Source organism: Lissotriton vulgaris, chromosome 7, assembly GCF_964263255.1.
Source record: "Lissotriton vulgaris chromosome 7, aLisVul1.2, whole genome shotgun sequence".
Taxonomy (NCBI): domain Eukaryota; kingdom Metazoa; phylum Chordata; class Amphibia; order Caudata; family Salamandridae; genus Lissotriton; species Lissotriton vulgaris.
Window position 1 is genome coordinate 1076980197 of NC_141695.1, and position 72089 is coordinate 1077052285.

Sequence of the window (72089 nt, forward strand, 5' to 3'; positions counted from 1 at the left end):
TTCGAATGGATCTGTTAGAGCCTCTGGATAGAGACCTAACTCATCCATTCACAATGTTAAGCTGGCCTTAGAGGGGCCCCAGGGGTCTCCTAGTACCATTCTCATGCCTGCTTAAGTTGTCCCTAGTTAGCTGGCTAACTACTTCTGGACCTTTGTCTGCCTCATCCTCAGATGGCTCTAGATCCTCATCCTCCTCTTCACCTTCTGCAGAGAGATGGATAAGGTCAGGGTCACCTGTGGTTCCCTCTAGGGGAGGCATGTTCCCCTCTGGATGAGAAGGTTCTGTGTTACCAGCCCTCATAGCATCATAAGTCTCTAAGAGACCAATCAGAAAAGGAATGCTAGGGTTTGCACCCTGTTTTAGCTTCTGGGATGTACAGATTTGTCTCATCTCTTGGAAGCTAAGTGCAGCATATCTCGACATGACCTGTGGAGGGTCAACTGACACAAGGGGAGACTCAGAGTTTCCTCCTTTGTCTGACATGCTGCTTCTAGTGTGGTGTAAGTGATGCACCTACCTACCCTATATGTTTGCCTACTGATCCCTTGCTAAGAGTTGTAGCCAAGGTGTGCTAAGCCTTGAGGAGCTACAACAGCTGGTTCAGTAGAACTCAGAGTATTCTAAGCTAAGTTACATGTACCTGGAGTGCTTATGTGATCTTTCACAAGATTTTCTTAGGATACGTGTGGTAAAACAACAGCAAGCTCAAATCCCAACCGCTGCCACCAATGTGAGATGTTGGCCTGATATGCAGTGCTCACTATTCTAGTGATCACTATGCATCAGTCCAAACGACCCTTATGGTGATTGGTTGTAAGTCAACCTTAGACCAGCTATCCTAGTAGCGTGGATACGAGCAGTCTTCGGGCTAAACTCTAGAGGGCGTGTTAAGCCAGCTGTTATACCATCACATATACCCCTTGAACACCAAGTGAAAGGACACCACACAAGTGTTATGAAAATAAACAGTGTATTTATTTAAGTCACAACAGCCCTGTACTCTTTATGAGGACAGGGTACTAAGCACACAACAAAACCCTTAGGAAAATACTTCAAGTGCACAATCTACAAAAATGCCAGAGGGCACGGAAAGTTAGTGTTCTCGGGCGGACCCGATAAGGTAAGTCGAAAATGACAGTGACTCTGGACCCTTAGATAATGAGGCTATGCTGGGGCACCGAAATGCAGAAGTTACCTAGCCCAGGGGTTGCGGCTGCATAGGTCTTTACAGATGTCGGGAATCCTCGCTGACGAACCAGGAGCCTGAAGAAAGGAGTTGCTGGCAGGCGACCAGTGAAGAGAGTTCGAAGAGATCCAAGCCTGGATCGAAGATGGATGACACCTGAAAGCAGAGGGGACCAAGTTCGTAACTACTAGCCAGTAGTCAGAGGGCACCAGGAGGGCACCGGATGGTAGTCACCTCGACTAGGTGAGTGGGCGACGCTCGGCTCTGCAGTCTCACGGACCAGGAGGCGTTGTCAGCGACCAGGATGGAGGTGCGAGCTGTCCCACGATGGTTGATGCTGTCGGCGTTGCTGGGCCCAGGATTGGGGCAACAAGCCATGGCAAATTCAGGCCCACGTGGTGGACCTAAAATGGCGTCTTGAGTGGACCAGGAGGGTCCGGGGTGCTCCTCTTTTAGGAGGGAGCAAGGGCCAGTCTGGAGCAACCAGACCAGCAGCGTTGTTGTCGTACGTCGTCGAGAAGGCCACAAGCCAGCGGGCTAGTAACCAGACAACATGATGAGCAGCAAAGAGCAGAAGGGCCCCACGCAGATCGTGGAGATGCTGGGAGGCTGGACTTCGGTGCTGGAGCTGCTCAGGGTCGGGGCTTCTCGGACCCCAAAGCACTCACCAGAGGATCCCTCGGCGGTCGTGCTGGATAGAAGTCGTGCAGTTCTGATGATGGCCGGTCCCTCGAGGTCTCGTCGCACCCACGGATCTCAGCTGAGCTGACGATGTGGGTAGAGGTCAGAGGTGCCAGGGAAGCCGGGTCTCGTCGAGCTGGGCAGTCGGATTCCGGAGGAATGACGTGCAGCAAACCGCAGAGTTCTTAGATGGTGCCTGCGGATGCAGGGTGACTACTCCTTAGTCACAAGGGAGAAATCTTGAGAAGAGTCAAGAGTTCCTTTCGTAGAAAGTAGTTTCTTGATTCAAAGATGATCTAATTTGGAAGAGTCCCCGCTCCTGCCTTTATCCTAAAGAAAGGGGTGGGTACGCGACTAGGTCCTGCCCTAAGGGTGGGACCAGGAAGGGGGGTGGTTACACCCCTCTCCCATGCCGGACTTTCCCCAGGCCAGGGGCTGGTGTGCCCCTGGAACTGGTTCTAGCCGGCAGATGCGTAGTGAGCACCGGGGTGCCACTCAGCTGTCACCTTCCTGTAAAGCCCTACCTACCCAGGATACACAAAACCCTGTCTGGGATGGTGCTAGCACCGCCCCTGAAAGGAAACCCTTTGTCCAAGCTCTCCTCGCTGGAAGGACTCCCAGCAGCAGGAGGTCAGACTCGTGTCTGTGGTGGCAGCATCCATTTTGTGGAGCTGAGGCTTCAGTTAACTTTAACCGCGGTTCACAGTTACATACATGTCGTGTCCCTCTAGAAGGGTGGAATGCTAACCCCGTCGCCAGAATTGGCGAGGGGTTAGTATTCCAATTCGTATGACACCTTACTCGACATGTTTTGATAAAGCAATACCAGAGATAGCATTTAACCGCGAGGATTATAATGCACTTAAGAGTATATGGTATGCGTTATCATGGAACAGCTATTAGGACTTGGTTCCGCAAGCTGCAAACGGGCTCAGCTCATGCCAGAGCACCATTTCACACGATTCCAAGCACTCTGCCTTCAGGATTGTCAAGGCCTGCCATAGGAGTGACTGGTAGGAATCCGTGTGTCCATTTTTAGGGTTAGATATAGGTATACTATATCTAAAGCAAAGGGTGAGTACACCACCTTGCCCCAGCTGTCGTGCAGCCAGTTGTGTCAGATTTAGATGGCCATCCAGGGGTGGCATAATACATGCTTCAGCCCCTGGTAGGCCCTGGGTACACCTATGCCCTGAGTGACAGGGTCTGATAAGGTGGCCCAGTACCAATTGGAAATGTACCTAAGGTACATGGAATCCATTTTAGAGGGAGAGCAGTAGGCCTGGGGTCCTGATTGGCAGGGCCCCAGGTCAACTAAGTCGGAAAACCAGCAAAAACACCAGGAAAAAAGTTGGGGGTAACCATAGTCCGGTATCTACCTTCCTACAGTTGTAAATCCACAAATTGCAGGTTTACCCTTTTTACTGAGGCCACAGGACACAATAAATTGGTCCCTTCATCTTTATTGGTAGCATGCAAGCACGAGAAGTCACAGCAACTCGCTTCCAACAATATAAAGCCAGATGCATTTTGGGAAGCTCACTGTTTCTTCTTCCATGGTATGTAGTACAGACAGAAATGAAAGCACCTTGCTTCGCGCACGTTTAAATTAAGACACCTGCCCGATGGGCATGGCCAAAAGCATGGCCTTCTGGATATCGTAGTGCACTGTGTCTTCCGCTGTGGGAGTGCTCATCATTTCTTAAATAGAACAAAGTTTTTCCCAAGTGGGTAGATGCGAATGAACTGTACTTACCATGCCCCGCTTTATTGCTGTCAATTTCGGGAAAGCGGGCACTCTCCTGCAAAAGCGCCAGCCTTGCTTCCTTCCTTAGTCCAAACACCAGGCGGCACTTGGTAGGACCCGCACTTCAGCAGTGGGTCTCTTGTCACAACCGAAGTACAGCCGTTATAAATCCACAAATTGCAGGTTTACCCTTTTGACTGAGGCCACAGGAAACAATGAATTGGTCTCTTCATCTTTATTGGCAGCATGCAAGCACGAGACTTCGCAGCAACTCGCTTCCAACAATATAAAGCCAGACGCGTTTCGGGAAACTCACTGTCCCTTCTTCCGTGGTATGTAGTACAGACAGAAATAAAAGCATCTTGCTTCACGCACATTTAAATTGAGACACCTGCCCGATGGGCGTGGACAAAAGCATGGCCTTCTGGATATCGTAGTGCGCTGCGTCTTCGGCTGTGGGTGTGCTCATCATTTCTTAAATAGAACAAAGTTTTTCCCAAGTGGGTAGATGCGAATGAACTTTAGTCACCATGCCCCGCTTTATTGCTGTCAATTTCGGGAAAGCGGGCACTCTCCTGCAAAAGCGCCAGCCTTGCTTCCTTCCTTAGTCCAAACACCAGGCGGCACTTGGTATGACCCGCACTTCAGCGGTGGGTCTCTTGTCACGACCGAAGAACAGCCGTTATAAATCCACAAATTGCAGGTTTACCCTTTTGACTGAGACCACAGGAAAAAATAAATTGGTCCCTTCATCTTTATTGGCAGCATGCAAGCATGAGACTTAGCAGCAACTCGCTTCCAACAATATAAAGCCAGACGCGTTTCGGGAAACTCACTGTCCCTTCTTCCGTGGTATGTAGTACAGACAGAAATGAAAGCATCTTGCTTCACGCACATTTAAATTGAGACACCTGCCCGATGGGCGTGGACAAAAACATGGCCTTCTGGATATCGTAGTGCGCTGTGTCTTCCGCTGTGGGTGTGCTCATCATTTCTTAAATAGAACAAAGTTTTTCCCAAGTGGGTAGATGCGAATGAACTTTAGTCACCATGCCCCGCTTTATTGCTGTCAATTTCAGGAAAGCGGGCACTCTCTTGCAAAAGCACAAGCCTTGCTTCCTTCCTTAGTCCAAACACCAGGCGCACTTCAGCGGTGGGTCTCTTGTCACGACCGAAGAACAGTCGTTATAAATCCACAAATTGCAGGTTTACCCTTTTTACTGAGGCCACAGGACACAATAAATTGGTCCCTTCATCTTTATTGGTAGCATGCAAGCACGAGACTTCGCAGCAACTCGCTTCCAACAATATAAAGCCAGACGCGTTTCGGGAAACTCACTGTCCCTTCTTCCGTGGCAAAGTTATAAGCAAAACAAAAAATGGTCTTCCCATGGAAACTTGGTCCTAACTATAACTAGCTACTGGCGACCACCAGTAGGTAATATATATATATATATATATATATTTTTATATATATTACCTACTGGCGGTCACCAGTTGGTAGTTATAGTGAGGACAAAGTTTCCATAGGAAGACCATTGATATATATATATATATATATATATATATATATATATATATATATATATATATATATATATGTGTATCTCTTTTGACCTTTTGACTACCTGGATTGTGGTTTTCTGCCTCTTGATACGGAAACTGCGTGATATATATATATATATATATATATATATATATATATATATACCTGACCACATGCTCGATCCCGGAAGGAACTTTTCTCTCGTTTTGGATATATATATATATATATATCTCCAAAACTAGAGAAAAGTTCCTTCCGGGATCGAGCACGTGGTCAGGAGGTGTGCAAGCCAGCGGAACTACAACCGGACATCCAATTCCAATTAAAGTCCAATAAAGTGAACACTAAGGCCCCCATTAGGATGGCAGGCGGACTTTGCCCTCCCGCCATTTTCATGGCACAAGGGACCGCCCGCCATAAGGGCGGGGGTTCCTTAGGGGCAATTAGGATGCGCCCGCCACAGTGGCGGGCGCATCCCGTAATTTTTAACATTGCAGCACCGCCCGCCACAATGCTAAAGATACATCTTGTGCATTTTACAGCACAACGTGACAGGCACCGCGCGGTGCCAGCCACGTTGTTCTGTGAAAGTGTTAGGGGGCACTGAGCGTACGAGGGCACAGCCGTCTCAGACTACATTGCCCAGCAGCGGTAGCGCCATGCGCGACGTGATCGGAATACTTCCGGGTCACGTGATGACAGCGCATATCTGCACGGAGAACGGGCAGGACGCTGCCGATTATTGTGTGCACCGGAGGCTGGAGTTTGGAGATCCAGAGTTGTTGGCGGCTGGTAAGGGTGCCTGTGGCACCACCATTGAAGTACTTTGCCTGAGCTTCGTTTAAGCGCGTTTGTGGTGGAAACAAACGGCGCTTTTCTTTTGTTTGCACGGGATCGTGCTTTGAAGAACTTGGAAACCCTGGTACTGTTTGAGGTTGTTGTGAGCATTGAAGACGAGGGGGGATCTCTCCCTTGGTTATGGTACTCTATGACCGTATTTACAAGTCTGTAGCAAGGGGCAAGGAGTGATTTGTATTGTCCCGGATTGTACAGCATTTCCTGACTTCCTTGGTGATTTTCTACGCGAGGAGTCTTGGGTGATTTATTCTGTCTATGTTCCTGTGGTGGAGAGTGACGTAACTCTCAGATTAACATTAAGCTATTACCTGGAGTAATCGTGTTAAATACTGTGGAACATGGAAAATGCCTTGCTCAAAATATGATGTTCATGAACTACATGCTTCTCTCTTTTCTTTACAGGAGTTGTGTATGAATTAAGAGATGCGTCTATGTTAGACAGGTAGTGTGCTTTCTCTATGTTTCAAGGTGGACATTGTAGAATACGTAGAGCACAGTCTGATACCCCTCATTGTTGTTTCAGCCTCCCGAAGTATGAAGACTTCTGATACACAACTCCTATGTGAATTCCAATGTATTTTTCTTTACAGGTTAGTGGTAGCTCCAATTGATATACATTGTCAATAAGAAAGAACACGCTTATAGTGGTTAGTAATTGTTTGTTCTTCTCTCTCCTTGTGTCTTCGAAGGTCTCCCTCCCCGCTGTTCCCATCCTTTCCTTCCTGGCTATATCCATCTTTCCCTCGCTTAACCATCCTTTAGTCTGCGTATTATACATAGCAGATTTGGGGCGGTTTAGAGATGGATACTATTTGAGCATCGAACCAACCCTGAGGATTCGACTGGTCGCAGAACAGAATAATCGGCCCACGAATACCTTATCCTCCTGGTTGGGTCGATCTTGAATACAATGGCCACTATGGATGATGTACTGGCTGCTCTAGCTTTAGTACAGGTAGAATTAACAGCATCTCGCAATGAAACGGCTGCACTACAAGCCAAAGTAGATAGGATGCAACGCAATCCTTTTGATATAGGAAGCTCGTCTCAAACAGCCTCTAATGCCATGGTAGTGGAAATCCCCACCCCAATACCTTTAGCGCCCCCTGAGAAATTTACGGGCGACACACATAAGGTACAAGTATTTTTGTCACAAGTGCTATTACATTTCAATTGTAAACCTAAGGTATTTGCCACCAACCAAGCCAGGGTGTCTTTTCTCATATCGTATTTGGCAGGCGACGCCGCACAATGGGCCTTTCCCTTAGTGAGAAATGAGGATAATCTGCTACATGATTGGAATGCTTTCAAAACCGAATTCGAAAAGACTTTTGATCGGCGTGCAGACACTTATGCTGCGGATAGGGAGCTGATAGTCATTAAACAAGGAACTAAAGATTTATTGACATATGTGAACACATTTAGAAGGTTGGTCACAGAAACCCGATGGCCTGAAGATAAACAATCGGCAGTCTTTTATCAAGGACTCAGAGAGGAATTGAAAGACTTAATAGCGCAAGTAGATCCTCAACCTCAAACATGTACCGCGTTAATTGAACTTGCTATGAGATTGGATCATAGAATGAGAGAACGCAAAGGTGAACATGTTAGAAAGGATAGATACCCAATATGTTATGATAAGCCGAAGACGTCGGAAACAGGAACAGCGTCTTCAGAACCTATGGAAATCGGAACAGTGAGAGCTGCATTAACTGGAGAAGAAAGGGAACATAGAAGACGGAATGGATTATGCCTTTATTGTGGGAAAAAGGGACATTACCTTCGTGAATGCCCTGTGAAACCCAAATTTGGACGTTCCAAATATAATACTACAGCCGCTTCTGTACAAAACCCGAAGGCAGAGTCGGGAAACTAAAGAGCTGGCGGCGTAAGGAAGGGGAGTCGTCAAGCAAGTTGGGAATCCCTTCATTACAGAAGAATAACTGTGGGTCCAAAGAACACTTTTTTATTGAGCTTCTCCTGTATGTGGATAAAAGATCTAATAACATTCGAGCCATGGTAGATTCCGGAGCAACCGGGTGTTTCATGGACATCAGGGAGGCAGCACGATTGAACATACCATTGGAGGAGAAGATGGAGCCCGAAGTAGTACTTGCGGTAGATGGCAAACAATTGGAAGCAGGACCCATTCGGCAGATCACTAAATCATGTGTAGTCGAGTGTCTACCAGGCCATCAGGAGCGTTTATCGTTTAACATCATTTCTGCTCCTTCGTATGGTGTAATCTTGGGTTTACCATGGTTGTCCTTACACAACCCAGACATCGATTGGGAAAAGAAGACATTGGTTCTGTCTTCGGTGTATTGTGCTACCCATTGTTGGACATCATCAGAATCATGCATCAGGAAGACGCTTCACATTGCCACTGCTGCAGAGAAAGATACCGAACTGCCTTCATGTTATGACCAATATCAGGATGTATTTTGTGATCAGAAAGCAGAAACGCTTCCACCACACAGACCCTACGATTGTAGAATAGATCTTCAACCTGGATCAGTCGTGCCGTGTGGTCGGATATACGCGCTCACTGAACCGGAAAACATCCACTTACGGGAATATTTGGATAAGTACTTAGAGTTGGGGTTCATTCGTCCTTCAGCATCTCCAGCGGCCTCGCCTCTATTTTTTATTCCTAAGGCAAATGGGGAGTTAAGAACTTGTATAGACTTTAGAGCTCTGAACTCTATTACTATCCGGAATCAATATCCCTTACCATTGATAACCGTTTTGCTTGAACAAGTCAAAGGAGCAGTGATCTACACGAAACTGGATCTGCGGGGAGCATACCATTTAGTTCGTATGCGTCATGGCGACGAATGGAAAACAGCTTTTAAGACAAGGTATGGCTTATTCGAATACCTTGTAATGCCCTTCGGGCTGTGCAATGCGCCAGCCGCATTTCAGTTTTTTTTAAACGATGTTTTGAGAGAATTTTTGGACAAATTTGTGATCGTCTACATTGACGATATCCTGGTTTATTCCACACATGAAGAACAACATGTACAACACGTGAGTCTCATTCTTCAAGCTTTAAGGAAACACCAATTGTTTTGCAAACTTAGCAAATGCGAATTTCATGTGTCTACAGTGGAATTTCTGGGTGTAATACTCACACCCAATGGTCAAGAGATGGCAGAAAGAAAGGTCAAAGCAATAGCAGAGTGGCCCAGTCCCAAGAACGTCAAAGATATCCAACGGTTTATGGGATTCGCAAACTTCTACAGACGTTTCATCTCTAACTTTTCAGATAAAGCTGCTCCACTCACTCATCTGACAAAGAAAAGTATCCCGTTCGTATGGACTCCAAAGACACAAAATGCATTCGAAGAATTAAAGAAGGCATTCACCTCTGCTCCTGTATTAGTCCATGCAAATCCGAGTCTTCCATTTATTGTGGAAGCAGATGCCTCAGATGTGGCAATGGGTGCAGTCCTTTCACAAAGACACCCAGAAACAGGGCAACTACATCCAGTAACATTCATGTCAAAGAAGTTCAATGCAGCAGAACAAAATTACACCATCACAGAAAAGGAACTTCTTGCCATCAAAGAAGCCTTTGGAGAGTGGAGACACTGGTTGATGGGAGCGAAACATGCCATCACTGTGTACAAGGACCATCGCAATTTACAGTATTTGAGAACGGTTCGTCTCTTAACACCTCGTCTGTTAAGGTAGATGACCTTCTTTGAAGAATACCATTTCATCGTTACCTTTCGACCAGGGAGCCAGAACAAGAAAGCAGACGCCCTATCCCGACAAGATTCTACTGTCAGTTCTGTGGTGCCCGCAGAAAGAGCTATCTTTGAGGAGCATAAGGTGATAGGAGTGATTCACACAGATCAGTTCCTAAAGGACACACGTAAGGGTCTTAATACTTTTCAGTGGAAAGACTGGCTGAAACATCATCCTGAATGGATTCAGAAACAAGGGGTGTACATGAAAGGGAAACAATTGCTCATACCCACGTTGCAGTTACGTCGCATGGTGTTTCAGTGGTGTCATGAAGACCCTAGTGCTGGCCATCAAGGTGGGGAGAAGACCTGCGAAAAGGTTTTGAGGCAATTCTGGTGGCCATCGGTGAGAAGGGATGTTCCTGAATGGATCAAAGACTGCACAATATGCGCTCAAAACAAACCTTTGACAGGGAAACCACAAGGGTTGCTTCAACCATTACCCACACCAGAGGTGCCTTGGGAAAGCATCTCAATGGATTTCATAGTGGGACTCCCCGCTGACAAAGGTCATACAGTCATTCTTGTAATCATAGATTACCTCACCAAAATGGGACACTTCGTGGCGTGCAAAGCCCTTCCCACTGCTGGTCAATTGGCAAAGATACTCATGGAGAACGTTGTGAGATTACATGGTCTGCCGAAGGTTATAGTCTCAGATCGGGGTTCTCAATTCACTGCTAAATTCTGGAAGGCGTGGTGTTCATCTTTGCATATCTCTTCAGCTTTGTCAACCAGCTTCCACCCGCAAACTGACGGACAAACGGAAAGGTTGAACCGAACTTTGAAGCAGTACCTGCGGTGTTATGTGGATTGCAATACAGACACGTGGGTGGAATGGCTTTGGTTGGCGGAAATAGCCTATAACAATGCACTTCACAGCTCCACGAAACACACCCCAATCTACAGTACATACGGTTTTCACCCTAGGTTCATCCCTTTCAGTTCTCCTATTAGGGGGGATCGTGTTCCTGAAGTCAGAGATAGAATATCTGCAATTCAGAATGTTATTGTAAATACCAGGAAACATTTGGTGAAAGCTAAGCTGATGTATAAGAAGCAAGCAGATAGACACCGTAAACAGGGACCTGTGTTCCAGAAGGGTGATCTGGTGTGGTTATCCACTAAAAACATTTGATTCAGACGATATAGCATTTTCAACCCGCGCTATATCGGTCCTTTCCCTGTGATTAGACATGTGAATCCAGTGGCTGTAAAAATTGCTTTGCCATCCCACATGAAGTTTTACCCTGTGTTTCATGTATCGTTATTGAAATCAGCAGCTCGTCATGCTCGAGTGCAGCCTCCTGCAGTGTGGGTGGATCAAGGGGAAGAGTATGAGTTTGCTAGAGTACTAGATTCCAAGGACAGTAGGGCGAAACTGTGGTATTTGATTGCATGGAAGGGCTATGGTGCAGAAGAGAACTCATGGGAACCTGCATCAGGAGTGCATGCTCCCAGATTGGTGGCTTTTTCTACCGTCGTCATCCTGGCAAACCTTGTGCCTGTCTGTGCCCTCCGGGAGGGGGATGTCCTGTTAGGGGGCACTGAGCGTACGAGGGCACAGCCGTCTCAGACTACATTGCCCAGCAGCGGTAGCGCCATGCGCGACGTGATCGGAATACTTCCAGGTCACGTGATGACAGCGCATATCTGCACGGAGACCGGGCAGGACGCTGCCGATTATTGTGTGCACCGGAGGCTGGAGTTTGGAGATCCAGAGTTGTTGGCGGCTGGTAAGGGTGCCTGTGGCACCACCATTGAAGTACTTTGCCTGAGCTTCGTTTAAGCGCGTTTGTGGTGGAAACAAACGGCGCTTTTCTTTTGTTTGCACGGGATCGTGCTTTGAAGAACTTGGAAACCCTGGTACTGTTCGAGGTTGTTGTGAGCATTGAAGATGAGGGGGGATCTCTCCCTTGGTTATGGTACTCTATGACCGTATTTACAAGTCTGTAGCAAGGGGCAAGGAGTGATTTGTATTGTCCCGGATTGTACAGCATTTCCTGACTTCCTTGGTGATTTTCTACGCGAGGAGTCTTGGGTGATTTATTCTGTCTATGTTCCTGTGGTGGAGAGTGACGTAACTCTCAGATTAACATTAAGCTATTACCTGGAGTAATTGTGTTAAATACTGTGGAACATGGAAAATGCCTTGCTCAAAATATGATGTTCATGAACTACATGCTTCTCTCTTTTCTTTACAGGAGTTGTGTATGAATTAAGAGATGCGTCTATGTTAGACAGGTAGTGTGCTTTCTCTATGTTTCAAGGTGGACATTGTAGAATACGTAGAGCACAGTCTGATACCCCTCATTGTTGTTTCAGCCTCCCGAAGTTTGAAGACTTCTGATACACAACTCCTATGTGAATTCCAATGTATTTTTCTTTACAGGTTAGTGGTAGCTCCAATTGATATACATTGTCAATAAGAAAGAACACGCTTATAGTGGTTAGTAATTGTTTGTTCTTCTCTCTCCTTGTGTCTTCGAAGGTCTCCCTCCCCGCTGTTCCCATCCTTTCCTTCCTGGCTATATCCATCTTTCCCTCGCTTAACCATCCTTTAGTCTGCGTATTATACATAGCAGATTTGGGGCGGTTTAGAGATGGATACTATTTGAGCATCGAACCAACCCTGAGGATTCGACTGGTCGCAGAACAGAAAGGCATGGGGGTACCAAAGGTGCATCCCCCACCCCTCCCCCCGGAGTCCATGGGGTGCCTGCAAAGGGCCCCCAAAGCAGACTCCGCATGCCTTTCCGTCGCAGGCATTGGAAAATGGCCATTATAATATGGCTGGCGATGTCTGATACACACAGCCACCACATAGAACCCTTTTCCGTCCGGTCACAAGGCGACCGTTGCGGAAAAGCGGTGGACTGTATTTCCGTCCGCCGTGGACCCCCCAGCCATGATAATATGGCGGAGGGGTCATTCCGGCCCGGATGGCGGGCGGATCGCCCCCGCCAGGCCAGCGGTGACTACTGCCGGCCTGGCAATGGCGTTCTGCCGCCATCCTAATGATCCCTAAGTGTAAGAGTTTGCTTGTGCCAAGTTTCTACTCAATTGCAACACGTTTCGGCAGTAAAAATGGCCTTGTCATTGCAGTTTTTAATGCCAAAACGCGTTGCAATTGAGTAAAAACGTGGCACGAGCAAACTCTTACACCGAGCGTGAGCTTAATTGGACTTTAATTAGGATATATATATATATATATATATATATATATATATATATATATATATATATGTATATGTATGTATATGTATATATATATATAAATATATAAAATATATATATATATATATATATATATATATATATATATATATATATATATATATATATATATAAATATATATTTAGAGAGAGAGAGAGAGAGAGAGAGAGAGAGAGAGATGTGTGTATTACAGAGGCAACTATAGTAGTTATATACTGTACTGAAGTTAAGGTCACTCTTTCCACTAAAAAAGCATCATGGCTTCATCTCTTCTGAGTCGATTGCTGTCGAAGTATTTTTCATAAAGGCACGTCATTAGATTAAAACCTAATAATGGGCGCATAAATATAGCAGTACTTTTCAAAATACTTATTTTCCGGATTTTGTTTTCTGAAATTCTTATAAATGCGTTAAATTCATGCTTTTCGTCCCCGATACTGTGACGTGATAGAAATGTCCCTTGTTTTTGAAAAAAATACTATCTCTGTAGGCATTTGAGCTTACCCTCAAAACGAGGGGTTTCTCCTATTACTTGTTGGAGCTCCACCTAATTACCCTTTCACCAAATAAATGCAATTACAAATGTGTGAACAAAGTCTAGCTGCATTGTGTTCACAACATTATGTAAGCAGCTGCTTGTGTAGAATCACTGACTGAAACGTAAACAGCAAGGGAAATCGCCCTATTCTGGAGAGATAAACTGCCCTCGAGACACTTCCAGCTGTTTTCTTTCAATTCCTCTGGAGCTCGGTGTGTTCTGAGCACACGCACGTAGCCAAGCACACGTCTGTCAGTTTATGATGCTTGTTTCAAGTGCAAACCGGACCAGCCTGTTCCTCGGACCGATTAATTAATTTGGTGCATCTTGTTGTATGATAAGTAAGCAGAATGTGAAGGGAAAAAATCCAAAACGTGAATGACGGCACACTAAAACGAGCACAATATATTCCACACGCTTAAAAATTTTGATAAAAGTAGAAAAAATATTGCAACCCGGTATCATATGCACTCCGCCAGGCTGCACTTATCTCCAGTTTCTATTGATAGGTCCAGGCATTATTGCATTATTTGTGCTTAACTGTGCTAAGAAACAAACCTTTGAAGGCTCTCGCGGCAACGTGAATGTAAGTAACCTCAGCTTTAGAAGTGCAGATGCTGGTCGCCTGTTCTGCAAGTGAAAAGAACGGGCTGCATTTGTTTAGAAAGGCAAGGAGTGGCCCGGGCTCGCTCCTCCTGTTTTTAAGGTTCCCGGTAAACACGCTGCCTGGTGGGTTACACTGGGCATGAAAAGGCACCTTGCTGAGTCATGTAAAGGAAACTCTTGGCCCTGTCAGGGTGATGATGAAACAACATTTTAGCGACGACGAGCACTTAAATACAATACTGGGGGGCATATTCACAAAGAATTGGCGTAGGGCAGCGCTGCAAGTCATTTTGCTGTGCTACCATACACCAATTCGAAAGCACTAAATGCACCGTATTTACAAGATGGGTGCATTCCTGTCCTTTCAGCCAGCGCAAAAATTGCAGCTGTGTGCTGCCGGGCACCCTTGCTCCATGGTGCAACGGTCTCTCTGTTGGTGGCACCTTCCTGCACAAAAACAATAACGAGAGGCGTTTTATGTGTACTGCCGAAATTACCGAAATGTGAACATTGCAGATGCTCTTTGTAGGCGTAAGCTTTTGGCACTGCCCCAGATTCACGCTATATTGTAAATCTGGGGCAGTGTCAAAATCAATGGGTGTTGTGGTGGGAACACCCACAGCAACATCAATGGCATACCTCCCTGCCGCAATGTAAGGCAACGCAGCGACTTGCGCTGCGTGGCCTTACACCGTATCTACAAGGCCATGAAAAGTCATGCACAGTGGCTTTGCATTGCTTTGTAGATGTGGGCCTGCACTGTATGCCACTGGAGCATCACAAAAGTGAGGCTCCTGCTGCACAAGGGTCTTGTAAATATTCCTCCTGGTTTTATATACTACAGGACTGGTAGTGTGCATTGTTCGTGACAGCCATGTCTGTGAAACCTGACATGGCGTTTCATATTCACGAGGGATTGATAATCCCATCTCTACTACTTGTAGTGCTTCATTTACAATTTTTTGGCCTCAGGTAGCGCCTAGTCTTGCTGAAGTGCCTTGCTTCAAAAGGAAAGGGCAGGAATGCGCCGTATTAATGAAATATGGTGCTTTCCTGTTCTTTCTGCCAACTCACAAATTGGTGCCTAGCGCCAATGCAGGCATCCTTGGATCACTGTGCTAGCGGGTCTGCATTGTTGGCACAATTGTTTCTGTGCAGGCGGGAACACCTTCCAGCACAAAAACAATCAATGGAGGCATTTTTCTCTTTCGAAGTGTGCCGCAGGATGCAGCACAGACAGAAAGAGGCAAATAACGAGGAGAAATAAAGTTATTACTCCTCGTTACGCCTTCCCTGGGGAGGTGCATAGTTTGTACCCATTCCCAGGTTTATAGATCCTTGTAAATCTTAGAATCTTTCAAAAAGCCAAGGGCACTGCATGGGAATACCCACGGCAACGCCCATGGAATGTTTTCTTCAGTATTTGAAATGGAAATATAAAATTGCAGGTGCTCTGTACCAGAGTACTTGCTTGTTTCTGAGAAGTGCCAGAACTCTCAAATTAAAAGTATTACATTTTTATTGAGAAGTGCAAGTACTCTCCTTCTCAAAATAATAGAGTGCTGGTACTTAAAGCCCTGTGTGCCAAAGCAATGTCACTATTTCTGACGTTCCAACAGCGTGCAGTGCAGACCCACATCTACGAGGTCACGGAAAGCCACCCTACATGGATTTTCCTGGCCTCGTAGATATAGTTTAAGGCAATGCAGCGGTGGGTGTTTTACAGCGTGAATCTGTGAATAAGTAAAAACACTGCACCTCTCCAGGCGTGGCGTAACGGTTTGTTTTGCGAGGAAAAGTGTCACTTCCTGCATTAAAACAACCTGATTTCATTGCCTTTACTCTTGTGCCATGGTGCAAGGGTCCCTGCATTGGCGCTAGGCAGCTATTTGTGCTCCAGTGCAGTGTAAGAGGACAGGAATGCACCATATCTCATAGATACAGCAAATTCCTGCCCTTCTCTTTAGATACAGGGCAGTGCACTGGCCTCCTTGCTTTACTCCATATCTATGAGGTCATGCAAAGCCATGCAGGGTAGCTTTGCGTTGCCTCATTGATATAATTGAGAGGCCTGTGCCACCGGAGCGTCATAAAAAGTGATGCTCCAGTGGTGCAGGCCTCCTGTTATGAGGCCCTTAGTTTGCAGCAGTGGGACTTTCCTGCACCCATCGCAGGCCCGCAGTGGCTCTTTGCGAGGAGGATGTTTCGACACAGAAAGAAACCTTTGCTGTCATGTGTTCTGTATCTGTAAACGTAGACAGTCCCAGTTTATTTATTTCTCGTATGCTGTTTTGAATTTGTTTTTTTCTTTTATTTGTTTATTGTTTTGTAAACATGAATAAAGCATTACAAGCCATGTTTAAATTACAGTACTGCGTGTGACAGTGCACAACAAGGCATGTCATGTCTTTATATAGACCAGAGCTTAAACGATGTTACAGGAATTGTCATGCAATGTAAAGACAATGTCACAGTGTACGCGTTTACAAAAACAGCAAAACAGTACACCTAGGCAACATTAAAATATCTAACAGGTTACCCAGGCAGCGCACTAGGCATGTGCTTGTTTGTGTAGTCTTGCATATAGGCATGCTGTAGGTGAATGTAACTTACAAGAGGCTTCTATGTCTAGAGAAAGAAATGGGCTTCAGCGTCCGACTTAGAAGCGCTGATGTTTATGTATCTAATGCTCCTTGAGGGGTGTCTGACAGTGCCATATTCTTCTCCCTGGCCCATGCCATGAATGGCTCCCAAATATCTTTCGGTCAAGACGCTAGTGACATTAGGTCCCACAAGGCCGCCAGCTGTTCTTGATAGTATGTGATGTCATGCATCCAAGTGTCTATTTTAGGGATCCTGTTAGTACCCCAGTGTATTGCTAACCTGCGTTTAGCGAGCAATTACATCATAGCTGTGAGTCGACCTGCTCCTGGGGGGACCTGTGTGAGGGGGATTAGTACATTTGTGAATAAATATAAGAGTTTGGGCAAGACTATCATTTTGGTTATGGCTATTCTGCCCGCCAGAGACAGTGGTAACACAGACCAGATTGCGGTCTTATGGTCCAGCCACTCCAGTAGGTGGCCATAGTTCAACTTCATACGCCATATTTCTTGATGTGTCTCTACTGAGCCATATTCCCAGATATTTCACTGTTCCATCGGCCCAGGTCAGCAGTAACTCCAGTTCTGTCCTAAGTGGGGGAACGGTCAGGGGCAAAAGCAATGATTTGGCCCAATTCACATTTACACGGTGTAGAGCAGATGTATCAGTTGATGAAGTTAGGTCTGAGACCCATCCTGGACAAAATGGTGAACAGGTATAGCCACATCAATGAATCAAACGCTTTTGAAGCATCAAGAAAGTCTGTGAGGGCCAGTAGTTGCGGTTTGAGCTAATGTAGAACAGAGAAAAAGGTGTGCAGATTGTACTCTGTAGATCTACCGGGTATGAATCCCAACTGATCCGGTTTGGCAATGAGCGACAAGTATGGTTGCAACCTGTTGGCAATCAACTTGGCGAGAATTTTGGTGTTGACATTAATTAGCGAGAGCAGGCAGTATGAGTCGCATAGATTTTCTGGCTTGTCTGGCTTCAGGAGAGATATGATCCCAGCTTCTTACATTTTGGGAGGCAGGGAAATGCGATCCAGAGATTCTTGATAGACTGCTAGAAGGTGGGGTGCAAGCTCGGCCTCATAGGTCTTATAAAATAAAGTCGTCAGTCCATCTATACCTGGGGTCTTTTCTCAAGCATACTACATATGACATGTATAATATCCTCAGAGGAAAAAGGTTCATCCAGGTAGGCCCGGTGGGCCTCACTGAGTCAAACCAACTCAATGAAATCCAAATATGTTTGTAGCCCAGGGTGGGGGTCGACCTGTGTGACTGTGTAGAGAGAGGAGTAGAAGATGTAGAGGAGTCCATGGCCGACTGGCCTCTAAGTGGGGGGAATCCACATTCAAAAGTTCAGTTATGTAGTCTGAGGACGAAGACTGCCTAAGTGTAATTGCTAAAGCTCTGCCTGGCCTGTCGCCCTTCCCGTAGTGCCGGGCTCTAGCATTTTTGCACAGGAAGCGCGTTTCTCTCTCTGCCTCTTCACCAAATTCAAAAATGTTCCCTCTCAGTGTTGCAAGATGTGCAGATACTCCTGATTGCTAAAATAGGAGTTCGATTTTGCGGATGTCCTGCTCTGACTTTACCAATGTCTGGCTGATTGACTTTAGGACCCCAGATAGTTTAGCAAAAAAGGTTCCCCTTATTAATGCCTTAAAGGACGGGGAGTGGACGGGGAATCTACCGACCCTTCGTCAATAGAGAAGTATTGGACAAAAGTTCACTACGTATCTCCTCTCTGAAGGCTGTGTCTTGTAGGGTATGTGGGGGGAGACGCCAGCTATACACACGGGGCAGAGATTGTGGTACATTCCAGCTTAGCAATACTGGGGTATGATCGGATAGTGTGCATGGCAAGTGTTTAATGTCCGTGGCCGATGTCACAACATCGCTTGAGACTAGCCAATAGTCCAATCTGGACCAAGGATTGTGATGAGTTGTGACGTAAGAGCCTCGCTAGTGTACGGATGCCAATGGTGCCATATGTCGATCAGTCCATTTTCATGTATAAAAGAAAGCATTTGCGCTAGGATACATTTTGTGGGCAGATCCCACTCTATCCAATGTGTCCTGGGGTTGTATTGAAATACCCCTCCATATTACTGTGTAGCTGCCCAGTAATACGACTTTAGACCATACGGTGGCAAAGAAGCTGGGGTAGTCTATTTTAGGACCATAGAAAGTGACCAGCATCCCCTGGGTTGTCATCAGTGTGCCTCTTAGAATAACGTAGCACCCTTCTGGGTCTATTAGTGTGTGAGAGGTTGTCCAACCAGACCCCGCCTTATCAATATTGTCACTCCCATGGCGTAATTGGAGTATGGCGCTGAGTATGCCTCACCCCAGTGTCTGTTGCTTAGTTTCGGGTCTGCCCCCACCTTCAGGTGTATTTTTTGTAAGAAATATATTAATTTTACGCCTCATTAGATATGAGTTCATTAGCCTGGCTTTCCTGAATTCATTCAATCCTCTTATGTCTCAGGTGGGGAACTCCACCTCAGTCATGCACCTGTTACTGTATTGTATGGAGAGCTGCTCGCTGCATTGCCGTACACAATGGGATGGACATTTAATCACTTTGACATAAACTATAGTTTAAACTGTATATCTTGTTTGGATTCACTGACTTGTGGTCTATCGCAGCAGATTATGGCGAAGTTAACTCCCCCACCCCAAGAACGTAATAACTATCCTGTCCCATCCCCCACCCACATCAACCCCACAACTAGGTTGTGTTACATTACCTGTCCTCCTCCCTGTATTTACCCCATACAAACAAGCATCAGGAAACATGGGAGTTCTCCTGGTGGAGACTGGGTCACTGGCACACAACACTACCTTGTGGCAGGGTGGCTGGGTCGTGCTAAGAGTTCACAGAATCTTTAAACAACTGAGCTACAGGTAGATTCAGTCAGTCAGTCAGTCAGACTGACTGACTGACTGACTGACTGACTGACTGAAGGTAGATTCGTTTTACAAGTTACCTATCTTCCTCTGGCGAAAAACGTGCACACATTTATGAGGACTATTGGCAAGACATATCTACTGGTAGCGCATATCAGCTTGGAGAGGCGCCGGAAGACGGATTATCGTGTATTTAGTCATTGTCACTTAGTGCCTGCTCGGTTCCGGTTTGCTGAGACGAACGGGGGACTACTTTTGGGCGCTTATGTGCTTGGTGAATTTTAATGCTGCTTTGGCATCAGTGATGAAGTGAGGTTGCCCATCATGTATGATTTTTAGCTTTGCTGGGTTTAGTATGGCATACTGGATATAGTCCCGCTGTAGGATGCGCTTTGTCAGCAAGAATTCTTTGCGTGCAGCCTGCACCAGTGGCTTGTAGTCTGGGAAGAAGGAGAGGGTATTACCCTGGTGGTTAATTGAGCCTTGGTCCCTGGTGTCCCTCAGCACTGCATCCCGGTCCCGGTAATTAAATAGTTGTGCTATTATAGGCCACAGATCAGCTCTCACAGGCGGTTTAGGCCCCAATCAGAAGTGCGCGCTCTTTGCGATAAGCACAGGAGACAGCACTGAGCCAAACAGGTTTCGCACAATGTTTCAATTTAGGGTTCCATTTTTGGTATGGCAGCTGTCTCAGGCAAGCCGGTAATTCTCAGATTATTGCACCAGTAGCGCGCCTCTAAATCTTCATTTTTGGCCTTTATTACTGCGTGGACTTTTCCCATTTGTAGGATGTGCTCTCTCGACTCAACGTGGAAGTCATGTACATCTGAGGATTTATTTTCCAGTGTATCCAGATGAGCTCGTGAGAGTCGACTTGCTTTTTAACCTAGTCTGGAGGTAAGTACATCAATTTTATTCTCTATTTTTTATTTTGGAGCGAACATCCAGCAGTATGGTGTGCAAATCATCATCTTGTTTCTCCCCGCTGTCCCTGGAAGTTGATTCTGTGTGAGGCTCGAGGCAGAAGTCTGTTTTGCAAGTTCGGCGCTTATTCTCAAATGGTAGCTTGGATTGCCTGGGATAATTTTTCTCCATATTGCCTGGTGGTCTTTAGTTGCCATATAGTGCAGTAGGAACTGTTAAGTAGCCTGTGGGAGTTGGTTATAGTCTTCAATTCCCGAGGACAGTAGAGTTGCTTGTCATAAGCCTTAGGGGGAGAAGAGATTACTGGAATTGTTTGCAGATTGACCCTTGTCTGGACAAACGGCTTGGCTTGACATCACTGTAGATGTAGCACTGACCCCACGCTACATACTCACTTTAAGGTGGTGATTGGGCAGTAGGTGTCCTGCATAGGGCTCACAAAATAATAATTGAAATTTATATTATAAGGAGTTATTAAGTGGAGGTTTGTGAATTTTAGGGGTTGGCGACCCCGCCGAGTGCCCGCCGTCATGAGAGGCTCGGACACGCCAAAGATTGGTGTTTGTATATATATATATATATATATATATATATATATATATATATATATATATATATATATTAATTCAAACAGGAACCAAACTTTTAAATCGAGGCCACAGGAAGTATTCTATCTCGTTTTTAATAAATGAGCTTTGCATCTTGCTGTCAGACAGACACCACAAAGGAACATCCGAGGGTCAGGGCGCTGGACGCGTTTCAGGATTACCTCCTTTCTTCAGCAGCAATGATTTTCGAAGGGTAGACAGGCACTGTTCTCGGCGCACTTTTATTGAAGACTGCCTCATGGGCGTGGTTCGTTTTCGGCTTTCTGGGAGCCGTAGTGCAGCCAAATATATTCCCCATGTGGGTGTGCTTAAATGTCTTAGTTTCCGAAATAATTGTTTCCACAGTGGGATGATGCGCAATTATGGCATGATGTCATCCCTGCTTTGTAGATGCAAAAACGATTCCCAGGCTGGCAACTCCCTGTAAGTGTTCAGCCTGACTTCCTCTCTTAAACAAACACCTTCTGGTATTTGAGCGAGTCCGCAGCAGCAGTGGGCCCCAATTCACGACCCTGGCAGGCCGTCAAACATTAATTCAAACAGGAACCAAACTTTTAAATCGAGGCCACAGGAAGTATTCTATCTCGTTTTTAATAAATGAGCTTTGCATCTTGCTGTCAGACAGACACCACAAAGGAACATCCGAGGGTCAGGGCGCTGGACGCGTTTCAGGATTACCTCCTTTCTTCAGCAGCAATGATTTTCGAAGGGTAGACAGGCACTGTTCTCGGCGCATATATTCCGCTCCGTGGGGTTGTCCAAGTAGCGGGTAGCACCCGAGCCTGCGTGCGCCTTCCCCAAGGCGTTAGTTGGTATGAGCAGTTGCGTGTTTGAAATAGGCCCGACGCGTTTCGGAAATTTATTTTCCTCATCAGGGGCCAGCAGTAAAGTGCACAACGTCTACCATCTCCCTGTATGAAAACACGCATTTTGCTTATGGGAGATGCAGTCCATATATCCTGGATGGATGCACTTTCAAATTACTGCTACTTACTATTTATATATTTACAGAACATCAAGTTTGCCTGGAGTAAGGGAACCTCAAACAGAAAGGTAAAGTATTGGCGCTTTATTTTGTGGGGATTGCAGTGAAGGAACAGCACGCCGCCTCACATGATTCAGTCCATCCCTGACGCGTTTCATACTTACACAGCACTTCTTCAAAGGGTAAACAACCTGCGCAGAATTGAACAGGCTTTATTTTCAGCAAGCACTCCTTTAAATTTGTTTGTTTCAGCCCCAGAGGGCGTGGCCATTAGTGTGGCCTGATGGTTCATGTAGCACCTGAATTATACTGCAGTGAGCCGTCGGTTCAATCCTCGGTACTATTATTGAAATCCCAAGTGGGTTGTGAAGTCAGTTCTGCTGCTAAAACACCACACTCTGCTCCTAGTTGCCTCGTCGGTTGGCGCTGCAGCACGGGCTGTAATCTACAGCTGGTCTCTCCTTGCGACTCAGGCAAAAGCCGCTAAAATCTAAAACATCAAGTTTGCATGGAGTTATGGAGCCTCAACAGAAAGGTAAAGTATTGGCGCTTTGTTTTGTGGGGACGGCAGTGAAGGAACAGCAATCCGCCTCAACGATTCAGTCCATCCCTGACGAGTGCTTGGTGAAAATAAAGCCTGTTCAATTCTGCGCAAGTCGTTTACCTTTTGAAGAAGTGCTATGTAAGCATTAAACGCCAGGACGAGCCATCACCGTGGCAGTATAACTGTGCCGGCCGCAGTGTGAGCAACTTTAAAATGATGTAGAGCATGTGCGCCCGGTCTTTTTTATTAGTGGTCACATGTTCTGTGATGCCTGTGCTGGTTGGGTGTGGTATGGGTGTATACCAGCTGTGAGGGAGTGGCTGTGGCAGTGGCATACTAACAACTAGACCTGTGACCAGCAGATCACTACAATGAAAATCTGGGCCATGTAGCGTTGTAGTCCTTCTCTGTAAGCGTAAGCGGAGTGGGCTGGCCTTGTGTATGCCAGTCCAGCGTGAGGCTGTGGCGAATTACTGCGGAGCTATGGGCGTGGCTCCGTCGTGAGCTCTATGAGGAATCAATTTATATGAGCAGTGTTGCCAGATTGGGCTAGATCACACACAATTGGGCTATATTTTTCCCGGTTTTGCTGTAAAATTTTGGTTTGTGCTAGTTGCCAGATTATAAATGTATATACAACGCTCCAGCAAAGTAGTATGTTAAAGCGCTTTATTAGACAAATATTTCCTTGGCAGCCTGCTGCAACATCAATTCCAATGCATTCACCGCCTGCTTGACGCTGTCCTTGCCACTCCTTCCTTAAAGTAGCAATATTGGGCTACTTTGGACTACTTTTTGGTTGGCTTTGGGCTGTAGAAAGCTTTAAAAATCTAACAACACTGGATGCGGGTGTCCGTGTTGGAGTGCTGCGTCACCCAGGTTGCAAAAGTCAAATTGTCACTCTGTGAGCCACAACATGGCCAACATGGAAGGTACGGGGAATCACTGACCCTACATTCTTCCCTAGTTCCACACAGGAAAGATGGTGGACATGAAACATCTGTGTGGATATGAAAGTTTATTGCACATTCAGTGGAGTGTTGCAGCTGTAGCAGTACAGAGAAATGGAAAGTTGAAGTTTCAGTTTTCGGCACGAAAGATGGTGGACATGAAACATCTGTGTGGATATGAAAGTTTATTGCACATTCAGTGGAGTGTTGCAGCTGTAGCAGTACAGAGAAATGGAAAGTTGAAGTTTCAGTTTTCGGCACATGGAGGGCAGCCAATTAGAGACAAGCTTGTTGTCAGAGTTAGGCTGCGCCAACATATGTACTTATACAATCACTCCGCCAATCCCCAGGCACTTATAAATTCAGTATACACTCTCCTTGCAGTACTCTAATGATCCAATCTCTAAGTACGTACTTGTACAATGACTGAGACAAAGTTACATAACTTAAGTTTTCCCCGGACTGTCAAAGGTAATATGGTTGCATACGCTGTCCAGAGCACTATGTAAAGTGGTAGGGCACAGGGGCAGCATGTTGCATACATAATGAACACACGGACACAGATAGATAGTGGAACCGGGTACGGACACGTGCGCTTGACTCCTTTTCATTACCAGGGTCACATGTCCAGTGAAGTCTGTGCTGGATGCATGAGGGGTGATTGCAAGCCAACCCTCAGGGAATGGTTGGTGCTGGCCACAAGTACAACAGTAATCATTGGATCAGACACAGAGATTCAATCATAAAGGGTCAATGATTTGTGCTGCACTAAAGTAAGGGCACGATATGTGAAATAATACAGAAAAGATTCTATCGTAAAGGGTTCATGACTTGTGGTACACTGAGGTAGGGCAGCAGATGTGAAATTATACACAAAATATTGTATCATAAAGGGTCCATGAGTTGTGCTGCACTGAGATAGAGGCATCAGAAGCATTTAGCCTCTGTGCAACCAGCAATGCGTGGTGCGGGCGAGCCACACTAGAAGCAATGCCTGTTGCCTACTGGACTGCGTTATCTGCAATCGCGACTCAATGTTGATTATGAGCCTTGCTGTCTGTAGTGTACATCGAAGGCAGTAGTCAGCACAGACATCGCAGAATGTTTTTAGTCACATGTTTTTAGTCACTTCCTCTTGATAAAGTTTGAGGACATAGAGGACAATTCTCTCTGTAATGAATTAATCTTGTCTCAATATAAATTGTGAGCTCTGCTGACCGCAGGGTAGGTGTATGGAAAAAAATATGAATCATTTATGGAATTCAAAGAGGAAATCTTGGTTCTACTGAGTACAGTTGTAAAGTACGGTATTCTGAAGCTAGAATCTGAACTGGTCGTTCATTATATCATCCACCTTTTCAAGTAGGGAACAGGTGTGGAAAACAATGAGCTTCCAAACCTGTTTCCCACACACTCATGGGAGTTCCTTTTGCTTTTCTCATCTGGAACAATTTAATAGTATCTCCTATCAGTTCTTTTGAATGTAGACGGTGTATAGTATAATGTTCATAAATTACTTCTTTTCTTGAATTGTGCACTTTTTTTACTTGTCCACTTGAAAAATGTGTTTCATCCTCTAAAGTCATTTCTTTTTCTTCTACATTTACAATTTTACAGTAAACATTGTTTTACATCAGATATAATGTAGGCTTTTGGACTTTCGTGACATTATTATTATTATTACTAATTATCATTTGTAGAGCGCCTGGCTACCCTTAGGCATCCCTGAGCTAGCAACAACAAGCAAGAGAGATAGGTGGTTTAAGCCAGATTCTGGAAGAGCCAGGTCTTCAGCTGCCTCCAAAAGAACAGATGATGAACAGTTGTATGCAGCTGGATGGGCAGGGCAATCCACAATCTCGACACATTGAATGCGAAGGGACAGCCACCTGACCGTGCTCTTCTGATTTTAGGAACAGTTGCTATAGACAAGCTGGCAGACCGGAGGCATCTTGGTGGCCGATCCAATGTGATGAGGCTCGTTTATCTTTGGGCTGGTCCCCCAGAGAGTTTTATGCGCTATACACAGGGATTTAAACTTCACCAGTCGTTTATTGGGAGCCAGTGCAGTTGTTTTAATGCATGCTTGGCTGATTGGGATCTGGGAATATGAAACAGTAACCTCGCTGCACAATTCTGCACTACCTGTGGTTTCCTAATTGTGACTTTTGTGGCACCGAGGTAGAGAGGATTGCTATGGTCCAGCCGAAACAGCACCAGTGCCTGGCCATCACTCTCTGAGCCAAAGCTAGGAGCAGTGGAAGGATTTTTCTCAGCATTCGAAGTAAACCAAAACATGAAGCAACTAGCTTGACTGCTTGATGGTTGAAACTAAGACTCTTGTCCAACCAGACTTCCAAGCTTTTAATCTGGTCTTTAGGCACTGGTAGAGGGCCGAGGCTGTTAGGCCCATTCACTATTGGTGATATGGAGGTGGCGAACCCAAGATCATTAGATCAGTTTTATCACCATTAAGTTTAAGGCATGACTGGACCATCCACCTAGCAGCTGTTTCCATACAAGGTCCCAAGTCTGCTGGCGTCTTCTTTGGGCGCTGTTGTGCTACCACTAACTGTGTATCGTCTGCATACGTAATGATCTGAATCCCAAAAGGGAGAACTAGCTCAGCAAGCGGCTTCAGATACACATTAAATGGCATGGGACTTCATGATGAGCCCTGCGGCACTCCACATGTTAGTGGCACACGCTCAAAGGTACATTGGCCCTCAAATACCTGCAATACTCTAGCCTTCAGGAAGGATTTGATCCAAGACAGAGCCTTGCTTGATACTCCTACCATTCTAAGTCTGTCAAATAAGATGTTATAATTGACAGTATCAAAAGCGGAGCTCAGGTCAAGTAAGATGACTGCCACTACACCCTCCTGGTCAAGGATCTTCCTTGATTTTTCTACTACTGGTAGCAGTGCAGGTTCCGTCCCATGTTTTTCTAGATGTTCTGAGAGAGTTCTATTAACATGTTTCTCCAGTATTTTACTAGACCCCGGGAGAAGTGAGACTGGGCGATAGTTACTCCAAGATTCTGGGTCGAGGTTGGGTTTCTTTAAAGGGGCTCTTACCAAGGCATGTTTCCATGGCAGAGGCACTTGACCACTTAATATGAAGGAGTTTAGCACCTCCATAAGAACTGGAAGAACGGCATCCTCTGATTTGCGAAGCATATGTAGCAGGCCGGGTCGAACAGAGAGACAGTCTTACCCTGGCTAAAAAGTTGGGATAGAGTTGGCATATCTAAAATTGGGAAAGCCTCCAACTGCGGGGTAGAGTCCCCAGAGGTGGTCAATTCCTGATCTAACTTATCTGTACGTAAATAATGAGGGAATGTGATATATATGTCCACAATTTTTAATGTTAAAAAACTTCGCTAATTTGTTACGAGATTGAGAGGTCTTCCGAGGTAACTCAGGTAAAGGACGCTTGGTCAGTTTTTTTGCAATTTGGAAAATGTACCTGGGCGCATTAGCAAAAATAAAGACCTTGCGCTCTCTTTATTTCTGAATGATACATTTTTATAGATTCTCTGTACACTAGTTTTTTTCCGTATTTTAATCAAATTGCCCGCCAGGGCCAGGTGGGCGATAAATAGGAATTCCAGCAAGGGTAAGGGTTGATGAGAAGGAAATCGAAACAGGTAGGCTTTCGCAGTCCAATATAACATCCAAACCCATACGCCCCTTTATCTGTTCTTTTAAAATAGTAGCAATACCTCCTCCTTTCCTCAACTCCCTGTCCTTCCTCAGCTTGTGGTAACCAAGTGGCAAGGTTTGCACCAAATCTGGCTCAGAGTCACTATGGAGCCACGTTTCAGTAAGAAATAAAACATCTGGCTGTTCTACATTCAGAAGAAGGTTAATTTCTAATGCATGTTTTGGCAACGATCTACAGTTGAGGAGGAACATTTTATAACTGTTCCAATTCATTGTAGACACCAAAGTATGTGGTTGCCCAACATCAAATGAATCATAGGTATAGTTATTACACTGTACGTGGCCGTACCCGCAATTAATAGAAAGTAGGCATAGGTCTTTCACAGGGGTCCGAAGTTGATACAGTTGAGCCGAAGAGTACTGTAGAATATCTGATTGTGATAGACAAGAGGTACTGGCCACTGGCCTCGGGAGGCCGCGGAAGGGGCATACAGGCTTGCCTTTGGCGCGCCCGCTGCATGCGTCTTTATGTGGTAGACCGAGGAGTCTAATCTAAAAGGTACAGTGCGTGTTTAACAGCTTCACCTTATTACAAATCCCTCATTAAAACGCTCGCTGTAGTAGTTTAAAAATGTTCTAATTGCTATAAAATGCTTTAAAAGTCTAAAGTGCTCCGTGCAGTCTCTCTCTTACTTGAAGTTACACATCTGTGCTGGCCATATTTACTGACTCTTTGTGGGTACACCATTAACAAAAGTGACTACAGGTTCAATATCCTCTCTTTCTACACCAACAGTTTCAGCATTTTTCTTAAAATCTAAAGGTAAATAGACAACTCTTCCTTTTGAACTTCTTTTTAGATCTGTTGGAGGCAGCTTACCTGTTTTAGGCTGCATACGAATTATAGCTTGAAAGGGGTGCACAGAATGTATAATGAAGGCCTCATATGTATTCAAATCTGTAAGTTTAGGAGGTATAGCAACTAATTCTAAGTCATTATGGACAGCTCTAGCTGGCATTTTGTTTTCTTCTAATTTATTGTAACAATATTTACAAATACATTGTACAGTACGTAACTCAAAACGACCTTCCACAAACAGATAATCATTGTTTTCCTTTTCACTTTTTTAAAAACACATCTACATTCCTAGTTTGAATTTTATAATGAGTACGTCGAGAACAAATACAAACATAGGGGCCGATTAGGATTGCGGTGAATCCGCATTCTCCGGCCTGGCAGAAGCCACCACCGGCCCGGAGGATGCGGATTCACCGCTGCGGTGATTCTAAAGACCCCCGCCAGATTAGGATGGCTGGGGGGTCATCGGCAGTCGGGAAGACCGTCCGCCGTTTTTCCGCCGCAGTCGCCTTCCGACTGCGGCGGAAAAGCTCTAATATGTCTATCAAACACCGCCAGCCATATTAGGATTTGCATTGGGACATGCCTTTCCGCGGCGGTAATGCCGCCATGAAAAGGCATACAGTCTTTTCTTTAGGGGCCCGTTGCGGGCCCCCAGGGTGAAGGAGGGATGGGTGATGCACATGGGGGTTACCTATGGTACCCCCCTGCATTTACATGCACAAAGCGGCAGACCTGCGTGGTGCCTGCCGCTTTGTGCATGTAAATGTAAAACATGCTTTTTTTAACCTTGCGGCGGGTGCTGCTTCAAGCAGCACCCGCCGTAAGGTTAAAGATCCAGGATGTGACCGCCAGGGTGGCGGTCACATCCTACTTGCACCGGAGGGACCGTCGCTGCCCCTGCGGACGGTCCCTCCACCTCGGGGTGGCGGACGGACGCAGGTCCGTCCGCCATCCTAATGAGACCCTTAGTTGGGATTTTCACCAGAAACTACTTTCAACTTTGTTATTTCTTTTTCAAACTTCACACCAGTACTATCTTCCATCTCTTCTTCAACACGTACACTTAGCAAACTTTTATTTTCTGCACACTGCTCTTGACTAGCAAAGAAACCTATCTCTATATCATCACAAACTTGTTTTACATCCAACACTGAACCATGCAAAAGAGATGTACAAATTTCATTTAGACAAAATGCAGGAGTTTTCACATAGTATAATCTTCTAACTAACTTTTGCATTTCGGAATGATGTACTGCTAACATTGTTAAATGATGAAAATGACTTTGACACACTTTCCTAGAAAGACAAGCCAGAGAATGACCTTTCAACTTTCTCACTTTGGAAGGGTAAAGTTGCATATTACCAAGCAATAGCGATAATTATCACTATTGCTTGGTTAGAGACAATAAATTACCGCTGAGCTGCGGCGATTTTTATCGCAGATAAACCTTGGTATTACCAAGGTTTATCGCAAATGCGATATAAAACAGCCGCAATGCATGAATATCGCTGAAAAGTCCGCGATATTCATGCATTACCGAGCTAATGCTCTTAGCCATGTTATCCACCTCTCATTGGATAACATGGCTAAGAACTGCTCAGGGCAGGTGTTAGCTTTTGGAGATATTCGCGCTTAGCGCAAATATCTCCATAAGTTGGTAATAGGAGATAGCGATGTTAGCGACTGTTTCCAGTCGCTAACATCCTGGCACGCCCACTTTGCATGTTATTAGTGATAAATATCACTGACATGCAAAGTGGGGCCCAAGATGGTCGCTATCTCCTACTAGCTGTCGCTAACTGGTGTTAGCGACAGCTAGGTAATAGGGAGATAATTTTATCTCCGCTTTCTTGGCTTTTAAAGCCAAAAAAGCGGAGGTAAACCCCCTTGATAATATGCCCCTAGTTCTTGTAATATCTCAATCTTCTGTTTCACAGTTTTTTTTATATTGTCTTAGGAAATTTAGTAAAAACTCAATAGATTGTTGATGTATACTACTTTAAACCCTGTAAACACTGGAGCCTGGGTATGTCTCCCTTGAAGTTCCTCAGCTATTACTTGTTCAACATTTCTAGTCACTATCTTTTCTTTTTCAATTGGAGAGACATTTTTCACTTTATAAGAACGACCACAGGTATCAACTGCATGCACTAATCTATTTTGTTGAAAATAACAAAATATTGTATCATAAAGGGTCCATGAGGTGTGCTGCACTGAGTTAGTGGCTCCTGAAGCACTCAGTGTGTATGCACCCTGCGACAATGCTATAATTGATATCAAAGAGTTCTTGAAGCAAGTTTACTAAAAGGATATTATGTAGGTATGAGGGACATTGTAGTTAGTTGCCTACTCCACTCTGTAATTGTTGACTGAAAATTAAATTTTAATTTTGAGCTCTGATGACCGCAGTGTAGACAGGAGGCAGCGGTGAGCAAGGTGGCACAGCCACGTGGTGTTGAGTAAATCTGCACAGTACTGGCAATTCAGCGTGTGTGCAACCAGCGATGATAAATGGTGCACTGAGTTAGTGGCACCTGAAGCAATCAGCGTATGGGCACCCTGTGATGATGCGTGGCCCGGGCGTGCTGCACTGGGAGCAATGTCTTTTGTCTAATGAATTCTGCCTTAAAAAGGCCACGTGACAAAGACTTATGGTGCACTGAGTTAGTAGTACCTTTGGCGCTCAGCGTGTATGTACTCTGCGATGATGCAGTGTCGGGGGCGCACTTGGAGAAATGTCTTATGTCTATTGAATTCTGCCTTAATAAGGCCACGTGGCGAAGACTTATGGTGCAGTGAGTAATGGCACCTGAAGCAGTCAGCGTGTGGGCACCCTGCGCTGAAGCGTGGTCCGGGGGGCCACACTGGGAGCAATGTGTCTTGCTTACTGGACTGGGTCATCTGCAATCACCACTCCATCTGAATTGTGAGCCCTGCTGTCTGCAGTGTAAATCAAAGGCAGTAGTCTGTACAGACACAAGTCTGCGATGCTGTGCCGCTAGGTTTGCAGGGGGCCTGTGTCGAGGAGGCTCACGATCATGGTGGCAGCCACGTGGCAGGGTGAGGACTGCCGCTCTGGCAGACTCATTGACCTTCACACAACCATGCTGGAGTTGCTTACATTGGACCAGCCCACTGCGCTTCCGCTTCCAGGAGGGGACAACACAGTTACATGACAGAGATCTTCCCCACTGCCTGAGGTAACATGGTTGCGTCTATTGTGCGCAACACTACAAGCACCAGCAGTATATGTACACATGGAGAGGTCTGTGCTCTGTATAGTGAGGTCTGTCCAGCACATCACACCACCACTACACTTGGTATTGTGTGCATTATTTTATTGATGGGTGACTTGCATCCTTCACACATACTTGGTTGCCATATCTGCCAACATTCAAGTATTGTGTGGCTGAGGGACCATGCCATTTTTGGAAGGTCCGCTGTCCTGTTTTGCATTGCCTCAGTGGTAGTAGGGAGGGGGGTGGTCCGGTTGGGACGTCCTGAGGCTGGTGGCAGTGGGTGTTGTGGCCTTCATGGGTGTCTGAGCTACATGATCATTAACTCTATGATATGTGTTGGTCTTCAGATGTGATTCTCTGCTGGGCTTCCTTTCACATTGTAGGTAGTCGTCCTGGTTTACACCAGTAAAAGGCAAATGTTATATTCCTACTGCTAACGCGGCGTATTGCCTGTTTTTGGATCGAACCCCAGATTTGGCTGCTCGTTGTAAATATCAGGAAGTGGTGTTTTTGTGTTATTTTTGCACGGGAACGTCTACTCTGCATATTATTACCGTTAGTTGTTGCTCTCATTTGTGGCGATTTGTTTTTGTGGCAGCTATTGCTGGAAAACTGGGGATATCATCTGTTTTCACTAGGTTGAGAATGGAGTGATAATTTTAAATCACTGAAAAACTATAGGTTTAAAGAAGACAATAATTAGAAATTAGCATTTAAAAAACCATTGAAATTCACTGAAAAATCCAGAGGTTTCAGGGACGTTATAATTAGTTGGACATTTCTCTCATACAAAACCATTGAAATTCCGCTGTTATAGTTAGTTGAGCTGACTATAACTCGCACCCCTGCAATGCACTGCTGATGACATCATTATTACATCATTCATGACATGGTCAGTGACATCACTGATGACATCTCAAATTTCAATGGTTTTGTATGAGAGAAATGTCGAACTAACTATAACGTCCCTGAATCTATAGTTTATCCAGTGAATTTCAAAGGTTTTCTAAATGCTAATTTGTAATTATAATGTCCCTGAAACCAATGTTTTTTCATTGAATATATATATATATATATATATATATATATATATATATATATATATATATATATATATATATATATTTATAATATAATATATATATATATATAATATAATATATATATTTATATAATATAATATATATATATATATATAATATAATATATATATTTATATAATATAATATATATATATATTATATAATATATAATATATATATATATATATTATATTTATATATATATATATATATATATATATATATATATATATATATATATATATATATATATATATATATATTGTATTACATATTTATTACATTGTTTAATACATATTGTAAGTCAAAAAAATATTATAGTTAAAATACCACACTAGAGTCTAACAATCATAACAATAAACAAATATAATGACATTTACAATTAAAAAACGAAACACACTTTTAAAATAACAAAATAAATAACAGATGTGTTGTTTGTTTTTTAAACTCTTTTCATATTTATTATAACTTACTTACCTTCCTACCCTATACCTCACAAAACTAAACAATAGGGCCCCATTAGGATAGCGGGCGGAAAACCACCCCGCCCGCCATGGATGCGGGAAACAACCGCCCGCCATGGAGGCGGTGCAACCGGCAGACAAATTAGGATCGACCGCCACTAGAGACCGACCGCGGCGGTAGCGGTGAAAATGAAACCGCCCGACGTGTGCGGTGATGACAAAACTCCGACCGCGGCGGTCGGAAAAGCAGCTGGAAATACAACACCGCCCACAGGGAAAGCGGAGACACCGCACAGGAAATTACGATATCCCCGAGGGTGGCGCGGGCGGACCGGCAGGCACCGACCGCCGCGGTCGAAGGCAGGATTGCATGGGAGAAATGACGGACAAGCACCAGCAAAGTCACCGTAGCGGACGAACACGAAATCCATCGCGGTCGATGTCAAAGCACCGCAGCGATGCAAAATACTGCATAAACAAAGTAGCCCAGCAACAAATACATACAACACACACACACAGATACAGAAATGGCAAAGAAATACACAATACTACATAACCACACCCACTACACACCTGACAACCACTATCCAATTGGACACACCCACACAGCTGAGTACAAATCCACACCCTCCACTCACCACAATCCTTTGCATCTTCCCAGAACAGAAGGCCACACACCACATCTGAGAGAGGCAAAATCGCACACAACACCCACCACCACCATCAACACCACCATCACACCATCACAATCAAACCCCCAGCACAGAACACACCTCATCACCACACCCTTGCACCCACACACCCCTGCACCCACAAACACCTCAACACCCCCACACCATGACCTCACAAAAAATGCCCAAATTCACAGAGAGTGAGTTGACAGTCATGGCCAACGAGATTGTGAGAGTAGAACCACAACTATTTGGGAACCTAGTCCAACAGACACCATTAGCCACCAGGGCACAAATGTGGGAAAGGATTGTCCAAAGGGTTAATGCAGTTGGGACCACCCCAAGATCCAAGAAGGAGATCATGAAGCGGTGGCATGATCTCAAGAGGGTTGTCAAGGAGAAGAGGAGCAAGAACTGGACTGTGGCAAACTTGACTGGCAGTGGCCCTCCCGTCCCAATGAAGACATTCACACCATGGGAGGAGAAGGTGCTTGGTATCCTGCTACCTGAGAGTTACACAGGAGTAGCCGGGGGAGCGGAGGCTGGTAAGTACAGACAACCACATTGACTTTTACCTCCTGGCAATACCCAACCACCAATACACTGTCCATCCCTAAACAAGATGTAGCCAGCCATTCTGCTGAGGAGGCCTGTATGGGGCCGGAATGTCAGTACAACAACTCCCACCATAGCCCCTGTCCCACAGCCCAGCAGCATGGAGGCCTGCCCCACCCAGGAGAAAGTGTCAGCCATTGCACTGTGTAACAAACAAACTTACAGGTAGGTAGCCATCTGCACTTGGAGGGTGTTTGTGGGTGCGAGGGAGGGAGGGAGGGAGGCCTGTCTCACTACTCCCAGCATGCCCCTTGTCCCACAGCCCAGCAGCATGGAGGCCTGCCCCACCCAGGAGAAAGTGTCAGCCATTGCACTGTGTAACAAACAAACTTACAGGTAGGTAGCCATCTGCACTTGGAGGGTGTTTGTGGGGGTGAGGCCTGTACCACTACTCCCAGCATGCCCCCTGTCCCACAGCCCAGCAGCATGGAGGCCTGCCCCACCCAGGAGAAAGTGTCAGCCATTGCACTGTGTAACAAACAAACTTACAGGTAGGTAGCCATCTGCACTTGGAGGGTGTTTGTGGGGGTGAGGCCTGTACCACTACTCCCAGCATGCCCCCTGTCCCACAGCCCAGCAGCATGGAGGCCTGCCCCACCCAGGAGAAAGTGTCAGCCATTGCACTGTGTAACAAACAAACTTACAGGTAGGTAGCCATCTGCACTTGGAGGGTGTTTGTGGGGGTGAGGCCTGTACCACTACTCCCAGCATGCCCCCTGTCCCACAGCCCAGCAGCATGGAGGCCTGCCCCACCCAGGAGAAAGTGTCAGCCATTGCACTGTTTAACAAACAAACTAACAGGTTGGTAGCCATCTGCACTTGGAGGGTGTTTGTGGGAGGGAGGGAGGGAGGCCTGTCTCACTACTCCCAGCATGCCCCTTGTCCCACAGCCCAGCAGCATGGAGGCCTGCCCCACCCAGGAGAAAGTGTCAGCCATTGCACTGTGTAACAAACAAACTAACAGGTTGGTAGCCATCTGCACTTGGAGGGTGTTTGTGGGTGCGAGGGAGGGAGGGAGGCCTGTCTCACTACTCCCAGCATGCCCCTTGTCCCACAGCCCAGCAGCATGGAGGCCTGCCCCACCCAGGAGAAAGTGTCAGCCATTGCACTGTGTAACAAACAAACTTACAGGTAGGTAGCCATCTGCACTTGGAGGGTGTTTGTGGGGGTGAGGCCTGTACCACTACTCCCAGCATGCCCCCTGTCCCACAGCCCAGCAGCATGGAGGCCTGCCCCACCCAGGAGAAAGTGTCAGCCATTGCACTGTTTAACAAACAAACTAACAGGTTGGTAGCCATCTGCACTTGGAGGGTGTTTGTGGGTGCGAGGGAGGGAGGGAGGGAGGCCTGTCTCACTACTCCCAGCATGCCCCTTGTCCCACAGCCCAGCAGCATGGAGGCCTGCCCCACCCAGGAGAAAGTGTCAGCCATTGCACTGTGTAACAAACAAACTTACAGGTAGGTAGCCATCTGCACTTGGAGGGTGTTTGTGGGGGTGAGGCCTGTACCACTACTCCCAGCATGCCCCCTGTCCCACAGCCCAGCAGCATGGAGGCCTGCCCCACCCAGGAGAAAGTGTCAGCCATTGCACTGTTTAACAAACAAACTAACAGGTTGGTAGCCATCTGCACTTGGAGGGTGTTTGTGGGAGGGAGGGAGGGAGGCCTGTCTCACTACTCCCAGCATGCCCCTTGTCCCACAGCCCAGCAGCATGGAGGCCTGCCCCACCCAGGAGAAAGTGTCAGCCATTGCACTGTGTAACAAACAAACTAACAGGTTGGTAGCCATCTGCACTTGGAGGGTGTTTGTGGGTGCGAGGGAGGGAGGGAGGCCTGTCTCACTACTCCCAGCATGCCCCTTGTCCCACAGCCCAGCAGCATGGAGGCCTGCCCCACCCAGGAGAAAGTGTCAGCCATTGCACTGTGTAACAAACAAACTTACAGGTAGGTAGCCATCTGCACTTGGAGGGTGTTTGTGGGGGTGAGGCCTGTACCACTACTCCCAGCATGCCCCCTGTCCCACAGCCCAGCAGCATGGAGGCCTGCCCCACCCAGGAGAAAGTGTCAGCCATTGCACTGTTTAACAAACAAACTAACAGGTTGGTAGCCATCTGCACTTGGAGGGTGTTTGTGGGAGGGAGGGAGGGAGGCCTGTCTCACTACTCCCAGCATGCCCCTTGTCCCACAGCCCAGCAGCATGGAGGCCTGCCCCACCCAGGAGAAAGTGTCAGCCATTATACCCTGCACGCTCACCTTACAGGTATGTAACTACCGTTTATCTTCATGAAGTGTGTGTGTATTAATCGATTTACTATTGTACAAAATGCATAGACAATCAACCTTTAGGACACCATGATCTACCTATCCACTATGTAATGTAACACGATGTTGCCATGATTTGTACAACTGATGACAGCACAATGCACTAGTGTACAGACAGCTGATGATACACAGATGACACAAACACTGACCACTCCCCATCTACTCCACAGGTGATGAAGAACTCACTGCTGGGGACAACACCAACGACCCGCAGAGCCAGTCTACACCTCCGGCACATGGACTCACAGATGCAGACTCCCAGGACAGTATGGACGATGAGCTCCAGCCCGGCACATCCGGTGTTCCACACACCCAGAGGTCCCAGGCCCCCATCCTCCCCACCACCACCTCTGCTGCAACGACAACGCAGCAGACCCCTGCTGTCACAGCCTCTGCCTCCACCGCAACCACCACCGCAGCCACTGCCACCAACACCACCAGCAAGTGGCGTTGCAGAGGGACAGGCCTGTGTCCCAACCATCACCGACATCCCCTCCTGTTGTGCAGCAGGATGCCAGTCCACCATCCTCCCCTGCGCCAACAGAGAGGGGCGAGTCCTCTGACGCCGCTGGCCATTCAGCAGGCCCCCCACCGCCAAAAAGATCTAGGGGGCGTCCAAAGAAGAGCCTGGGAGTCTCTGGAAGCCAAGCACCTGCCACACGCCAGTCACGGAGCCAGCCTTGAAGACAACCCTCTCCCCAACTGCATTGACTCTTTTGGACTATCTTTCCCCACATTGCCTTGGCAATGGCACCTGTCTGTTGGACTGGGTCACCACATTCATGTGGTGTCTACTCTTGCATCTCAGCGACCATGACTGTCAACTCACTGCTCATTCCCCACCTTCCTGTAAATATTCACGCACAATTCACATGTCCACCCCGTAAATAAAATACCTTACAATCCAGATTTTGTGTAGTGAATTCTTTAGTGCATAATTTACAATGATGATTATGTCCATGATATGTAAACATGATGTACAGTATGCAGGGCAGGAACACGCTGGAGAACCTAGGGAGACACAACAGAACTACAGTCACTGGTCTCATCGTGGCAACACACACAGATCACTGATCCACAAATATCCTAATTATCACAGGTACCCTACACAGTGTCTATCTGAAATGCTGTAATGCCGTCCATAATACATCTCCGGACGTAACGTCCATTCCAACAATCCCATACATAGGTGACAGAACATGTGGCTATTGGGAACATCTGCGCATAACCATTCATAAGATAAGCTAAGACACTAGACTATGTAGACGTTGTAACTCGTCACACACCTTCAAGTGAAGTAGCGTTGGATTAGCTGCTGCCGTTGGTCAACTCCTTCCTCCTCTCCACTCTCCTCATCACTGGATTCAGGTCCCTGAGCAGGTTGTGGCCTTGGTTCCTCACCGTCATCCAGGAGCAGGGGGACCCCCTTGTGGATGGCCAGGTTGTGTAGCATACAGCATGCCACAACGATCTTGCACACCTTCCCAGGCGAGTATGCAAGTGCGCCTCCAGTCCTGTCAAGGCACCGGAACCTTGCCTTCAGCAGCCCAAAAGTACGTTCAATTACCCGTCGTGTCCTGCCATGGGCCTCATTGTAGCGGATCTCTGCAGGTGTCTGGGGATTACGGAGTGGGCTCAACAGCCATGGCCTACTGGGATAAGCCGAGTCCCCTGTGGAAAAAAAAATACACATTGCAATGTTGTATGGCCACAGTAAAGGCAGTGACACACAGCACGCGATAGCAGTTGTGTAACTCACCCACAATCCAGGCACGTTCGGGATGCAGATTCTCCATCACCCGTGGCACCATGCTGTTCCTCATGATGAAAGAGTCATGTGCGGAACCGGGATACTTAGCACACACATGTGAAATTGTCATGTCTGCAAGGCACACCACCTGCACATTCATGGAGTGGTAGTGTTTCCGGTTTCGAAAAATGTGCTCCGTCGCCTGCGGTGCCACCAGAGCCACATGGGTGCAATCTATCGCACCGACTACATGTGGGATGTGCCCAAGTGGATAGAAGTCCCCCTTAACGGCAGCCAATTCATGTCCCCGGGGGAAATGGATGTAGCGATTCCGATAGATCATCATGGCCTCGAGTACATCCCTCAGCACCATGCTGAACATGGGCTGCGACATTCCCCCAGCGTTAGCCACGGTCTCCTGGAAGGAACCAGTGGCAAAGAAGTGTAGTGCTGCCATTACCTTGTGGGCGGGTGTGAATGCCGTAGGATAGTGACGGCGAGGCTGCAGGTGGGGCTCCAATAGATCACACAAGATCTTCAATGTCGGTCTGTCCAACCGGAATTTCCTGATGATTGCCTCATTCTCCATGTCCTCAAGCACAATCACCTGACGTCGGAGATCTGGCCTCCTCCCAGTTCAGGATTAAAAACAATAGGTCAATGACAAGCATCATGAGATGGCCATAGCACAAAACATCATTGATGTAATGGGTAAAAAACAATGGCCAGAAAGCTGCATGGCACATCTGGTTACATGGCTGCCCAATAGCTACACACAGAGGGCAGGCCTCTCCAGTGACAATACCCAAGTGACAATAATGTGGATACAATGATTAAACGAGTGACATGCGCAGACATGGAGCTACAAGAGCCACAAATCTAATGTGACTTAACATGTCTGTCATACCCATCTGCCGTACCTGCCAGACCTCAATGCATCATGTACATTGTGGAAGCATTCATCAACACAATGATCACAATAGCAGGGACACTTCTGGTTGTGTGCATGATCAGTTCTGAATGCACAAGTAGGGTGACCAACTGGCATTGGTCCAAATTCAGGACGGTGAGTGTAAAAATTCAGGACAAAGGGTCAAAATTCAGGACACAAATTCAGGATAGGAGGTCAAAATTCAGGACTAAACTTCAGGACAATAGGTACGTTTTACAGACACATCAGAGGTCGCGCAATAGTATATAAGTAAGCCCAGCCATTTCCAAACATATTCAACCATTTGCAAACCTACCCATCATGTATCCTTCCATCTATCATTTCACTCATCCATCCCCTCATCCATCCTTTCACTCATCCTCCATTATCCATCCATCCACCCTTTCACCCTATCCATCTGTACACTTATCCATCCACTCTTCATCCCATCCATCCATTCACTCACCTATTCAGCCATTTACCCTTTCACCAATCCAGCCATCCTTTCACTTACTAATCCTTCCACCCATCCACTCTTTTAGTCATCCATCCATCCTCCCTTTCTCTCTCCATCGACCCTTTCACTTAGCCTTCCATCCATCCATCCAACTACCCATCCATCCATCCATCTACTCATCCACTCATGAATCCATCCATTGCCCCTATCACTCATTCATCTATCATTTCACTCCTTCACACATCTATTCATCCTTTTGTCCATCTACCCTCCCTTTCACTCACTCATCCATCCTTACACCCACCCTTTCACTCATATGTCCATTCATTCACCCTTGCACTTATCAATACATCAATACATCCATCATTTCACTCATCCACCTACCCCCCATCATCCACCCACCCACTCATCCATCCATCCTTTCACCCACCCCCTCATCATCCATCCATCCACCCTTCCCCTCATCATCCATCCGTTCACCCACCCCCTCATCATCCATCCATCCATCCATCCTTCCCCTCATCATCCATCCTTTCCCGTCATCCATCCATCCTTCCCCTCATCCATCCTTCCTTTCACCCATCCTTCCCCTCACCCATCCATCCATCCCATCCATTTATCCTGCCCCTCATCCATCCTTCCCCTCCATCCATCATCCTTCCCCTCATCCATCTTTCCCCTCATCAATCATCCAGCTACCCTTCCACCCATACATCCAGCTATTTACATTTTCTCTCCATCCTTCCCCTCACTCATCAATCCATCTATCCTCTCTCATTATCCATTTAGTCAATCTTTCATTCATCCATTCACCCTTTCACTAATTCATCCAGCCATTCACACATCCCTTCACTTACTTACTCGCCCACCTTTCCATATTAATTTTGAGCTGAGCCCTTTTGAGAAGAGGCCCATCAAGAACTTCACCCTCGCTGCAGGGGCCGTTCCAGGACTGGTACAGAAGCCACCCAGGGCAGAGACAGGATCCACCACAGGGGGGGACAAGAGCCATCACAGGAGGGGGTGGACTGGAGCCACAACATGGGGGACAGGAGCAGGAGTCATCACAGGAGAGGGAACGTGATCCACCAGGGTGGGCACAGGGGTGGCCATGCAGTATGCTAGTATCATCTTGGGCTTCTCGCCCCCTCCTGCACAAGCTCCAAAATGCCATCCCCCACTGTGATATACAGTACTCACAGGAGATACTCTAAGAGAACTGATTGTCCTCCATACTTTGTTAATCAGTGTGGGTGCGATTGTGCCATTTCTTTATTGTATTACGTTATGCATGTTTGAAGAACCGAGGTTTGCTTACAAATTAGTGGCAGTAAGTAAGCTCGGTGAAGAGAAGCAGGTGCTGCCTCGGTGTAATCAGGGGTGTAATCTGGCCGAGTCTCGGATGTTTGGGGCCCTGGGTAGAAATGGAATGTGCGAGCCCCCCTCAAAATAGCAGATACAAGACGCATTCAGGGCTGTTTGCATGTGAATGGATGCCCCCTGCTCCTGAACCTGCGCCCCTCCCTCTGTCACCTTCAAGCACCTCTTAACAGCTCATCAAGGGCTGGAGGTGTGAGGGTTGCCATCCCGCTGTGCCTCTACAGTGCTGCTGGGGGTCTGAGCTTTCATGCAGCATCGGAGTCAAGAAGGGAGGTGGGGGAAAGCTGTGCCCGGTTAAAATTACGGACAAATGGCGTCCGATAAAGAATCCTTCACGGACAACGGACAGACAGCCAAAATTACGGACTGTCCGTGAAATTTACGGACGGTTGGTCACCCTATGCACAAGTCAGGTACGATACAATGCAGTGCCACCAGCCTGGTCAAGGTCTGCACTGACCAACAACACATTAAACCTCACTGCATCTATGTAGAGCACCTGACGTCTGTCAATTATCAGCACCCATCAAAAGCCTTACTAAAATGGCACAAACACATGCTAAAGTGGCTCAGACTGAACGTGCGTCCTCCTGTGGATGCAATGGCTCTGTGGCATCGTGTGTACAATGATGTGCCCTACACCATGTAGCTGCATGGCACTTATACATTGTCCATGATTGACATACAGAGCAATGTGCACGAAAATGCCAGAACCTAGCGCCAGTCCCTGGCGGTGTGACCCCAGCACCACCATCTACCCAGCCAAGGTAGCCATTGGCACATGGACTGGTGTCCATGCCGCTGGCTAGGCTCCGCCGCATCAGTCGCGGTACCTACCGCCGGTCCCCGGCGGAGCGTCACCGCCATGGTGCATTGCATACAGCCAATGGCATGGGTGTTCAATGTGGCATGATGCAGATTTGAATAATGCGGAAGCGGCGCGCCGCCGCCGCGGAGCCGGTCATTGGATGCTTTTGAATGATGCACCATCGCGGTAGCGCACCCCGGACACCCGCGGTGCGTCACCGCCATGGTGCATTGCATACAGCCAATGGCATGGGTGTTCAATGTGGCATGATGCAGATTTGAATAATGCGGAAGCGGCGCGCCGCCGCCGCGGAGCCGGTCATTGGATGCTTATGAATAAGGCTGACCCAGACAACCAATTGTAGCACCTTATCAGCTTCCTAACGACCCCATGGGCCTATAAATCTGTGGGAGTGAGCCACACATTCCCACTGCTCACAGAGCCTGCTGCCTGGGACCCTCTCCTGCTGCTGCCTGAGACCCTCTCCTGCTGCTGCCTGGGACCCTCTCCTGCTGCTGCCTGAGACCCTCTCCTGCTGCTGCCTGGGACCCTCTCCTGCTGCTACCTGGGACCCTCTCCTGCTGCTGCCTGGGACCCTCTCCTGCTGCTGCCTGGGACCCTCTCCTGCTGCTGCCTGGGACCCTCTCCTGCTGCTGCCTGGGACCCTCTCCTGCTGCTGCCTGGGACCCTCTCCTGCTGCTGCCTGGGACCCTCTCCTGCTGCTGCCTGGGACCCTCTCCTGCTGCTGCCTGGGACCCTCTCCTGCTGCTCACAGAGCCTGCTCCCTGGGACACCTCACAACTCACTTCCGCCACAGGTCTGCCATATCCACAGGGATGTCAAGAACAGATAAGATCCGTGCCAGTCCATTCACGAGTGAGGAGCTGGATGTCCTTGTGAACGAGGTGCTGGCACAGTACCCACGGCTGTTTGGTGGCCCCAATGTCGTGGTAAGTCACCATGTAGGGAGCTGTAGGGCAGGGTGGTGTCAGACGTGTATTCATGATGCAGCTGTATGTTATTTTGGATGTGTGGTGCTGACAAACACTGACAGACAAGATGTTTGCAGGTGGTGGGAGTGTGTGTTTTGCATTATGACTCTGTCCTAGGCCAATACTTGTATGTGTGAGTGGGATGTGCTACTTTTTGGGGCAGACATGACCAACGGTTGTTTGCCTTGTAGCTGGTTGGACAGTGTCCGCTTGTGATGTAATTTCAGGGTGCCCCTGTAGTCATAGTCAGTGTGCCCCACAGAGTAGGTTCAGTGGCTGCCCTTCCAAAGTTTGTCCATCAGCCAACTTACATGCTACAGTTGCTGCACACTGATTAGTGGATATGCCACATCAATGCCCTGTACAATTTATGATTCATACAGTGCTGTCGATGCATTTGTGTTGAATCATCATTCTTCAGTGTGATAATCATGGAGACTACGAAGCTCAATGTGTGCATGCATTCACTAATGTTTATGCCATGCAGAGTGGCCTTGTGAGGGTACCCCCAGTTCTGGAGGGAGGGGGGTCACTGTGCGTCCTGATTCAGTGTCTGGCTGCTGTACTGATAGATGCTGACATATGACAATGTGTAAATGTTCATTAGTCCTTCTTTACTCTCATACCTGCAGCTCAAAGTACACCAACGTAAGGCTGTCTGGAGGGCCATAGCAGCAAAGGTGCGAGCCCTGGGGGTATCAAACAGACGACACACACACTGTCACAAGAGGTGGGACGACATCAGCCGGCTGGCTAAGCAAGTGGCAGAGATGAAGTTGGGGATGGTACCACGCACAGGGCGTGTGGCACGCCGCACCATGACTCCGCTGATGGCACGCATACTGGCAGTGACCTATCCAGACCTGGATGCACGTCTGAAGGGGCTTCAGCAGCAAGACAGCGATGGTGAGTATCCGGGGAGGGAGAGTTTGTCTGGGAGTGGATGCATGTGTAGAGTGCCTGTGTCTGCGGTGACACATGTGATGTGCGTGTGCTGCCATGCTGTGATATGTGATGTGAGTGGCAACTGTGATGTGTGTCTGTATGAGGCATTGGCCCACCATGGCCTTACTCTGCAGCTCCTGGCTGCAGTTTTCAGTCCTTGACATATATTTTGTTGTCCACATGGTCACTCTTCTTTGTGATGGTGGGTGTAGTCCCTATTATGCTGTACAGCTGTGTCCACTTAATGAGTGTTACACCATGTCAGTGTACTTTGCATGCACCTGCATGGTAGTGGCCCACACATCTGACAACAATGTGAACCCACATTGGCACATGGTGATTGTAATGGCCTATTTGACAATGTGGCATGTGTAGACAAAACAGGTGTGTGTATTCCCCTCTGGATCCCTTTAGGCTCTGGAAGTGGTGATGTTAGTTGTGGCTACATCATGTCCGTGGGGCAGGTCCATGTGGGCTAGGGGAACACCATCCATGGGCAGGGTGTAGTGCTGTGTGTCATCGACATTGGTCCACTCCTGCCTGTTTGTCCGCATGACAGGCTCAGTTGTGGTGTAACTGGTGTGTAGCAGCACAATGATTTGAGGGTGTGGTGGTTACCATGTAGCTCTAGGCCTCTCATGTGCTGCATTGCTCTGATATCGTGTGACCAGACTATGACACTTATACAACCATGTTTCTGTCACTAATGCAGATTCGGAAGACACCACGGCGGAACATGATCCTGAAAGTGGTGGGGAGACCAGCACGACAGCGGCAGCAGGGCAGGGTGAGACGGAGCAAAGTGACACTGACCACACCAGCGCTACTGAGGGTGACAGGAGTATGCATGAGGAATCTGTGGCTGAGACACAGAGTACCACTTCATCTGATGGCAGGGGGGATGAGTCCCTGTTAGCAGCCACAGGGGATGGGGACTCTGCTGCTGCATCTGACTACCAACGGCCACTGCCCACCCTCCCATCCACTTCCTCTGGGGCTGGCCGTATCCGTGTCACTAAGAGGGGACGTGTGACATTCACACATGGCACCGCAGCACCTGCACCTGTCCCCCCTGCTGCCCTCAGTGCAGAGTGCGTAGAGCTCCTGCGGCAACTTTGCGTGGGCCAGACCGCCCTGCTGAATGCCTTCAGTGCCCACGATTACAAAATAGGGCAGGTTCTGGCATTCATGGAGGGCATACACTCTGACGTGGGTGGCCTACATCGTACACTCCTGTCATTGTCAGGTACAGTGACGTCAGCCCTCCAACATGCCCCCTTTGCAGCTCAGGTGCCTGTGACGTCCACCCAGTCAGTGGCCACATCAGATGACAGTGAGCACTTGGGACATACATCAAGTAAACGTTACAACACTAGGAGCACAGCTCAGACCCAAAGCAAACAATCCCGTCCACAGACTCCATCCCCAAAGAAGGGCAGGGACCCCCCAATATGCACAGACCAGGTGGAGTCACAGAAGAGCAAGGCCAGAACAACATTGTGTCAGACATCAGGCTCACATGCTGCTGAGCCATCACCAGATATTGACTCTGCTATGCCCACAGAGGATGTGTGGGATGTCATGACTACACCTGGGGTGAACACAGGGACACACCCACCTACCACATCAACCCCAGAACAAAGTACATCGAGGCAGGTGGAGGGAAGCCCTGCTGTGACCAGCCCAGTCATTGTGGCAAAGAAGGGCAGTGTAGTGGCCATCCCTGGCAAGAAGGGACAGGAGGGCAGTGTAGTGGCCATCCCTGGCAAGAAGGGACAGGAGGGCAGTGTAGTGGCCATCCCTGGCAAGAAGGGACAGGAGGGCAGTGTAGTGGCCATCCCTGGCAAGAAGGGACATGAGGGCAGTGTAGTGGCCATCCCTGGCAAGAAGGGACAGGAGGGCAGTGTAGTGGCCATCCCTGGCAAGAAGGGACAGGAGGGCAGTGTAGTGGCCATCCCTGGGGTAAGTGGGAAGGTGGTCACTGTGGGGGGTACACCTTCCAGAGAGGCTAAAGTGGTCCGGAGGCGTAGCCAGCACAAGCGTACTGCAGGATCAAGCACTTCTCCAGAGGGAGTGGCAGTGTCTGCCCCTGAAGTGGAACAGTTGGGGGGTGTGCAGGTGGTGTCAACGCCACTTCCCATCAACCCCATGACAGGGAAGCAAATTCATATTCCAAAGAAGTGGAAGGGCACCCCTCCAACCTCTCCCACCCACACTGTGTCAAGGGCGTGCATGACTCCACCTCCACGTGCCACGGTGCCACCTGGTCCGCACAGCCCTCCACCTTGCAGGCCCTCTGTTATAGCCACACCACATGTCCCTCTGTCACACCAGTCAAGTCGACCTGCAGTCCCTGACACACAGCCAGGTTCCACTCCACATGACAGCCAGGAGTGAGTTGTCAACACCCTCAGACGCCTGTGCCACACATAGGTGTGCTACAGTACACCATTGTTAGCGATGTGGGTGTGTTCCTGGGCCTGTTGCTCTGATGTGCTGTACCCTGCCAAGGACACTGGGCCTGTTGCTCTGATGTGCTCTCCCCTGCCAAGGACTCTGGGCCTGTTGCTCTGATGTGCTCTCCCCTGCCAAGGACTCTGGGCCTGTTGCTCTGATGTGCTGTACCCTGCCCTGCCAAGGACACTGGGCCTGTTGCTCTGATGTGCTCTCCCCTGCCAAGGACTCTGGGCCTGTTGCTCTGATGTGCTCTCCCCTGCCAAGGACTCTGGGCCTGTTGCTCTGATGTGCTCTCCCCTGCCAAGGACTCTGGGCCTGTTGCTCTGATGTGCTGTACCCTGCCCTGCCAAGGACACTGGGCCTGTTGCTCTGATGTGCTCTCCCCTGCCAAGGACTCTGGGCCTGTTGCTCTGATGTGCTCTCCCCTGCCAAGGACTCTGGGCCTGTTGCTCTGATGTGCTGTACCCTGCCAAGGACTCTGGGCCTGTTGCTCTGATGTGCTCTCCCCTGCCAAGGACTCTGGGCCTGTTGCTCTGATGTGCTGTACCCTGCCAAGGACACTGGGCCTGTTGCTCTGATGTGCTCTCCCCTGCCAAGGACTCTGGGCCTGTTGCTCTGATGTGCTCTCCCCTGCCAAGGACTCTGGGCCTGTTGCTCTGATGTGCTCTCCCCTGCCAAGGACTCTGGGCCTGTTGCTCTGATGTGCTGTACCCTGCCAAGGACACTGGGCCTGTTGCTCTGATGTGCTCTCCCCTGCCAAGGACTCTGGGCCTGTTGCTCTGATGTGCTCTCCCCTGCCAAGGACTCTGGGCCTGTTGCTCTGATGTGCTCTCGCCTGCCAAGGACTCTGGGCCTGTTGCTCTGATGTGCTGTACCCTGCCAAGGACTCTGGGCCTGTTGCTCTGATGTGCTCTCCCCTGCCAAGGACTCTGGGCCTGTTGCTCTGATGTGCTGTACCCTGCCCTGCCAAGGACTTTGCACTTCCCGATTGTGATTCACCAGTGCATAGTCTATGGCATTTGCACATGATTTTGAGAGTTGCTGTTGTCTACTTATGTTGTGTAGCTACATCTGTGCAATATGTGAATAAATACAGTACATTATGGTGTGTTTTCTCTGTCTCCTTACTGATTAAAGTCATTTTCTTGTTTGATTGAGTTCCATGGTCTATTTTGTACATCACCATTGCAAGGTTGTATGTGGCCATATGATTTTTAGACAGGGGGACAGGTTCTTCAGTCCATTGTGGCCCTGCTGATGTTGTACTCTGTGATGGTTATTTGGCAGGCCATGCAGTTTTCGTGTGGGTGAATTGCTATTGCTGCATACACTGTTCACAGGTCACCTTGGGGGACACTGGCAGCACAGGGTGTGCAGCTGTGCTGTGGTGTAGTAGATGTTTATGATGTGATGAGGTGTGTGTTTCCCATTCTGTGTGCCCTGGCGTGTATGTGTATGGTCGTCTTGTGTTGGCCCTTGGTCCTGGTGGCATGGCTTACATGGCATGTGTGTGGCAGAGGTGTGCAGTGTGAAGGGTGTTAGTTTGTAGTGTATGTATGTGTGCCCCTGTATGGTGTGAGACACACATGTGTCAGGCAGGAGTTGTATGCCTGTTGTATGTTTTGTCTTGCCCTGTGTGGATGTTTGTATTCAATTGTGTGGGCTGTGGGGAGTGCACTGGTGTTGTGTGTCCGTTGTCAGGCAATCCTGCTGTGCCTTTGTCCCTGGTTGTGTGTCGCAGTGTGTGTGTATTGTGCTTGTTGTTACAGTGCTTGTTGATGTGCAAGGGGGTGCACGGGATTGGCACCTGGCCTGTGACTACTTCGGGTGGTGTGCAGTGTTGGTCGGGGTGGTGTGTCGCTGTGATGTTTGGAATGTGTCCATGCCTTGCTGTTGCCCTGCCTTCTGCATTGTGCGCATGTGTTGACCGCGGCGGTGACGTGTCCGTGACCGTGACGTTGCTGCAGGTTGGCCGACGTTGTGTGTTCCGGATCCCGTGGGGTGCCTTGTTCTGAGGTGGGTGATGTGTGGGTGCCCATGTGGATGTGTTGTGCCCCCCAGCAGGATGCCAGTGTTGTGCTTGGGACCTGTGTCGGCATGTGTGTTGTGTGGTGTATATGTGTAGTGACGTACCTGCGGCGGCGTCCGCGGCGGCCCATCTGGCGATAGTGTTGCAGCAGGTACATGACCGGATGCATGTGGAGGGCTGGGTCCATGGGGTTCATGTCGGATCTCGGCGTGCGTGCTCCGCTGTAGACTTTCCGCCTGCTAGAGCTGTGCGGTGTCTCCGGCGCGGTGCGTCAGCTTGTTTGGCCCATCCTAATATGTCGAGCGGGGCGGACGTCATCGACCGCGGCGGAGGGTCTCGATTGGCTGCAGCCGCCGCGGTGGCGGGCGCACCTTGATGGCGGAGCGAGGCGCTCCGCGGCGGACGGGAAATGACCTGTGTTTACATATCCTAATGTGGCGGACGTGATTTCCACTGCTAGCGGGCGGAAAAAGCTGTTTTTCCGCCCCGCCATCGTTTCGGTAGTGCCACCGCCCGCTATCCTAATGGACCCCATAATCTTTCAAAATTATATTAATTACATATTTTACGTATTTAATTATCAATTTAACAATTAAAAATAATTAACTAACAATAAAATAATTATATTCAATTAACTACCCACCCTTTATACCTATAAATGAAACAACGCGCACATAATATATAAATAAAAAAATAGTATTTACCTAATTATTTATCAACAAAACAATTAATGACAATTAGTTAATAATAAATTAAATATATTTAATTAACTTCCCGCTCTTTACCCCTACAAACCCAACAACCCGCACTGTCATGTAGTTCCTACTAACCCTTATGATCTACATATTTGTTTGACAACATAAACTAGGGGCTTGGTGCCTAGACTATCCCGCAGGATATGTTGGCCTATAGACCACACAGCTCACAGTGCCACCGTAAGACCCTCCAAACTTACCAGTTTCTGAAAACCACTGCTCTTGACAACCCTGACCCCTCAGGGATCGTGGAAACAGTTTTGCTCAACCACTCGTGCTCACTTAGTCTTAGAGAGGTCTGCCAAGAACTCACAGTGGGACGTTTTCAATATATTTATTGAACCAGTGTTATTTTTGTATAAAATATGTGTGCCCAAATAATTAATAGACCGAAGCAGATAAAAGTGATTATAAGCATCGAAGGTGTAAATAGTAGATATAGCTTTACCATCGTGCTAAAACAGTGTATAAATGCAGGCATATAAAACAAAGAAGTAATCGAGCTTACTCCTACTATGCAAACTCTACTCTAAGTGTACCTAGAGTGTGTGTAGGTGTGGAGCCAAGACTCCCCCCAAGGGATGATCCAACCACATTACCTGAGGGGAGAGAATGAAGGACCCCCGTCTTGGTCACAAACTGGACACCCCTCATAATATGGCAGACCACTGCATGGTAAAGTCTCAGCATGCAGGGACCCTCTGTGTCAGCTTAAGTGGCTCCTCTACTAATCTATTGGGATGCTCATCTTTTATAATAGAAAGCAGCCTTGCAATGTGTATATAGATTAGTGATGTTATGGATATGTACATAGCCCTGTCGACCAGTGGATAAAGATAGAGATGATATTTGTACATACTGCAAAAAGAGACCTTGTACATGATATTCAGGGCATTGTGATAATGTTGTGCAGAGCTAGATGTGTAAATAAGTTTAGTTTCAGAAAAACTAATCCAACATTGTCTCTTACGTAAATAGGTGCTAAAGTTCACGGCTGAAATGTCATTGTGAGGACAATGAAAGAAATAAGCTGCTTCGCTATATGGACCTAACCCGGGAATATAAACCCACTCCTCATACTAATGTTCGATATATAAAAGCCATCTAAAAGGGCAGCAGAACATTTAAAAATGTTTTAAAAAACTACTCTTAAAAACATCTAAAAGTGAGTTTCCCTTTAAAATATTCATTTAAAAGCCTTTAATTCATTATACCATTTGAAATCTCAAGCACTCAGAAAGCCATGGTACCTTAAAAAGAAAGCAAAAGTGTTTTGTTTCATTTTGTTTTAAAAAACAGGCCTAATTGTTCTTACACGGAAAAAGTCAATTGTTCATGCATTTGAGTGGTAGATGCAACATTGCAGTTGCCTACAAACTCAGACGACATTTACAGAGGCGCACCTTGTAGCAGTTTTATGGGGCAAAGGTGATTCCATCCAATTCCCACCCCAGCCGCTGAGGGAGGTGTTGTAGCACATAAGTGTTCTGCAGAGCCACTGTTCCCATCACTAGGAGTTGAAGCATCCCAAGGTGGATCTAAGAATGCATTCAATATCAATGGAATATGCTTGGGACAACATACACATGGGCCCTTTAAGGGCTCCATCAGTACTTGAGTGTCCAGTGGAACAACCAATTGTGATCTGAGACATATATCCAGGATGCATTCATGGCTGCAAAGCAGACAGCTGAAGACAGATTGTATGCAGTCAAGCCAGACAGGCCTGAAGGACAAGAACCAGTGTTTGTTCAGTTCTCGAAGCTGAGGTGTGCCGAACCTGTGTATCATGCGCTCACAGCAACGCAGCACAAGCAGTGCTGTATCCATTCTGGGTTGAACTGTGATGTCCATTGCAGAGCAGAAAAATTTAAATCAGGATTTTTGCCACAAATAGTAGGACACGCGGGAGCCCTCCAAAAACGCTTCCCAACACGGAATGTATAAAAGATGGTATAACTCTGAAAATCATCTGAAAAGTGCTAACTAGTTCAGAGTCAATAATTTTTCAAAAGTGCACTATTCCTTTGGTATCAGACATGTTAAAGATATGGTTGACCAGCTCCCCAAAATGCTACCTGAAGTTAGTATGAAGCAGGGTCTGTATCTCAGACAAGGACCTTGCAAGCTGGAGATCAAATGTCTCTGTGGCGGAATCCTTTTGAAAAAGAATGGCTTTCAGTTTGCTAAAAGATTCAAACTTTATGTTGGAAACATTTATTGAAGGCCATAGAGATGCCTCCCTAACTTTGCGAGCAGGTGGAAACAGTACTTGTCTGCAACAAGTCACTATGGAATTAACCGTCACTAGATGAGCAATGCCTGGTTCCATTACGCAGCAACCTTGATCGTTCAGCATCAAATAGCTCCCATTCGAGAGCAGGTTGAACACAGGATGAATCACAGCAGCTGGAGAACCCTTTAGATAACAAGACAAGTTCGCTACCAAAGCATTGCATGCCCCCTGGAGAGAAATGTCTTTACAAGCCAAGGACTCACTTAAAGCATCCTCACAGTAGGAACCACGAAGGAAAAATTCAGTGTTCTCATTCCTGTATCTGAATCTGAATGGTAATTCCCAAAACTCATGCACATTATCTTCCGCTATTGCTTTATATCTGCTTACCTGTTGGTATTGGAGGCAATATTGGAACAGGAAAGTCGTGACGGGCAAGGTGATGGAACCATGGATTATCTAGTCTGTGGATGGTGTCTCAGACACGGTGAAAGTTAATTGGTCTAATTTTTCAATGTGCAACATAGTATACTTTGCATCTATGCATGCCATTACTATCTGTCTATCAATTAGATCACATTCGGAGAACAGACTAGTACTGTTGATATAAAGCCATGGCACATGGCCAGAAAGTAATGTTTGTAACATCCAGCTCAGTATTACGATGGATCATAATTGTGACTGTCCTTGTTGGACCTGACTTGTTGTATTATGTCAATTGCAGAAGACACTGGGTTACCCAGTGAATGAATTCTAGATTATAATGTGGTCATACCATTGTCAACCAGAGCCAAAGCCTTTTTGAAATTAACCATGTTGATCTTGTGCAATCTCTCAGCAGCTTCCTGTTGAGAAATCCTCCACACCTCATTGTATATTCCGTACAAGAGGCGCTTTTGACTTGGGTTATGGGAACGTAATAAAAAATCCCTGAGATCCATGTCATCAGAAAGAAGGGTCAAGTGTTGCTTCACTTGGGAAAGTGTTGAATCTCTGATCAGGCCTATTAATCCTCAACTCCTTGGTGTTACCCATGAATCTATACTGACACCTATTTGCTTCTGTCGGCCAAACCAACCATCCCTTCCAGTAGGGGTCTGATGATTTGAAAGATCCATTACATATCATGGTATCTAGTGTAGCCTCACTGAATTGTGTTAATGTCAAGCTATCCACGTCGTCCCTTACCTTGCCTTGACTGAAGCCCTCTTGGATGACGTGGATGATTTCGCAGAGACGCAAGGGACCAACTTCCCTAATCACTAAACAAAACTTACTGATTCTAAAGTATACAGTAAGGTTTTAAACTAGGAATTAGGGAGGAGGGCCGGTACTGGACGTTGAAGTGTTGACCTTGGTTCTTGCTGTCGACCTGCGAAGCAACAAGCACCAAAGACTTTAGTACATTGGTCAAGTGTCTTTTCACCTATTTATTCTGTAGCCTTTTAACTATTCTAGTCTACTTAGTTAAAGTTCCTAAATCAGTGTGGAGAGTCTAAAAGTTCCCCTACCTGCGATCAGTAAGTTGTTAGCTTTCGTCCAGTATGTCTTTGTTTGATCGAGATGATGAAGTCATCAGACGTCCTCTAGGATTAGTGGTCAGCTTGTAGGATACCAGCTTGAATTGTCAAGTTGTAAAAACTGAAAGAAAGGGAAGGATTACTTTACATTCTTTAAAAGGCTCTTTGCAAACCTTCCTATCTATTCCTATAACTTACTTGACATAATCTTCTTGCTTCCTTGTCTTGGGATTCGTGTTTTTTCCTCTAGTACAACAAAAGATGAGCATAGACCAAAAGATACAAAATCCTATACGTCTTTCTTCATACCCCTTTCTTTAAACACAAAATCTAAAACCACATTGTAATTATTTTCTCAGAATCACATATATAATCTGTAAGCAATTGTTCCTTCAAAAACTAAGATGTGTTCTTTAAATAAAATTAGAAATGTCCAAAGTCTCTTTCTTGCATTTCCTTCTGAATATTGAAAGTTCCAAAAATTCTGTTGACCTTTCTTGCGAAGGGCGCCTTTAAACAACGAAAGTACTTAGCTTTTTAAATCGTGTCTTTCGGGATTCCTGTTCCGGAATTGAGAAAATCCGCTTTGAAGTTCTGCCAGGATCGAAACACCTTCCGGTAAGTTCCACCTGCTGACGCGACCTTCTCCAGACGAAATCGGAAGGCAAAGCGCCTTCCAGAAGGCTGGGTGCGGTTTAAATACAGGACCGCACCCAGCCGCTCCCAGTTACGCACTCAGAACGTGCGCGAAGACGCTGACTGCAACTCCTTCCAAAAGGAGCGTGCAAGGGATGCGAGGAGAGAAATCAAAAGACCTTCACTGAGCAAAGTCTCCATTGTACCATACGCTAAATCTTAACCTTTGAAATACTGCATTTACAAACCATAAAGACCAACGCCAGGCTCAGCAAAAGCAAAATAAATAACAAAACCACATGTATTAAGGCATGAATCACAAAATTATGTAAACACCCAATCACACTGATAATGAAGCGTGCGGGGAGCACGGGACAGGGGTGGGTTTCAAAAAGGGAAATACTACACATGTCTTCAGGATATGTGTATCATGTGTAGGAGCATGCAGAACCATGACAGTACTCCCTCCTCAAGATCCCCCCAAGAACAGTGGATATGAGTTTAGGTTTCTCAGGGTGTCGTAAATGAAAGAGTCGGATCAACCTAGGAAAATTTTTCAGATGTTCCAAAGGTTCCCATGACCTTTCCTCTGGGCCATACCCTTTCCAATCAATGAGGTAAAAAAGTTTTCCTCTAATTCTTTTAGAATCTAAAATCTTTTTAACCTCAAACTCAGGGTGACCTTCTATCATGATGGAAGGCGGAGATTTCGAAATATGAGTTTGGGGATGGAAAGGTTTAACCAGAGAGACATGAAAAACATAGTGAAACAAGTACTTGTGAGGAAGAATCAATTTTACGCAAACTGGGTTTATTATTTTCCCAATAGTAAAGGGGCCAATAAATTTTGGATTGAATTTCCTGTTTCCTCTTAATTTCAAATTTTTTGTACTCAACCACACTTTATCCCCAACTTTATATTGAGGTTGTTCAGATCGATGTTTATCCTTGGCTTCCTTTTGGGATTCTTTTGCTTTGGCCAAATTGAATTTAGCTTCTTCCTGAATGGTGAAAACTTTGGATACATAGTCAGAAATTGCAGGTACGGATTCATTGTAGTTGTTGTTAGAACTCTTGGGAATACTTTTTGGATGAAATCCGAAATTACAAAAGAATGGGGACATCTTGATGGAAGAATGTTCGGAGTTATTATAGGCGAACTCTAAGGGGCTTAGAAGTTCGGACCATTTTTCGGGAACCTCAGGCAACATACAACGAAGATATTGTTCAATAGTTTGATTAGTTCGTTCAGTTAAACCATCTGTTTGGGGATGATAACTAGAAGATAAACGAACATCCATATGTAACAATGAACCCAGCTTTTGCCAAACCTTCGATATAAATTGGGAACCCCTGTCAGAAATAACTACCGAAGGAATTCCGTGTAGTCTTATCACATGAGTCATGATCAAATGAGCAAGTTCCAAGGCAGTTGGAAGCTTCCTTAAAGGAATAAAATGGGCCATTCGCGTGAACTGATCTACCACAGTTAAAAAAGTGTTAAATCCCTTCTTGGTTTCAGGTAGTTCGACTATAAAATCCAACGAAATTGTATGCCAGGGTTGAGGTGGAATAGGCAGGGGCATTAATAAACCACTAGGAGCTTGATGAGAAGATTTGTGTTGAACACAAACACTGCAAGTTTCCACAAATAGCTGAATATCTTTGAACATAAAAGGCCACCAAAAGTTCCTTTTAATAAGCTCCATAGTTTTGAAAATACTTGGGTGAGCTGACAACATAGTGTCATGGTGAAGATGAATTATGGATTGTCAAATCTTTTCATTAGGAACAAAAATCAAATCATGTACCATCATCAAATCATCTTTCTTGTATAGAAAAGGGTGATCTTTTTTCCACATTTCAATATCCTTTTCTTTCAAAGCTTCCTTGATGTCATCAACAATGTCGCCCACAGATAAACTTCCCTGAAAACAAGAAGTAGGGATTACAGGATGAATAATTTCAAGTTGCTCTGGGCCCTTATCTCCAATTCTGGACAAAGCATCCGCTTTTAAGTTCTCTTTTCCTGGACGATAAGTAATTACAAAATTGTAGTCATTGAAGAACATTGACCAACGTAATTGTCTAGCAGTCAAAGCCTTTACTGATCTTAAAGCTTGAAGGTTTCTGTGGTCTGTATAAATTGTTACTGGATGACGAGCCCCTAACAGGTAGTGACGCCATTCTTCAAACACTGCTTTTATTGCCAATAATTCCTTATCGGCAATCGCATAATTCTGTTCTGCTTCTGATAATTTTCTTGAAAAGTAAGCTATTGGGTGCATTTGGCCGGTATCTGCATTTCGTTGTGAAAGGATTCCCCCCAAAGCATATTGTGATGCATCAGCTTCTACAATAAATGGCTGGTTGGGGTCTGGATGGCTTAAGATTGGCGCTATAGTAAATCTTTTTTTTAGGATTTGAAAGGCTTCCTCTGCATCTGGGGTCCATAAAAATGTTACTCCTTTTCTCAGTAACTTAGTTATGGGCGTAATAATTTGAGAAAAGTCCTGAATAAATCTGCGGTAAAAATTCGCAAATCCTAGGAAACTTTGAATTTGCTTCACAGAAGTGGGGCTTGGCCAAGTTGTTACAGCTTCAACCTTTTTTGGGTCCATTTCTATTCCAAACCAAAAAGGAGAAGCGTAGAGGTACTGATAGAATCACCCTCCAAAGTAAGCTTTTATAACCACAGAGATTCTATCAAAAAAAAGTGAATAAGTGATATTTTTTATAATTTTAACCGTTTGTAGCAGGGTGCTAGGCTCTCTCTTACACATGGAAAGATGGGAGCACAATGTGCTTGTTAAAATACCCCTCACACTCTAAAAAACCAGATAGAGTCATGCTTCATCATAGGGGTCTTCCCGCCCCTATAACGGGACGGGGCGTGCTACGACCAAACGAAATATGCGGGAGCACTAAGATGTGACAGAGGCTATGTGTGGGTGCATAGGTGTCAGTGAAGGTGTAGGGACCTAACACTAGTGTGTGTGCAAAAAGTGAAAATATTGAAAAGAATTAAAAATTCCCTGGCTTGGTAGAAAAAAACAATTTTATTAGCTTCTCCAGCTGGGAACATTAAGAAGGGGTTGTGTGGTAGAGCATTAGCTACTACCTAGTCGACATGTTTCGTAAGCAGTCCCCTACTGCTTACTCATCAGGACCAAAAACGATCCCTACTGTTTTTACTCAGTTCTAACAAGTAGTGCCTACTGTCCTATAAACAACCAACAAAAATAAGTTGGCTGTTTTGGCTTCAGGGCATGAGTTGGCCCAGGTGAAGCAGAAAAAATCGACCTAATGTGGTCTCTGTAAAAGAAAAAGAAGAGAAAAACCAACATAAATGCATGAATAGGCATTATTATCTGAATGGAAAGATACAAACAGACAAATTGTTCCATATTATTGGAGGGGAACCGCATTTTCAAAATCCTAAAGGCGGTTGGACTCCTACATGAAATTCAACATGTAGTCATGTGTCTCTCGACATCAACTGCCCGTCATGGGAGACACTAGTAGTACCGTTTTGTCGGGACCACTGTCATAGCATCACACACACACAACATTCGTGACTCAATGCACTTACAACAGACTAGCAAAAGAGAGGGGAGGGGGACCTCCTTAATAACGTTTTAGAAGTTGGTAACGGTAACATACTTATCTCGATAGTTATCAATGCCCCATGAGTTTGCAGGCGAGGGGTATTCTGCGCAGTTTACTATAAAAGACAAAGTCTCGTTTTAGGTGGTTTTTTTAGGCAGCGAGATATTTGTGCTTTTATCTACCCCCGCGACCCGTTTGTTTAAAGACTCGAGGTCAGAGTCTATTACTTACATTTCTGCCAGAAAAAGAAAGCATTATTCCTACCCCCGTGCTCCTCCGAGGATAGCCGGGCTCGAGTGACTGGATGTTTATGAAAGCCTTTGCACTTCCGCGTTTGTTGCACGCTGGGTGCCGCCCATTCCACAGTGCTAGAGCGTCAACCAACAAAGATGGCCGCCTGTTTGTGGCGCGGCCGGAGGGCAAAATGCGGAAGTCTTTTCACAGTGCCAACTGTACTGACATTAGGGGAAACGACAATTATTCCGCATACATTGACATTTGTGCAGTATATTTATAGAGTATTTAGAAAAGAAATTCGCTGCTGGTAAAACCTCATGATGCCAATGACTGTTTTTTGGGGGGGTAGAAACAGATGCTGGGCTGGATACTGTTTCAACAATGGTTCCGCATGCATTAACGTTAGTGCAGTATGTTATAGAGTATTTGGGAAAGAATTTTTATTGGTAAGACCTCGTGGTAGCAATAGCTGTTGTGGGGAGATAGGATCAGATGCTGTGCTAGATGTCTATAGTTGGTTCCAGGGTATATCATCATTTAATTCTTGTTTGTGTGACTGGATACGGAAAACCCATTGCTGTTCTTTTTCCAGCAAAAATCTTTCATTGCTTACCAGTTCTATTACCGTCCATCTGATTTCCTCTGGTTTGTGATTCATTTCAAGGAAATGGTTGGTCAGTTTTGTGCTGGTTTTCCTGCACTTAATCGTGCTCTTATGTTCGCCTATCCTCACCTTGACTGCCCTGCTTGTCATGCCTACATATTCCAGGTGGCATGGACAGGTGATCAGATATACAACATTTGCACTGTTGCAGTTGCTGAAAGCTCTCTGTTCCCAGACGGTGCCATTGTTGAAAGTTATTTCTTTGCTTTTTTTGGTTAGTCCACAAACCCTGCATCCACCACATGGATAATGACCCTGAACAAAGTTGGGGTCTCTTTGTGTATTGTTATTGGATTTCGGTCTTGTATGGACCAAGACATTCCTCAAGCTCTTTGCTCTTTTGTGTGCAAACATTGGTTTCGATATTTGTAAACCACCACTGTTCAAAATTCTCCAATTTTTGTTAATGATCTTGGTCACTAGGTTGGAGCTAGTGTTGTATGTTGTCACACAGATAGGGCGTTTCTCTTCCTCTTTGACTGTTTTTTCTTCCAACAAGCTTTCACGGCAGTTATTCCTTGCTCTTGTATAGGCCTGGTTGATAACACGGTCAGGGTACATTCGTGCTTTTAGTTTCTTTTTGAGGTCATTTGACTGAGTTTTGAAGGTCTCAACCTCTGTACAGTTCCTGCGTAGGCGCAGGAACTGACTATATGGCAGATTGTCCCGCAGGTGCTTGGGGTGGAAGCTGTTGTACATAAGAAGGCAGTTCTTGGAGGTACTCTTGAAATGGGTCGTGGTCACCAGTCTCCCATCTTTGGGAAAAATGTTCAGATCTAGGAAAACCAAGTTGTTCCTAGAGACTGTACTGGTAAACCTTAGAAATTCGTCCTGCAGATTGAGCCAGGTGAGAAACTGTTCAGAACCCTTTTCAACCCTTTAATGTTTGTAACATCCAGCTCAGTATTACGATGGATCATAATTGTGACTGTCCTTGTTGGACCTGACTTGTTGTATTATGTCATTTGCAGAAGACACTGGGTTACCGAGTGAATGAATTCTAGATTATAATGTGGTCATACCATTGTCAACCAGAGCCAAAGCCTTTTTGAAATTAACCATGTTGATCTTGTGCAATCTCTCAGCAGCTTCCTGTTGAGAAATCCTCCACACCTCATTGTATATTCCGTACAAGAGGCGCTTTTGACTTGGGTTATGGGAACGTAATAAAAAATCCCTGAGATCCATGTCATCAGAAAGAAGGGTCAAGTGTTGCTTCACTTGGGAAAGTGTTGAATCTCTGATCAGGCCTATTAATCCTCAACTCCTTGGTGTTACCCATGAATCTATACTGACACCTATTTGCTTCTGTCGGCCAAACCAACCATCCCTTCCAGTAGGGGTCTGATGATTTGAAAGATCCATTACATATCATGGTATCTAGTGTAGCCTCACTGAATTGTGTTAATGTCAAGCTATCCACGTCGTCCCTTACCTTGCCTTGACTGAAGCCCTCTTGGATGACGTGGATGATTTCGCAGAGACGCAAGGGACCAACTTCCCTAATCACTAAACAAAACTTACTGATTCTAAAGTATACAGTAAGGTTTTAAACTAGGAATTAGGGAGGAGGGCCGGTACTGGACGTTGAAGGGTTGACCTTGGTTCTTGCTGTCGACCTGCGAAGCAACAAGCACCAAAGACTTTAGTACATTGGTCAAGTGCCTTTTCACCTATTTATTCTGTAGCCTTTTAACTATTCTAGTCTACTTAGTTAAAGTTCCTAAATCAGTGTGGAGAGTCTTAAAGTTCCCCTACCTGCGATCAGTAAGTTGTTAGCTTTCGTCCAGTATGTCTTTGTTTGATCGAGATGATGAAGTCATCAGACGTCCTCTAGGATTAGTGGTCAGCTTGTAGGATACCAGCTTGAATTGTCAAGTTGTAAAAACTGAAAGAAAGGGAAGGATTACTTTACATTCTTTAAAAGGCTCTTTGCAAACCTTCCTATCTATTCCTATAACTTACTTGACATAATCTTCTTGCTTCCTTGTCTTGGGATTCGTGTTTTTTCCTCTAGTACAACAAAAGATAAGCATAGACCAAAAGATACAAAATCCTATACGTCTTTCTTCATACCCATTTCTTTAAACACAAAATCTAAAACCACATTGTAATTATTTTCTCAGAATCACATATATAATCTGTAAGCAATTGTTCCTTCAAAAACTAAGATGTGTTCTTTAAATAAAATTAGAAATGTCCAAAGTCTCTTTCTTGCATTTCCTTCTGAATATTAAAAGTTCCAAAAATTCTGTTGACCTTTCTTGCGAAGGGCGCCTTTAAACAACGAAAGTACTTAGCTTTTTAAATCGTGTCTTTCGGGATTCCTGTTCCGGAATTGAGAAAATCCGCTTTGAAGTTCTGCCAGGATCGAAACACCTTCCGGTAAGTTCCACCTGCTGACGCGACCTTCTCCAGACGAAATCGGAAGGCAAAGCGCCTTCCAGAAGGCTGGGTGCGGTTTAAATACAGGACCGCACCCAGCCGCTCCCAGTTACGCACTCAGAACGTGCGCGAAGACGCTGACTGCAACTCCTTCCAAAAGGAGCGTGCAAGGGATGCGAGGAGAGAAATCAAAAGACCTTCACTGAGCAAAGTCTCCATTGTACCATACGCTAAATCTTAACCTTTGAAATACTGCATTTACAAACCATAAAGACCAACGCCAGGCTCAGCAAAAGCAAAATAAATAACAAAACCACATGTATTAAGGCATGAATCACAAAATTATGTAAACACCCAATCACACTGATAATGAAGCGTGCGGGGAGCACGGGACAGGGGTGGGTTTCAAAAAGGGAAATACTACACATGTCTTCAGGATATGTGTATCATGTGTAGGAGCATGCAGAACCATGACAGTACTCCCTCCTCAAGATCCCCCCAAGAACAGTGGATATGAGTTTAGGTTTCTCAGGGTGTCGTAAATGAAAGAGTCGGATCAACCTAGGAGAATTTTTCAGATGTTCCAAAGGTTCCCATGACCTTTCCTCTGGGCCATACCCTTTCCAATCAATGAGGTAAAAAAGTTTTCCTCTAATTCTTTTAGAATCTAAAATCTTTTTAACCTCAAACTCAGGGTGACCTTCTATCATGATGGAAGGCGGAGATTTCGAAATACGAGTTTGGGGATGGAAAGGTTTAACCAGAGAGACATGAAAAACATAGTGAAACAAGTACTTGTGAGGAAGAATCAATTTTACGCAAACTGGGTTTATTATTTTCCCAATAGTAAAGGGGCCAATACATTTTGGATTGAATTTCCTGTTTCCTCTTAATTTCAAATTTTTTGTACTCAACCACACTTTATCCCCAACTTTATATTGAGGTTGTTCAGATCGATGTTTATCCTTGGCTTCCTTTTGGGATTCTTTTGCTTTGGCCAAATTGAATTTAGCTTCTTCCTGAATGGTGAAAACTTTGGATACATAGTCAGAAATTGCAGGTACGGATTCATTATAGTTGTTGTTAGAACTCTTGGGAATACTTTTTGGATGAAATCCGAAATTACAAAAGAATGGGGACATCTTGATGGAAGAATGTTCGGAGTTATTATAGGTGAACTCTAAGGGGCTTAGAAGTTCGGACCATTCTTCGGGAACCTCAGGCAACATACAACAAAGATATTGTTCGATAGTTTGATTAGTTCGTTCAGTTAAACCATCTGTTTGGGGATGATAACTAGAAGATGAACGAACATCCATATGTAACAATGAACCCAGCTTTTGCCCAACCTTCGATATAAATTGGGAACCCCTGTCAGAAATAACTACCGAAGGAATTCCGTGTAGTCTTATCACATGAGTCATGATCAAATGAGCAAGTTCCAAGGCAGTTGGAAGCTTCCTTAAAGGAATAAAATGGGCCATTCGCGTGAACTGATCTACCACAGTTAAAATAGTGTTAAATCCCTTCTTGGTTTCAGGTAGTTCGACTATAAAATCCAACGAAATTGTATGCCAGGGTTGAGGTGGAATAGGCAGGGGCATTAATAAACCACTAGGAGCTTGATGAGAAGATTTGTGTTGAACACAAACACTGCAAGTTTCCACAAATAGCTGAATATCTTTGAACATAAAAGGCCACCAAAAGTTCCTTTTAATAAGCTCCATAGTTTTTAAAATACTTGGGTGAGCTGACAACATAGTGTCATGGTGAAGATGAATTATGGATTGTCAAATCTTTTCATTAGGAACAAAAATCAAATCATGTACCATCATCAAATCATCTTTCTTGTATAGAAAAGGGTGATCTTTTTTCCACATTTCAATATCCTTTTCTTTCAAAGCTTCCTTGATGTCATCAACAATGTCGCCCACAGATAAACTTCCCTGAAAACAAGAAGTAGGGATTACAGGATGAATAATTTCAAGTTGCTCTGGGCCCTTATCTCCAATTCTGGACAAAGCATCCGCTTTTAAGTTCTCTTTTCCTGGACGATAAGTAATTACAAAATTGTAGTCATTGAAGAACATTGACCAACGTAATTGTCTAGCAGTCAAAGCCTTTACTGATCTTAAAGCTTGAAGGTTTCTGTGGTCTGTATAAATTGTTACTGGATGACGAGCCCCTAACAGGTAGTGACGCCATTCTTCCAACACTGCTTTTATTGCCAATAATTCCTTATCGGCAATTGCATAATTCTGTTCTGCTTCTGATAATTTTCTTGAAAAGTAAGCTATTGGGTGCATTTGGCCGGTATCTGCATTTCGTTGTGAAAGGATTCCCCCCAAAGCATATTGTGATGCATCAGCTTCTACAATAAATGGCTGGTTGGGGTCTGGATGGCTTAAGATTGGCGCTATAGTAAATCTTTTTTTAGGATTTGAAAGGCTTCCTCTGCATCTGGGGTCCATAAAAATTTTACTCCTTTTCTCAGTAACTTAGTTATGGGCGTAATAATTTGAGAAAAGTCCTGAATAAATCTGCGGTAAAAATTCGCAAATCCTAGGAAACTTTGAATTTGCTTCACAGAAGTGGGGCTTGGCCAAGTTGTTACAGCTTCAACCTTTTTTGGGTCCATTTCTATTCCAAACCAAAAAGGAGAAGCGTAGAGGTACTGATAGAATCACCCTCCAAAGTAAGCTTTTATAACCACAGAGATTCTATCAAAAAAAAGTGAATAAGTGATATTTTTTTATAATTTTAACCGTTTGTAGCAGGGTGCTAGGCTCTCTCTTACACATGGAAAGATGGGAGCACAATGTGCTTGTTAAAATACCCCTCACACTCTAAAAAACCAGATAGAGTCATGCTTCATCATAGGGGTCTTCCCGCCCCTATAACGGGATGGGGCGTGCTACGACCAAACAAAATACGCGGGAGCACTAAGATGTGACAGAGGCTATGTGTGGGTGCATAGGTGTCAGTGAAGGTGTAGGGACCTAACACTAGTGTGTGTGCAAAAAGTGAAAACATTGAAAAGAATTAAAAATTCCCTGGCTTGGTAGAAAAAAACAATTTTATTAGCTTCTCCAGCTGGGAACATTAAGAAGGGGTTGTGTGGTAGAGCATTAGCTACTACCTAGTCGACATGTTTCGTAAGCAGTCCCCTACTGCTTACTCATCAGGACCAAAAACGATCCCTACTGTTTTTACTCAGTTCTAACAAGTAGTGCCTACTGTCCTATAAACAACCAACAAAAATAAGTTGGCTGTTTTGGCTTCAGGGCATGAGTTGGCCCAGGTGAAGCAGAAAAAATCGACCTAATGTGGTCTCTGTAAAGGAAAAAGCAGAGAAAAACCAACATAAATGCATGAATAGGCATTATTATCTGAATGGAAAGATACAAACAGACAAATTGTTCCATATTAATGGAGGGGAACCGCATTTTCAAAATCCTAAAGGCGGTTGGACTCCTACATGAAATTCAACATGTAGTCATGTGTCTCTCGACATCAACTGCCCGTCATGGGAGACACTAGTAGTACCGTTTTGTCGGGACCACTGTCATAGCATCACACACACACAACATTCGTGACTCAATGCACTTACAACAGACTAGCAAAAGAGAGGGGAGGGGGACCTCCTTAATAACGTTTTAGAAGTTGGTAACGGTAACATACTTATCTCGATAGTTATCAATGCCCCATGAGTTTGCAGGCGAGGGGTATTCTGCGCAGTTTACTATAAAAGACAAAGTCTCGTTTTAGGTGGTTTTTTCAGGCAGCGAGATATTTGTGCTTTTATCTACCCCCGCGACCCGTTTGTTTAAAGACTCGAGGTCGGAGTCTATTACTTACATTTCTGCCAGAAAAAGAAAGCATTATTCCTACCCCCGTGCTCCTCCGAGGATAGCCGGGCTCGAGTTACTGGATGTTTATGAAAGCCTTTGCACTTCCGCGTTTGTTGCACGCTGGGTGCCACCCATTCCACAGTGCTAGAGCGTCAACCAACAAAGATGGCCGCCTGTTTGTGGCGCGGCCGGAGGGCAAAATGCGGAAGTCTTTTCACAGTGCCAACTGTACTGACATTAGGGGAAATGACAATTATTCCGCATACATTGACATTTGTGCAGTATATTTATAGAGTATTTAGAAAAGAAATTTGCTGCTGGTAAAACCTCATGATGCCAATGACTGTTTTTTGGGGGGGTAGAAACAGATGCTGGGCTGGATACTGTTTCAACAATGGTTCCGCATGCATTAACGTTAGTGCAGTATGTTATAGAGTATTTGGGAAAGAATTTTTATTGGTAAGACCTCGTGGTAGCAATAGCTGTTGTGGGGAGATAGGATCAGATGCTGTGCTAGATGCCTATAGTTGGCTCCAGGGTATATCATCATTTAATTCGTGTTTGTGTGACTGGATACAGAAAACCCATCGCTGTTCTTTTTCCAGCAAAAATCTTTCATTGCTTACCAGTTCTATTACCGTCCATCTGATTTCCTCTGGTTTGTGATTCATTTCAAGGAAATGGTTGGTCAGTTTTGTGCTGGTTTTCCTGCACTTAATCGTGCTCTTATGTTCGCCTATCCTCACCTTGACTGCCCTGCTTGTCATGCCTACATATTCCAGGTGGCATGGACAGGTGATCAGATATACAACATTTGCACTGTTGCAGTTGCTGAAAGCTCTCTGTTCCCAGACGGTGCCATTGTTGAAAGTTATTTCTTTGCTTTTTTTGGTTAGTCCACAAACCCTGCATCCACCACACGGATAATGACCCTGAACAAAGTTGGGGTCTCTTTGTGTATTGTTATTGGATTTCGGTCTTGTATGGACCAAGACATCCCTCAAGCTCTTTGCTCTTTTGTGTGCAAACATTGGTTTCGATATTTGTAAACCACCACTGTTCAAAATTCTCCAATTTTTGTTAATGATCTTGGTCACTAGGTTGGAGCTAGTGTTGTATGTTGTCACACAGATAGGGCGTTTCTCTTCCTCTTTGACTGTTTTTTCTTCCAACAAGCTTTCACGGCAGTTATTCCTTGCTCTTGTATAGGCCTGGTTGATAACACGGTCAGGGTACATTCGTGCTTTTAGTTTCTTTTTGAGGTCATTTGACTGAGTTTTGAAGGTCTCAACCTCTGTACAGTTCCTGCGTAGGTGCAGGAACTGACTATATGGCAGATTGTCCCGCAAGTGCTTGGGGTGGAAGCTGTTGTACATAAGAAGGCAGTTCTTGGAGGTACTCTTGAAATGGGTCGTGGTCACCAGTCTCCCATCTTTGGGAAAAATGTTCAGATCTAGGAAAACCAAGTTGTTCCTGGAGACTGTACTGGTAAACCTTAGAAATTCGTCCTGCAGATTGAGCCAGGTGAGAAACTGTTCAGAACCCTTTTCATCTCCATCCCAGATGATAAGGATATCATCGATGTATCGTTTCCATAGTTTTATCTTGGGTCTGAATGGGTTATTGGGGTTCAGTATTTTTGTTACCTCAAGATGGTGTACGTACAGTCCAGCTATACTAGGGGCAAATGTACTTCCCATGCTGGTCCCATGCTTTTGTATATATAGGGTGCCTTCGTACTCAAAGAAGTTCTCCTTCAAGGCCAGTGCGCAACAGTTCATTACAACATTACGCGGTGTTTGGTATTCCCAAAAGTCCTCAAACAAAACATCCTCAATGATGTCTAGGGTAGCTTGATGGGGCAGGCTAGTGTACAGGCTTTCAACATCACAGCTGATTAACAGCTGGGTTTCAGGATCAAACCGTACCTCTTCCAGAAGGTTTAACACTTCCTTTGTGTCCTTCAGATACGTAGATGTTTTTTGGACCATTGGTCTTAGAAACGCGTCTGCGAACCTAGAGACTGGTTCTAAAACTGACCCAATACCTGAGACGATCGGTCTCCCAGGAGGGTTCTGGAGGTTTTTGTGGATCTTTGGTAAGGTATAAAGGTAGGGGGTTCTTGGATTTTTTTGGTTCAGAAAATCCCCCTCCTTTTTAGTGATCCAATCGTGCGACAATGCCTCCTCCACCATGGTACCAATCTTTGTTTGTATGCTGGTTGTAGGATCATTGTGAAGAACTCCATAGTTTCTTTCGTCCTGTAGCAGCCTTCTGCACTCCTTGTCATAGTCTTCTACGTTCTGTATGACCGTAGCACCGCCCTTGTCGGCAGGTTTTATTATTAGTCTTTTGTTGTTGCTTAGATCGCGTAAAGCCTGTCGCTCTTCACTTGTGGTGTTCTGAAATGCGCGCTTTTCATTTGGTTTTATGTTCTCCAAATCCATCATTACTGCCTTTTCAAAGGCAAGTAGTTCAACTGGAAGAGTGTTATCCATGGGTGTAAAATTGGATTTGGGTCTCAGATTTGTATCCCCATGGTCTGATGTATCTTCTTTGTCTTTAAAGAAGACTTGTAATTTTAGGCGTCGCATGAATTCCTGGACCTCTTGACAAAGATGGAATTTGTCCATATTGGCCGTGGGCACATATCCCAGGCCTTTTTCCAAAACCCTTCTCTGCGGAGGGGTGAGTTCAGTGTCTGAAAGATTAACAATCAAGCTCATTTCTTGCTCGTTGTGGCGCCCGTCATGCTCCTTGTTGAGACTCGAGGAGATTCTTCTTCCTTGGTGTTCCAGTGGACTGTGGACCCTCTCCGGTTCCTTCCTTTCGTTCGTCCTTGGCGCGCCCCTAAAAAAGGAGCCGAGGGATCAAAGTATCCATAGTCTTGCTGTTGGTACCCCCAGGTGGGGTATGGTCCTTGTGGATGCTGGAAGGGGGGTGGTCCATATTGTTGTTGCTGATGGTACATCATGGGAGGGTTGAAGTTGTTCCATCCTCTCGAACCCCTGAAATTGGGTCTACGGAAATTCCTCCTGTTTCCTTGTGATCTCGGGCTTCTATTCCTGCTAGAATTTGAGCTGTTTGAACCTGAGTCAGATGTCTCATCATCTGTCACATTGTCATTAGTTGTTTTATAATCGTCCCTGATATAGGGATAGATCCTCTCCTTTGTCCATCGGCTGTTGTCTTTTTTTAGTTTGTCGTATTTGCTGTCTTTTAGAGTGGTTTCAAACTCATTCAAGGATTTGTTCAACCCTCCCATAAAATTACAAGTCTTCTTTAAAGACAAAGAAGATACATCAGACCATGGGGATACAAATCTGAGACCCAAATCCAATTTTACACCCATGGATAACACTCTTCCAGTTGAACTACTTGCCTTTGAAAAGGCAGTAATGATGGATTTGGAGAACATAAAACCAAATGAAAAGCGCGCATTTCAGAACACCACAAGTGAAGAGAGACAGGCTTTACGCGATCTAAGCAACAACAAAAGACTAATAATAAAACCTGCCGACAAGGGCGGTGCTACGGTCATACAGAACGTAGAAGACTATGACAAGGAGTGCAGAAGGCTGCTACAGGACGAAAGAAACTATGGAGTTCTTCACAATGATCCTACAACCAGCATACAAACAAAGATTGGTACCATGGTGGAGGAGGCATTGTCGCACGATTGGATCACTAAAAAGGAGGGGGATTTTCTGAACCAAAAAAATCCAAGAACCCCCTACCTTTATACCTTACCAAAGATCCACAAAAACCTCCAGAACCCTCCTGGGAGACCGATCGTCTCAGGTATTGGGTCAGTTTTAGAACCAGTCTCTAGGTTCGCAGACGCGTTTCTAAGACCAATGGTCCAAAAAACATCTACGTATCTGAAGGACACAAAGGAAGTGTTAAACCTTCTGGAAGAGGTACGGTTTGATCCTGAAACCCAGCTGTTAATCAGCTGTGATGTTGAAAGCCTGTACACTAGCCTGCCCCATCAAGCTACCCTAGACATCATTGAGGATGTTTTGTTTGAGGACTTTTGGGAATACCAAACACCGCGTAATGTTGTAATGAACTGTTGCGCACTGGCCTTGAAGGAGAACTTCTTTGAGTACGAAGGCACCCTATATATACAAAAGCATGGGACCAGCATGGGAAGTACATTTGCCCCTAGTATAGCTGGACTGTACGTACACCATCTTGAGGTAACAAAAATACTGAACCCCAATAACCCATTCAGACCCAAGATAAAACTATGGAAACGATACATCGATGATATCCTTATCATCTGGGATGGAGATGAAAAGGGTTCTGAACAGTTTCTCACCTGGCTCAATCTGCAGGACGAATTTCTAAGGTTTACCAGTACAGTCTCCAGGAACAACTTGGTTTTCCTAGATCTGAACATTTTTCCCAAAGATGGGAGACTGGTGACCACGACCCATTTCAAGAGTACCACCAAGAACTGCCTTCTTATGTTCAACAGCTTCCACCCCAAGCACCTGCGGGACAATCTGCCATATGGTCAGTTCCTGCGCCTACGCAGGAACTGTACAGAGGTTGAGACCTTCAAAACTCAGTCAAATGACCTCAAAAAGAAACTAAAAGCACGAATGTACCCTGACCGTGTTATCAACCAGGCCTATACAAGAGCAAGGAATAACTGCCGTGAAAGCTTGTTGGAAGAAAAAACAGTCAAAGAGGAAGAGAAACGCCCTATCTGTGTGACAACATACAACACTAGCTCCAACCTAGTGACCAAGATCATTAACAAAAATTGGAGAATTTTGAACAGTGGTGGTTTACAAATATCGAAACCAATGTTTGCACACAAAAGAGCAAAGAGCTTGAGGGATGTCTTGGTCCATACAAGACCGAAATCCAATAACAATACACAAAGAGACCCCAACTTTGTTCAGGGTCATTATCCGTGTGGTGGATGCAGGGTTTGTGGACTAACCAAAAAAAGCAAAGAAATAACTTTCAACATTGGCACCGTCTGGGAACAGAGAGCTTTCAGCAACTGCAACAGTGCAAATGTTGTATATCTGATCACCTGTCCATGCCACCTGGAATATGTAGGCATGACAAGCAGGGCAGTCAAGGTGAGGATAGGCGAACATAAGAGCACGATTAAGTGCAGGAAAACCAGCACAAAACTGACCAACCATTTCCTTGAAATGAATCACAAACCAGAGGAAATCAGATGGACGGTAATAGAACTGGTAAGCAATGAAAGATTTTTGCTGGAAAAAGAACAGCGATGGGTTTTCCGTATCCAGTCACACAAACACGGATTAAATGATGATATACCCTGGAGCCAACTATAGGCTTCTAGCACAGCATCTGATCCTATCTCCCCACAACAGCTATTGCTACCACGAGGTCTTACCAATAAAAATTCTTTCCCAAATACTCTATAACATACTGCACTAACGTTAATGCATGCGGAACCATTGTTGAAACAGTATCCAGCCCAGCATCTGTTTCTACCCCCCCAAAAAACAGTCATTGGCATCATGAGGTTTTACCAGCAGCGAATTTCTTTTCTAAATACTCTATAAATATACTGCACAAATGTCAATGTATGCGGAATAATTGTCGTTTCCCCTAATGTCAGTACAGTTGGCACTGTGAAAAGACTTCCGCATTTTGCCCTCCGGCCGCGCCACAAACAGGCGGCCATCTTTGTTGGTTGACGCTCTAGCACTGTGGAATGGGCGGCACCCAGCGTGCAACAAACGCGGAAGTGCAAAGGCTTTCATAAACATCCAGTCACTCGAGCCCGGCTATCCTCGGAGGAGCACGGGGGTAGGAATAATGCTTTCTTTTTCTGGCAGAAATGTAAGTAATAGACTCCGACCTCGAGTCTTTAAACAAACGGGTCGCGGGGGTAGATAAAAGCACAAATATCTCGCTGCCTGAAAAAACCACCTAAAACGAGACTTTGTCTTTTATAGTAAACTGCGCAGAATACCCCTCGCCTGCAAACTCATGGGGCATTGATAACTATCGAGATAAGTATGTTACCGTTACCAACTTCTAAAACGTTATTAAGGAGGTCCCCCTCCCCTCTCTTTTGCTAGTCTGTTGTAAGTGCATTGAGTCACGAATGTTGTGTGTGTGTGATGCTATGACAGTGGTCCCGACAAAACGGTACTACTAGTGTCTCCCATGACGGGCAGTTGATGTCGAGAGACACATGACTACATGTTGAATTTCATGTAGGAGTCCAACCGCCTTTAGGATTTTGAAAATGCGATTCCCCTCCAATAATATGGAACAATTTGTCTGTTTGTATCTTTCCATTCAGATAATAATGCCTATTCATGCATTTATGTTGGTTTTTCTCTTCTTTTTTCTTTACAGAGACCACATTAGGTCGATTTTTTCTGCTTCACCTGGGCCAACTCATGCCCTGAAGCCAAAACAGCCAACTTATTTTTGTTGGTTGTTTATAGGACAGTAGGCACTACTTGTTAGAACTGAGTAAAAACAGTAGGGATCGTTTTTGGTCCTGATGAGTAAGCAGTAGGGGACTGCTTACGAAACATGTCGACTAGGTAGTAGCTAATGCTCTACCACACAACCCCTTCTTAATGTTCCCAGCTGGAGAAGCTAATAAAATTGTTTTTTTCTACCAAGCCAGGGAATTTTTAACTCTTTTCAATGTTTTCACTTTTTGCACACACACTAGTGTTAGGTCCCTACACCTTCACTGACACCTATGCACCCACACATAGCCTCTGTCACATCTTAGTGCTCCCGCGTATTTCGTTTGGTCGTAGCACGCCCCATCCCGTTATAGGGGCGGGAAGACCCCTATGATGAAGCATGACTCTATCTGGTTTTTTAGAGTGTGAGGGGTATTTTAACAAGCACATTGTGCTCCCATCTTTCCATTTCTATTCCTTCTGGACTAATAATATAGGCCAGAAAGTCCACTTTGGAAACATGAAATAAACTCTTTTCCAATTTCACATAGAGTGAGTTTAATAGCAATCTTTGAAGAATGGCGCGAACCTGTTGCACATGTTCTTCCTCAGAATCAGAATAGTTGAGAATATCATCTATGTAGACTACACAACAGATGTCAATGAATTCGTGTAAAACCTCATTTATAAAAAACTGGAAGGCGGCAGGAGCGTTACAAAGACCAAATGGCATAACTTGATATTCGAAGAGACCGAACTTTGTGCGGAAGGCCGTCTTCCATTCGTCTCCCTTTCTTACCCTAACTAAATGGTAAGCTCCTCGTAAATCCAGTTTTGTATAAATCTTAGCTTTTTTTATTTGGTCCAAAAGTGTTGAAATCAAAGGTAGGGGGTACCTGTTCTTTATAGTTACATTGTTTAAGGCCCTATAATCAATGCACGTACGCAATTCCCCTCCCTTCTTTGGAATGAAAAAAAGTGCTGATGAAACAGGTGATTTACAGCCTGATTCATCAAGCCGAAATCGGCTCGCAAAGGGCCAGATTCTGAGAATCTGGCCCTTTGCGAGTGCGATTTTTGCATTTGGGATTCATCATCCCAAATGCAAAAATCGGTTATAGCGATTTCCCTATTTTGCGAAGAATTACATTTAAGGAATCTCTATTTGAGATTCCTTAAATGCAATTCATCATCCATTTAAAAATTGCGAATTCGCAATTTCGGCCCGCTATTTACCGCGAGGTCAAACCTCGTAGTAAATAGCGAAAACTTAGACAAATGCATTTAAAAGCATTTTTCTAAGTTGCATGTTGCACACACACATGTCCTTTGGACATGTGTGTGCGCAACACCTGTTTAAATTTGCATTTAAGGGGTGCTACAGGGTGTCCTTTGGACACCCCTGGCACCCTTTAAATCGCTATCTTATT

General features: G+C 45.7%; 1 protein-coding gene and 1 long non-coding RNA gene across 2 annotated transcripts; one reads left to right on the top strand and one right to left on the bottom strand.

Moving 5' to 3' along the window:
• Positions 1–37475: 37475 nt before the first annotated feature.
• On the bottom strand, positions 37476–38729 carry LOC147702944 (uncharacterized). Its single transcript, XR_015297262.1, has 3 exons — positions 38346–38729; positions 37873–38257; positions 37476–37597 (listed from the first exon to the last, which is right to left on the bottom strand). It is a non-coding gene; the product is annotated as an uncharacterized LOC147702944 (long non-coding RNA).
• Positions 38730–43323: 4594 nt separating this feature from the next.
• LOC147702945 (uncharacterized) lies at positions 43324–46310 on the top strand. The gene is made up of 2 exons (XM_086928851.1): positions 43324–43810; positions 44562–46310. Exons 1-2 carry the CDS (start codon positions 43501–43503, stop codon positions 46244–46246), a joined length of 1995 nt encoding a protein of 664 aa, XP_086784977.1. The 5' UTR covers positions 43324–43500; the 3' UTR covers positions 46247–46310.
• Positions 46311–72089: the final 25779 nt, after the last annotated feature.

Bases quoted from the DNA above. Each gene is read 5' to 3' on its own strand.
- LOC147702945 (XM_086928851.1), top strand. From the start codon at position 43,501: ATGTTCATTAGTCCTTCTTTACTCTCATACCTGCAGCTCAAAGTACAC. The intron at 43,811-44,561 runs GTGAGTATCCGG...TCACTAATGCAG, and splicing joins TCAGCAGCAAGACAGCGATG to ATTCGGAAGACACCACGGCG.